The 72,089-nt window shown below is 42.4% G+C and overlaps 2 protein-coding genes across 2 annotated transcripts; one reads left to right on the top strand and one right to left on the bottom strand.

Moving 5' to 3' along the window:
- Positions 1 to 12,489: 12,489 nt before the first annotated feature.
- Positions 12,490 to 43,231, bottom strand: fhl3a (four and a half LIM domains 3a). The gene is made up of 6 exons (XM_069656268.1): positions 43,046 to 43,231; positions 19,242 to 19,414; positions 17,176 to 17,350; positions 14,715 to 14,884; positions 14,388 to 14,574; positions 12,490 to 13,689 (listed from the first exon to the last, which is right to left on the bottom strand). The coding sequence occupies exons 2-6, from the start codon at positions 19,395 to 19,397 to the stop codon at positions 13,538 to 13,540; spliced, it is 840 nt and encodes a 279-aa protein (XP_069512369.1). The 5' UTR covers positions 19,398 to 19,414; positions 43,046 to 43,231; the 3' UTR covers positions 12,490 to 13,537.
- A 7,648-nt stretch (positions 43,232 to 50,879) lies between these two features.
- Positions 50,880 to 53,710, top strand: utp11 (UTP11 small subunit processome component). The gene is made up of 8 exons (XM_069656849.1): positions 50,880 to 51,045; positions 51,258 to 51,319; positions 51,447 to 51,549; positions 51,681 to 51,800; positions 52,087 to 52,180; positions 52,302 to 52,432; positions 52,570 to 52,680; positions 53,441 to 53,710. Exons 1-8 carry the CDS (start codon positions 50,986 to 50,988, stop codon positions 53,522 to 53,524), a joined length of 765 nt encoding a protein of 254 aa, XP_069512950.1. The 5' UTR covers positions 50,880 to 50,985; the 3' UTR covers positions 53,525 to 53,710.
- Positions 53,711 to 72,089: the final 18,379 nt, after the last annotated feature.

Genomic DNA, 72,089 nt, shown 5'->3' on the forward strand with positions numbered 1-72,089 from the left:
ACTGATCGCCAGTCAATCACAGGGCTGACACATAGAGACAATCTTTCATGCTCACGTTCACACCTACAGGCAATTTAGAGTCACCAAATAACTAGCATGTCTTTGGACTGTAGGAGGAAGCCCGGGGAGAACCCTCGTTCACAGGGAAACTCCACACAGAAAGGCCCACTTCGTCCGATACTTAGTCCATTCATACAATAAATGGAGCGACGCCTGTGAGCTAGTTCAGGCAGGCAACTTGAGCTGACTTCACGTGCGTCATTCTCCACAATCACCTGCCGGACACTTTGACAGCCTATATATGCTGCAAGATTTCCGGTTTTCTCCCTCTTCTCTGTCGTTGCCACTGCTGCCCTGCTCCGTGAGTACTGCACTTTCAGCCCCGCCACCACCACCACCCCAGCACCCACCTGCAGGCTCGGACTACGGGGTATTATCTCATCACTCCTCAAATGCATGTAAAATACATGTGCAAGGAGTGATGATGTCGAAGCCTAGACGCCAAACACAAGCTAGGTTCTGCTGTTGCAATATATGTTTCAAAGTATCACAAACGTGAGTTGTCTGACTGAAGTGATAAGTATATAAAATAAGAGTACACCCACGTATCTAGAGTCATTATTTGCTCAAGAATGAGGTTAATTTCTGTGGAAGTCCAACCTCGCTGCAGATCTTGGAGAAACCAGAAACATTCAACTATTCCTTTAATTTATTAAAAAAATAATGAAAAAAAATATCTGCCTAGGGACAAACACAAATAATGGGCATGGACATGGAACATTAAAGGGTTAAATTAACAATGTTATGCCAGTGTGAGTTCACGGTAAAAATCAATGGCTTGGTATAATTTCAGAGTAAGGTGTTAAAGGTATAAGCAGCAGGATAGGTAACACTTTGTGTCATAAATTTAATTTAATTTTCACAATAACATCTTTTAACGTGTCCTCTTATAGTTCACTAATGTGGGCATAAAATTGCAATGGAAGGCTTGACCACTAGAGGGAGCCACGAAGACATAAAACACTGAACATTCTGCATATTAGACCCAAGGAACTATATAGAGAAGCAGGCATTGTTATCTGAAATAGATGCTGTAGGTTTGCTGGATTATTTATGAGATTATTGTAAGGGCATGTGCATTTTTGCAATGCAAGTAAGTAACAAAAAAAGCTTGTTAAAGTAGCGTTAACAGAGAGTTTTTGGACAGGGAGCAGCGAAGCCAAAAGAAAAAGAGAGAAAAACAATAAAAGACGATAATGAATTCAACCATAAACATCTTTGTTGGTTTAGTCCATAATTTTATTGAAGAAGTGACCTATATTTTATGGTTACAAAAGAATGACTTTGCTTCCCTTTCCTAGTGAACCGAACAAAAGAAGTCCCAAACCAAAGCTCAGGCACAAAAAGCTGTATTTAAGACTACATGTTTTTCCATCTGTGACAAACGGCTTCTGCCGGTGTCCTTGTTGAACTCCGGATGATCGACGTGTGACGGTAATTTTCTGCACTACTGTCATTGCAAACATGCCCTCAGAGGTTCTCTCAGTGTGTTTTTATGTCAGTATGAGTTAGAGAAATACTTTCTGTTAGGCAGGTCATAAGGTGGGTGAAAATGATGATGTTGCAGAAATGTAGAAAATCTCTTCATGTAGATATTTCAACATATTTACGGCCATAATAAACTGGCCTCTTGACATCTCATACATCATCTTGATTACTAAGTAAGTCCTTTCATAAGACTGATATCAAATGCATTATCACGCAATAATATTTTAACCAAGTCAGGAACCAGATTCAGATGTGCTTACAAAGAGATGGACACTTCACCTGCTTTTCTTCACTGCTAAATCTTCTTGACGTTTTGAATTACAGTCAATCTTGGTCAATCCACTCCTCAAACTTTTTACATTCCAAACATCTCATCTCCACACAACTGTTGTGTCGAGCGGCCCAGCTGCCAGCAGGACTGGAGCTACACAGAGTTGCCCCAAGAAGGAAAGCAATGCAAGAGTAAGAATACTGCAAACACTTTAACTGTTTAACCCGCAATTCATCTCAGTTTCATAATCCCAGGCAGATTGAAACATCCTCTAGTGGAAATGTTTGCTTTAACATGTCTCATTTATTAAAGCAGAAATGTAATCAATTTATTTCCAGTCAGCAGCTTTGGCTCAGTTGATCTGTCTGTCCTCGACTTACTGTTGGCCTGATTGTTACTGCTGCAATCTGTAACAATCATTTAAGCATCAACGGACTGTAACACTCAGCTGTTGTCCTGCATCACTCAACCTAAAAGTCACTGCTGGCAAACTTGATGACAGTGGAGCAGCACAAAGCACTCACGCACTTAACGGGAACGTGCGGACTTACCTGTGCAACTTACCCAGAGTTCATAGCGAACTTGGTGACGTAAAACGTAAACAAATGTTTGTACATAGAAGTAGTATTCAATAAAGTTTGAACAAATGTAAACAATGCGAACATGGACGGTGACGGGAACCGCAAATACGTTTATATGTAAGTGACAATTAAATATTCGCAAATGATTAACATTAAGGCCTTTCTGACTATTAAAAGTTTGTTAAATAAAGTTTATCTTATCTTGTAAACACTGTAAGACACACATACTTGCTGGAGGCTTTTTTTATTATTTGATTTAATGGCCCATCTTGTTTCCAGGCAACATGTGATGCCATGATAGTGTGTCCCATTCCTCATTTTTATGCAGTTCTCAAACCCTCACGTACTCCATTAAAGTCCTTGAGTGTTCAGTGCTTCGGCTTTAGGGTGGAGATTGGGATTGGGCCCCAGTCTGTAATACTGCAAAGGCTTTCATCAGCGGGCCATAGGCTTCATTACCATTCTGTTACCTCATTCAGCAATAGATAGTGACATAACAGACGTTTATTTAAATTAAAATCTTAAAATGTATTAGTTTAAAATAATAAGAATTTCAGGCAAAGAAAATAATCTGTTGACACAAACTGCGTTTCTGTTCAGGAACAAAAAAAGAATGTTTTACCGCATATTCAACATCAGGTATGATGTCTTTTATGAATTTTGCAAGAGCTTTTACCAAGAAGGGCAAAGCTCAAAGCCACAGTCTGACAAAAATGTGACAAATATTCTCAATGTTCAAGTCTGAATTGTTTTCTGAGAATTGATCACATTCCTGCACTCCCACGTTAACAGACTGACCAAAACCACATCAAACATAAAAGTGTGAAGGGGGGGGAATGGCAAAAGAACAAACAAACTGTGTCCAGACACATTCTCAACTGTAGAAAGTGTGAAATGTTGTGTGGGTGTGAAATCCAAATAAAATGCACATTATAATAGCCTCCAGATCATAGCCTGCACTTTTATGAGCGTGTGATTTTTTATTTACATGGGGACAGGTAAAGTTATCCCCAGTTTTCCACAGTATATCAAATAGTACATTGAGTAAGATGCCATTCAAAGTTGCAGATGTCATCAGTCATCCTAAAGAAAGGAAGGATTTAAATAGAGGTCGGATCCGAGCTGTGGACACATCCGACCCTGACCTCTGGAAAAACAAGGCCTTGTTTTCCTGCTGAGAGTGCTCATTACAAGACAGTAGAAGAGCTTCCCACAAACAAGCACAAATCCTTGACCTCAGCTGGGAGTGAATGGAGAGGATGGGAGCTCGAGCCAAGCCGCAAAGGCAGAGTCAAAACCTCGCCAACAAGCACCAGCTCCGTGAGTGTCAGCTAGGGACACAGATGTATGTTGTTTTTCTCCATCCTCAGCACATAGGCAGTCAGTACACATAGTGAGCTGATACAGCTGCTCTGCTGGGGAGTCTTACTTTGTGTAGTGGTACTTCAAGCAAAGGAACACGACAAAAATATAACTAGCAGAGGAAGAGTCAATTACCAATAATGGTCTTGGAAATGCCTCTGATACTGCCTGAAATGCGGTATCAGGTAACGGCGTGTACGTCAGACGACGCACTTAACCAATACCAGAATGTTCGTAGCCCCCCCAAAAATAGTCTTGATTTTTCTTCTACAAAACACCTGCCAACACATCAGTAGTGTAGGCTATGTTATGGCTGCCACTTACAAATTTAGAGTGCCAAAGAAGAATTCAGTTAAATTACCATATGACGATAGCAAACAACAACTGTGATGTGCTAGAGTGTAGTGTTAGTCAAAGCTAGCAAGACGTCAGCAGTCAGTGTTTTCCCATCACACATTTTAAGGCTGTATAAGTATTTTTCAATGTAAAGTTAAGATAATTAAAGACTTGTAAAATACAAAAGAAAGCAGGTTAATCTTAAAGATCTGTGTCTTTCCAATGCTCTTCTGTGTGAGGTTGTCGTCACGTCAGGACGGGCTGCTAGCCAAGCTGGCGCTACCGTTAGCTTCACTCGTCTCTCTACATCACTTCTCAAATCTACCAAGAAAGGCCACAAAAAATATAGCAATCATATCAAATTGATTCACGGAAAGATATAGAGCTGTACTACTATGTATATTTTTTTAATGTACAGGTATCAAAGGTGTAGGCTACTATCCACAAATATTCAATTTAAGGTATTATAGTGGGAAGGAAAACGGTATCGCTGGTGTTCTCATCACTGATCCTTAAATCACCCAACCAGAAATTACATGATAACTTAGGTACTGTTCTACTGCCAGATCTCTCTAAATGTGCTGTTCAGAATCAAGTTTATTGCCAAGAAGGTTTACACATACAAGGAAATTGTCTTGGTGTTTAGGTGCAGAATAATAAACAGAAGTAGAATAAAAATAAGTAAAAAGCTATTTAACAGTAGTACTCCGACTGTCAGTGAACTTAAGTAGAACAAGAAAAAAAAAGTAGACTACTAAAAAAAGCAATATACCGGTAATAGAAAATATGTACACCAGGAGTAATAAACGTATTTAGCAGTTACTAGAAGTGTTACACGAAACTAAAAGAAATAGCTATAAGCCATCACGAAGATCCATTTTTAATTGATGTTACCACTGAAAATATCCTGTCATTAACTTACACAATATTGTCAACATTGTGCAGGAGAGTAAACAGTGTGCAGCAGATCCATATATTTTTATAAACTGGTCCTTGTATCTCAATTTTTGCCATATCTAAGCGTTTCCAATGGAAACATTTCAGTATTTGATTTTAACTGTAAACTGACATGCTTTATAACTTAATATCACTCTGTCTCCGTATCTGCCCATTCTCCAGTAGTAAACATGCAGTTAAGCAGTCACTGAGGTATGCTGTATTACCATTCAGAGTATAATCTCTCAGACATTTGGGGTTAACCCACGTCTGCTGAGGTTACAGAATACAGACATTACTGTAGTGGATGAGTGCATTTTGTCAAGTAAACACCTCAACGCTTAACTGAGTAATGACACAGACCAGGAGAGAGCAGGATGAAAATATGGAAATATGTTCCAATATGGAAAGTGTGTTATTTTGTCCTGCAGTAAACAATATAATATGTTTCAAATGAATTAACATGAACGTGTTTCTGAACAGATTTCTTTAATGAGTCAAAAGATCCCAGTGAGGATAATAGATTGTTATTTGTAAGACTGAATGAGTTTCTGGTTCCCACATAAATTAAACTTGTCTCTACCAGGTTGTTGCACTCACTGGTGGAGTGACTCACACACCAAACAGAAAAGTGATGTGTCGACTTATTCACAGGTTATTTTTCAGCGCTTGCTGCGTCACTGCTGATAACTTGCCTGCAGACTCACACATTTCCAGTTACAACCTTTGTGGTTGGATTGATACAGAGGTTATATGAAACTCTAGCTGTTGGAGCGCCCGGTGGACACTTATTTTATGGGATTAAGAATGACAAGTGAGATTCTTCTTGGGGTTCATACTCAAAATTTTTAAGAGTCTCTGGAATGCTTACTCATCCCTTCAAAGCTGTTTCTCACCAACTGTAGTGACAGAGCATCTCACTTACATTAACTTTACTCAAGGTTGGAAAGTCACTGTGATGGCCACAGCCTTACAAGGGTAATATCACCGTCATCTACTCTCTCACCTCATTAGTTTTTCCAACATTTGTATTTGCAGTCAACCACACAAACAATGTATGCACTTTAAGTTTGATTTGGTATTTTCTACACACATTCTTAGAATGTAAGATTGAACGCACATTTCTGTTTAACTAATCATTATTTCTTTGTCTTTGAGTTACCTGACTGTTGGGTGATGGCACTTCCTGGTTGGAGGAAAAGGCGTGGCCTAGGGTTGTGAACACTCTTATGCTGGAGGCAGCTCATTGGAAGATACCAAATGCTCCAATGTCATAGGGGGATTTGGGTTTAGTTAAGTTTAGCTTTATATTAAATGCTCGGATGGCCGTCGTGGCCGCACCGATTTTAAATCGTAAATATTAAACATGTTCAATATTTACGATCCGTTATCCTGTTACGTGGGGGGAACCCTGATGACAGCCGAGCACGCCGTCAGTGGATTGTCATGTGGAAAGACACAATGGCCAATGGGGAAGCAAGCTGACTGAAGAAGGAAGCACAATAGCCATTGGTATAACAACCGCAGCATAAAGTAACATGTACAGCCCATGTTCACGCCGTCTCCACCACTTTATCCACAGTTTGTCCTGAATTTTCAGTAAAAAGTCCCAAAACTATTGTCACCAATTCTTCCTGCCATCGTCCGCCATGTTTGTTTACTCTAAAGTCTCATTTGACCGCGAGAGTTTTGTGAGATATCCAGTTTTGAGAGTCGGATTGTTGGTTGTTGGTGAGTGGAGTTGGTGTGTGGTGTGCTGTTTTGGCGTAATCGTTGCTCTCCTCACACTGTAGAAGCAAAACGGTTAAATCTATGATCATATTGTCATGTGTGGGCTCTCTCACATTTTCAAAATCTGTTAAGATTTGAAAAATCTTTTAGTGTGGGCCAGGCATAAGTGTGCCCTTTATAAACCCCTATATATGTTCCCCTTTTGTCTCATTGTGTCAGGTCTGTTTGTTACAGTATGTTCACACTTTCATCAGCTTAAGTAGAGTTATATTAATCTGACTTCTTTTATAGGCCTAGTTGTTACAACATTTGATATTCTTTTTGGGTAAAATAAAAACTCGGACGCCGGTTTAGCTCAGCAGTTAAATCAGCAGCCAATGAACAGGGGCTATAGTCCTTGGTGCGGCGGCCCGAGGCCCGACCCCCAACCTCGGTCTAAACATTTTTTACTGTCCTCTCTACAAATAAGGACATAAAAGGCCCAAACTGTGATTGGAGACAGAAAGAAAGAAGCTGTTATATTAAAAATCCTCCATGAATCTTCTGAATTAAATAATGATGATCAGATATTTGGGTGTTACTGTGCTTATAGTAATGTCATCCATCCATCCATCCATCCATCCCAGCTGTCATTGGGTCTGAGGCGGGGTACACCCTGGACTGGTCGCCAGTCAATCACAGGCTGACACACAGAGACAGATAACCTTTCACGCTGTCACTCACGGGCAATTTAGAGTCACCAATGAACCTAAGGAGCATGTCTTTGGACTGTGGAAGGAAGCCGGAGTACCCAGAGACAACCCACGCATGCATGGGACTCAAACCAGGAACCTTCTAGCTGTGAGGCGACAGCTCAAACTCCTCGGACAAAACCGCGTCAAAGGTCGAATCTTCTTTAAATGCTGTTTCTTCAGACAATCATGTAATCACAGCAAGATGCAACAGAACTTGAGAGCAAGTGACACACCTCACTATATATACACTATCACTCACTGCAATCGTGTGTTTCCCATTCAGGCATCAACAGGTGAGACACTTAAAAAATTACTGCTTCCAACAGGTGTGTCAGGTGCTATCAAATGAGTCAGAAGACTAAAAACATGTTGTAAATGAATCACTCTACAAGAAACAACCAATATTTTAAGAGCTTAATGTTGTCACAGTAACTCATGCATCTGATCATAAGTAATTCTGTCTATCCCCTGAGTACATGTGGGATACAGCAGGCTGCAATGTGAACAGTAACATCGTCTAACTGACTCATGCTCTGTTGTGCTCGTCTAGACATCATGCAGGATGTGACCTGCAACACTCACCACCGCTCTTCAAGCTTCATCAAGTTCCTCTGATTATGTCTTCATGTCTGGCAAATGAAAAACAGGAGGACGGTCCTTTAATCATCATCTCCGTCATCAACTCATTCAGATCTGAATGGGCTGCCAGACTACAACTTATTGGCTCGCACACTGTGTCTATTTATGATTATGTAACTAATTATATTGCTGTTTAATTTGAAATGCCTGAGTGTTTATGTTGAGACAGCTTTACCATATTATGTATTTATATTTGATAAGACCTAATACTCTTATTTGTCACAGAGTTAAAACTGTTGCATAAAAACATCAACTAATGACTTTTTGGAGCTTCATTGCACTGATGCCTAATGTGACATACATTTCTTTAAAGAACTAGCGTGTAGGATCTAACATCAGAAATGGAATATCATATTGAAGTATGTTTTCATCAGTGTATAATGACCTGGAATAAGCTGAGGATCTTTTACATTTCTGCATGTTTCATGGACATTGTAGGTTCCACTTCACGCTTTTGCCAATTATGCCACTAAATTCCACACACAGGTCCTCATATATTACAAATAAATTCTTTTTTTTACAGAAGATAAACCTTATTTTTAGTATATGTAGCTCCTTTTGAAGTTTAAAGGGGGTTATTATGCTAATTTCAAGCTTCATATTTCACTCTGTGATACCTGTGGAGTAGCTTAGCATAATTTACAGTTAAAGAAAGTCATTATTTTTCTCTCTGTACAGGCCCTCATACAGCATCAGCTCTGTCCCTTTAAGAAACCCCGCTCCCTACAAGCCCACTTTCTTCTGATTGGCCAGCTCTCCGAAGCATCTGAGGCTGCACTTTGTGATGTCACAAAGTGCAGCGTGTAGAAAAAACTATGTGAAACCTGGTGTTCACAGCAGCCTGAAGCCTGAGCTGAGAAGCCTAAATACTCCAACATACTTTTACCTACAGATTTGAAACTTCACCCACGATTAGTCTGGACATCCAGCATTGTAACATTATACATATGTCTTAAAATGTGGAACAGCATAATACCCCTTCTTTAAGTTATACAGTGACGAACCAGATGAGGTTTGTCTCTTAAAAACTGAACATTTCAAGCAGCCAGTAACATCCCAATATGGAATTATCTGTGAGGAAGTCTACAAATTCTGCCAGAAAAGTAAAACTGTAATTTTTTTTCCATCTTTGTAACTATTTCTCCCGCCATCTTTTTTTCTAATTCTTATTAGTTGGTGAAGTTTTGTGACCTCTGGTAATTCCCAGCTTCGCTCGATAATTAACTGAGATACATTAAGTGAAAACTCTGTGAATGGCCTTTAACGCATCTGTGCGTAAATAAGCCTTTTGTTACACAAGCTTTCGTCCATTGATTGTGCCTCATTCCAGGTATACTGTTACCTTCGAGCCTCCAAATGTCAGAGAATTTACACCAAGTCCCAAAGTGTCAAACGGATCTGTCATTTCCCAGCCAGAATGTAGATTTACCGTGTGCTCTAATCAGCAATGACCCGGGTTACTGTTCTGCTTGTGAATTTAGACTTAACATGAGTAATGCTGTGTCTGTATCCTCTGACAAGATATGCCATTAGTTTTATTTAAAGTTTATATCCTTTAGTATACATACGTTTCTACTGAAGTGTATGTGACAAGTGAGAAGGTAAGCGAGCTCTGCCAACATGGGACTCGAATAAAACATCTCCTTTTTAGTGAGCACCGATTCATATTTAGAGTCCCTTTAACCTGTTTTGATTTTCCACTGGTAAAAATGTGATTTTACGTGTTTATCTCTGGAAGACACATCCTGTATCCTGAGTGCACTGTACAGACAGGATTGAGGATCTGAGGATTAACTTCCACCTTCCTTGAAACTGAGATAAGTGATTCTGATTTTAGACTAAAAAGTGATCCAGCGAGGTGAAAACAGGACAGAGCAGACATCTTAATGCACGAGTCTTTGCTAATCATCCCTTACTGCTGTTTTTATGGAGCCAACTCTCGTTAAACCTCTGGGATCTGGGCCTGTATTAACATCAGTTTATCAGCCGCACTGCTTTTCTGATACTTTGTTTAACAAGTAACTCTTCAGGGGCGATGCTTCATACTGTACCCTGACACTTTTAAGGACACGATGATGCATTGTGTTCCAATGCTTATAGTTAAAAGTTGGATTCTAATATCCAAAGTAAAACATGTGTTTTCGCTGTGAGCAGGCCTTGCATTGAAGTAAAAAATGTCAGTGTCTTTTTTTGAGCTCTAAAATATATCAATTAAAGATGTAATCTCGAAGATTTTCATGTAAATAAATGTCTGTTAAGTCACTATCTATCACCGAATAAGGTAACACAATGACTGAGCCTATGGCCCACTGATGAAAGCCTTTGCATTTGATGTATATAGTATTATTACAGACTGGGTGTCTGGTGCAACTTTCGCAGAAAAAATCACAAGCGGCGCCCAGTAAGTGACGCGTTTTCCATCACCCAGCAGTGGTTGGTCTGCCAGAGAGAGTAGGCGGAGCTAAGCGGCTGCTTTTCTCTGCAAGTGTTGCGAGTAAACAGTAATCTACTATGGCTGAACAAACAAAGAAAAGATCGATGACTACAGATACAAGATTCAAAAATAAGTGAAAATCCAAAGAAAAAGAAACAAATTAGATGCTCAGATGAAGGCAAAGCGACTGTCAGCGAGTAAAATTAAGAGTTACAACCGGAGCCGACCGTGGACATGTACTGTTTGGATATCAGGAATCGCCATCGGTGCCGCCAAAGAGAACAAAACCTAAATCTTCAAGATTATCACTTTAAATATGTTTGAGTTATTCTGTTTATGAGGCCGCGTTTGGGCCACATATTACCACAAGATGTAACTGCATGTATAGCTTGACCTTTGACCCCTGAATCCTGTAACATACTGTCTGAATGACCAACATTTTCTTTATTCTTCATACAGTCTTTAATATGAACTGCCATGTAACGTGCATATAACCATACGATAGCACTTACTTGATATCTTTGATCTTTGATTTATTGAACACTAACAAATATGTCCAGAGTTTCTATATGTTAAGCAAACGAACTCAAAGCTTGTGACCCCTCACTAAGGAAGATAAATGCCCCCTACTTCACTTTACATACAGTATAAACATTCACATGTACAGCTTTGCATAAAATAAACTGGGCTGTAATTAGCATGTGAACGACAACCAACTCTTTTCTTTTTTTTGTGAAGCTGTATATGACGTCTGACAGACAGCCTGACATCTTATATATACATTATATACTTGTCGTAGCTGTCATGTTCAGAGCCTAAATATAAGTCACAGTTTGTTTTTGCATTAAGATTCGACATTTAAGTGACATGTTAGGTCTAACAGCAAAAGTGTAAGTTACCAACTTCCTGTAAGAGTGTGAGAGGCTACATATGCAGCTGTTGCAAACTAAAATATACTTTCTCAGACATGTCCCTGTTAGTCTGGTAACAAAAAAAGGGGCAAAATCAAGCAGAGAGAGTGTGAGAGAAGATTTTGTAGCACACTAGAAATAGTTCAAATGTAACCTCTTTGTCGAGTGCATGTACCATATGATACAGTTAACATCCCCACAGCTCTTCCTCTGACCCTTCCTGCTAGCCGTCACCTCCCTGCCCGCCTCCTGCTTCCAATAAATCCAAAGGGGGCCGTGTGTGGAGCTGACCCCCCAGCGAAAGTGCCATGGAGCAACTCCAGATGTGAACATCCTCCCTCTCTTTCTCTCTCTCTCTCTCTCTCCCACAGTCTTTTCTCTCCCACTTCCACCAACAGTCACCCCCCCCTTCCCTCCTCTCCCTCCTTCCCTCCCCCATGCAGCTACGAGTTTTCCATTTCCTTTTTTGGTGAAAAAATCTCAAACGGAGGCAGGGAGGAGGACATTTCACCAATGCCGACAGGAGAGTGTGTTTGGCAGTCTGTGTACTTCATCAAGGCAATGAAACAGTCGACTCAGCATAAACAAGTGTGTGTGCATGACACACGTATACACCCAGGCACACACACTGATATGCTCACACTGTCTCAAACAGAGTAAAAACATCTTAAACCTATGGACACACAAACACGTTTTAATCTCTTTTATTACACACGCATTGGTTTCTCTCTCTAACACTTTCTCACACACTTTTATGCCCTTCCCCCTCTTTCTCTTTTTCTCTCCCACACACACACACACACACACACACACACACACACACACACACACACACACACACACACTGATCTTTCCTAGAAAGACTGTTTTAAACACACCAGACGGATTTTCTCTGGCATAGTCAGTAAACACAAGTCTACAGAAAGCAATGACCTCACAAACCAGTAATGGATATTTCACAATAAGAGCATAAACACGCACAATTGAAAAGAAATGCTCGTCAACGATCAGTCAGTGTACATTTATTAAGACTTCACAAATAAAACCGAACATGTAGCATTTAGCCATATCAATTATCACCTGTTTAACAGTCAAATTTAAACTGTTACCGCCTCAATTTCCATCTTTAAATGAACGTTTGCCAACTCTGACTCACCAGCATCAAAGCTGTAACAATGAAATATAGTTTTTTTTAATAATTTTTCACATAAATGTTACAAACTAACAATGAAAAACGTATAAACAGCGACAAAATAATAATCGTGGGCAGACAAAGACATGCATACTCCTGCAATACACAACTACAGTATTTCATCTCAGCTTCTTTGGGGTTATAGATGCTGGCTCTTTGAGCAACGGTGATAAAAAAAAAAAAAGATTAATTACAACAAATGAAAAAGACAGAAAGAAGAAGAAACCTTACGTAAAATAAGTGTCATCGCAAAGTTCAACAAAAGCAGATACATGACGTAAAAAGTGGTCTCTGTGCCATGTTTTTAATTGTGTTATTATGTGCTCATTACATGTGGCAAGAGAATATCTTATCCAAAGTGCAAAGGACTTGATCTAATACTACCATACACTGACGGTGTCACTATCTAGATGATCTTCTTGTTTTTACTTTACTGACATCTTTTAATTAATATGCTTAAAATTGCAGTTATAAGAGCGTCACAACAGTACCTCAACACACTTAGAAATACACTGTAAGGTTTACATACTGTACTGTATCAGTGTTCTGTGAGGAAACTTTTTTTATACAAAATATCAACAGGTGTTCTGCAAAGTGACTCGCATTTTGCATTTCTTTGGTTCAATAGCACATAACATTTAAACAATGTTATTCTTAAGGCACTACATCAACTTTTTGGTTGAACAAAACATCTTTTTGGTGGCATGTAGCTCCTGTATGAAACTCTGACCCAGTAACTGACTCTTTGTATAAAAACAACCTGAGAGGCAGTCTATGCTAACCTGTGTTACCTTCCTTGGTAATTACTCTGGGGTTTCATGAAATGCTGTGACTAAGGGTGAGAGAATGGTAAAAGACTGCTCTATAGGTTGCTGTTGCACTCGCGGCACAAGATCCTGTCACCGTCAGGGAAAAAGCCGGCGCCCACCAGAGAAACAGAGCACTGGGAGCAGGTGAAGCACGGCTGATGCCACTGGCGGTCCTCAAACGAGATGTACTTTCCTCCTCCGAAACCTAAAACAGGAAGAGCAAAGAGACAGAGATTAAACAAATAAACCAATAAACAAAAAGCATCTTTATGTATCAATTTAAAGCTCCCCTCCAGTGATAATGGAAAGTGTTTAACCTTGTAAACATCTCCATGTGGTGTTCTTCATGTGCCACAAGATATATCAGGGACAACATAAGCAGTCATCTCCATGGCTGGGCCTGTCTGCTTTTAAACTGCAGTGTACCAAGGACAGGCTGAACAACACGTTTTCAGATTGGCAGGTTTGAGACGTCACAAACCTCAGGCAGAGCATTTTTTGTTTCCTAAAACATGACTGGAGCTGGTCTTCAAGGGGGTTTATTACTCAAACTTCTGCACAATCATAGCTGTGTGGATGGGATAGACCAGATTTGATTGACAGGTAGCATACAACGTCCAACTGTCAGATTCCACGCCTGCTAGAGTCTGATTTGTGTGCAGTCACTCACTGTTCCCCACCCACTTCAAACCATTAAGAATAGCACAGAGGAAACAGGAACAAAGGAATGTCTTATGTGATGTTACTAAAACTGTTCTCAGGGCCTTAAAGACACTTCACATAAAACTTTGTGGGATGAACCTGTTTTCTATCATCTTTCATAGCTTTCAATTTTAAAATAATCTTGGTTGCAGCATTAACAGTATTTTAATGTTTAACCCCGACCATATAAATAAATCTTGCCTGTGATTGGTTTGCTGCAGGCCTCGCACTTCTTGGCGTACAGGCTGCCGAAGCACTTGAGGCAGTACGGGCTGTCGTCTCTGGAGGTGAAGTGTTGACCTGCCAGCTGCGTCTTACAGCTGGTGCACACAAAACACTCCTTATGCCACGGCTCGTCCCGATAGGTCACACCACCTTTAGCCAGGGTCTGAAAATGAGTAAAGGTCAAAGGTCATATGGAGATTGTTTCAATGCACCTGTAAAATCTACTCCTACCAGCCAGCCCAGGATTAAAGCCACTCATGTCTCCGGTGCATTTACATGTTTATGGGTATATACTTTTCTGACCTTTTTACAGCGTGTGCAGCGTGGAGCGAACTTGTCCTCGTAGCACTGCACACAGTAGTGTTCATCCTTGTCGGGAATGAAGGACTTCGAGCCGATCGGCTGCTCGCAGCTGTGACAGATGAAGCAGCTCTCGTGCCAAGTAGAGCCCGAGTACTCCAACTTCCTCGAACCTGGCAGAGAAAAGGAGAAGACAGGAGGGAGAGATAGAGAAGGAGAACGAAGGATGGAAAGAATGACAGAGAACAGACAGAGATTTAGCCATTTTGTTTTCTTCTGGTGGCAACTTTATTGAAATACATAAAGGCATATAAAACATATTTCATTTCATTGAGATTTATTTAGTTTTAAATCATAACACCACAGGCTCTAAACTTCTTTCCTGCTGCTGAAAAGTGGCGTCAGGCTTTACAGAAAAGGATAATGCCATTTTCCACTCTGTGTCCCCGACCAATCCATCTTCCCTCCCTTGACTGTTGAGGTTTTTATTATACTGGTCGGTTTACTCTATGGTGACGCGGTGGTTTGTGTGTGGCGACGTTTTGCACTTCTGCTGTCTGCGGAACTCTTTCGTCGCCTCGGGCTGTGCGCTGCGGTGTCTCAAATCAAAAACTGCAAAGATCCTCTGCAAAAACATTCCAGTTTTCATGAGCCCAGAGGAATCACAGCGGCTCAGGAAGGACAAAAGAATATTTAATAAATAGAATAAAAGTGAACATGCTGAACTGCTAAATACAGGAAGTATCATTTTTTGCAAATTCCAAAAAGACGAAATAGCTTTGAAACAGTTTGAAATTTAAAAAGATCTTTAAAAAAGTAATAACTACTCTGATGTCAACATGAGGCAAGTTTTATTAAACACAGTATATTATCTGTGACCTGTTGTGTCCCTCCTCTTTGCTGGCTGTGTTTTCCTTTCTTTCAGGTAATTGTGGGAGGAGCTCAGACTTTGTCAGGGAAGCAGCGCACCTGAGCAGGCTGGGCTCAGGAGGCTATAAAGCAGACCTGCAAGATCTTTTCACTCTCTTCTCTGGCCTGCAGACTTCAGCATTGTTTTGTATCTTGTGTTCCTCGCTCATTCACACACACACACACACACGCTCACCACCACTCACACAGACACTGCACTCACACTGACCTGCTGACAACCTCACTTTTATACTATTTATCTTTTGTCTTTATTCAAATGTTTTGCATTATTTTGCATTATGTGTGGTCTCCCTGTTTTGAGCCAGGTTGTGACATATCAAATTCATCTACTGAATTTAAATACTTCAGTCCTTATCTTGCAAATAGCTCAGGCACAACTAAGCGAATCCTACTGTTAGCTCTCTGCATATACCACATAGTTTATTGCCAATAGGCTTTGATCTATGAATTTGTGCTATCAGCTAGCTTTACAGTATTTATGTGCAATGTATGTCTCACAATGTTTTTGTTCTGGGCAAGTAAATCGTTTCAAGCTTCAAAATAAAGCTCACAAAGATGGTTGTCGCAGTGGATGGTGACAACAACAGAAATGTTGTCTGTGTGAGAGTTATTTCGAGCAGAATCGACTGAGTGATAAAAGAATAGTTCCATTGTCTGGGGGAACATCCTGCGAGGGCCAGTTTTGGCAACGGGAGAATTGCAGCAGTTTTATCAGAGCAATCTTTGATACCAAATATAAAAAAAAACATGGCCTTGATATGAGATTTCTACTCTTCTTTTGCAACACACATCACCATTTCAGCCTAGCATCAAGGTGAGTAAGGAGTGCATTTGCTTTTTTAATGGCTTTTTGGATCTGATCTTTTCACTCACCTACACTAAACTTTGCCATGCAAATGTGTGACCATGAGATTAGTTACAGTAGATATAAAGGGCCAGTTGCACTCTTCCTGGAATCCTTTATCCCTTTTGAGGGCTGTGTAAGCCGTTACAGGCCTGCTGGAATAACTGTGTAGCTTATCTCTTCATATCATCAGTCTGCTGGCAGCACATCAGCGCTGGCTTACAGACAACAAGTCAGGCAGACTGACAATTACCGTGTCACATTCAGCTCTGGCCGCTGCTCAATCGTGGACAGTCGTTTGGGTCTCTTTCTCGTCTCCATCTTTTCTTTCCTTTCTGAATCTGGTTGATCTGCTTCTTTATACTTTCTGTCTGTTCCTGCTTCCTGGAGTTTGCAATCTCATCATTTTCCAGAGACGTTTGCTTATCTATCATGACATTCAAATTTGTACACAACATGGAAAGTAAAATGTGGGACAATGAGACCGATGCTTAGTGGTTGAATAAGTTCTGTCAAATGCATTATGCGCAAGATCTTTCAAAAGTCACTCCATCTTTTATTCTAATTAAGCTCCCTTGATTATCTGCTAAAAGGTGGTTGGAAAAAAAAGTCATTCAGAGAGCACAAATGGAATAAGCCTTAAATCTCAACAGTGAAATCTCTCTGCGCACAAATGCCTTGCACCTTTACCTGGCATGACGACCTTGTCGCAGGCTACACACTTGGAGGAGAACTCATTACAGTAGCAGTCATTGCAGAGCAACGCTTCATCCTGGCTGGTGAAGGGCTCGTCCGCCAGCGAGCGGTCGCAGCGGAAACAGCGGAAGCAGTGCTCGTGATAGTGTCGGTCCTCGTAGAAGAGCTCCTGGCAGCAGAACAAGAGGAGACAAGAAGGAAATGGAGATCGTGTTATAAATACATTACATAACTAATGAGTCAATCATCTGAAAAATATTCACCGTAGCTGCAAAGACTGAGAATGAGCTTTAACTCTTTAAAGAGGTTCATGAGCTAGAAAGACTTGGACACATTTTGTGAAATAAATCGTGATTGCTGGCTTGCCTTGTTCATCCTACCTGTCAAAGCGCTGTTTGCCTTTCTTGTGCTATATACTTTGTCAGTTTTGGAGACGTGCATACAAGTATAGAGAATCACAGTCTATGATCTATAACATATTATTTGGCATCTGGATATGTGCATGTCAAGATGTCTGACAACATTATTGTTTTTTTATTGTTAGTAAAAAAAGACCTAATAAAATATTCGGTATAAAAAAATGAACTTATTTGCTAACAGAAAAATTATTTCAAATCTGTGTCCCAATTCAGGGGCTACATCCTTCGAGGACGTATTTGAAGGCCGATTGCGACACAGCAGCACGTCGAAGGCTGTCGCAATTGCGGCCGACAAATGCGTCGTCCTTTTCCCCGAGCCCCGAAGCATCCATCGGGTACATCCTTCGCAGCTCAACGTATACCAAGATTCATTGCGCGCCAATTCAGATGAGATGGCAGACTCTTACGTGGCCGAGTTTTCGGTTTTAACTTGATCAAATAGCTAGAGATGCACATGTTAGAAAATACGAAAGGGGACTTGAAACAAATTATCTTTAAAATGGTAGGTTAGGTTACGTGAGGTTAGTTATGCTAGCTAGTTAGCCCGCTAGCTACCTGTTGCTAGGCAACAAGAGCGGCGTTGGGACAGCGGGAAAAGTTCTCCATTCCTCCGTAGGCCAGACCGTCTCATTTCAGTTCGGCTTTAGCGGTAACACAGGCTGTGAATGACTCATCATCTGTCGACCACCTTCTTCAAAGGCTGCAGCCCCCTGGATTGGGACACAGCTCACGTTTACAAGGTTTCAGAATTGCAGTAATATAAAGACTAAAGACCAACCACAGTTTCTTGCTACAACACGAGCAGTGTAGAAGTTGGACAGGTCTAAGCCAACAGGCTCATATAATGTCTGCGTGGGCAGTTTGGAGTGTTTGGTTACTCCGTGTTCATGTACCTGCACAGCACAAAAAAACAGGGATGTTGTATTGAATCTCTAAATGGCACAAAGCCAAGAAAACGCTGGCTTTATTTATCATCCACTGCCCAAGAGGGTGTTGATAACTCATTGGCCTCCTCAACTTAGCAAACTACTCAGCACTCTAGCCTGCCCCGTTGTGTAAACTCCACTTAGCAGCGTCTGTCAGTCTTAAACGATCCACTTCATGTTAGTGTTTTCCATTAAGGCCAATTTAAATGTTACCTTGGTTGTGGGGAAGAGGGAGACGTTCCCTCATGCTGCATTTTTACAATCTTAGACTAAATTAGCCTCTTGGCTTGTGTGGACTTAGTGGAAATTGCCTGTATAATTGCACGTTAAATTGGCCTTTACTATGACTTGCCACACAAAATATATAGAATACGCCTCATTTAGCATGAATAATGCGTCATTAGCATGACATAACTTCTAGTTTAGCCATCCAAGGCTGGGTCAAATCATAGTTTATGGATCCAAGCTGATTAGGGCAGATGTTTGATTTGCTTTACCTTTGTTTAAACCTTTAAAATGTGGCGCACAGTTTGGAACGACTAATGTCATATTTGGATATCATTTCATTGGATGTAAAAAAGACCAGACATAATTAGGCCCAAGTTTTTTTAAAAATCAAAACTGTTGAATTGAATTTCTGTATGATCTCCTTTCATAACTGTTGTGCAGCAGAAAGCTGAGTGCGTGCCTGATCATGTCATAAAAGATGCCTCACCCTTGCGTCGTGGCCGATCAGTTCTTTGCACTCGTCACACGTGTTGGAGAAAAGGCTGTCGTAACAGGGGATGCAGTAGGGACTGTCATCTGACTGGATGTACTTGCGGCCGTACAGGGACTCCTTGCAGTTGTCACAGTCGAATCGGTCAGCCATTGTAGTTTTCTCTAAACCTGGAACACAGAGAGGAGACACGCGGGTTACCAACCGATGCCAACAAATGCAAAAGAGATGAGAACAAGAGCAGAGGGTTCAAAGTAAAGGAGAGAAGGAGAAAGAGAGAGTGTGGAGGTATTTTTCTGTCACCTTTCCTGGCACAGCAGTATAGACTTTCACTGCCAATATTTGTGCTGTAAATACTTCGGCTTGTACCGGCGATGGAGCCGAGCTCAAACAAAACACGCAGTGCAAGTGGGAGCAAGTGGAAAAAGAAAAAAAAGAGTGAGAGAGAGGCTGTACTAAATGCCTGTTAAGTTTTATTGCTGTATGATGAAAGTGTGGTGGATGCAGAGGGAGGGGACAAGACGCGGAGCTGTCACTTTGCTCTCTCCGAGCAAACTTTGTCACTGTAAACTGCTCCAAATCTGCAACCGAGGATTAAAGGAGCAATACCTGAAGTGGGAATAAAACACATCAAACACACCTGTAAATATTTATGAGGCAAAGTAGAGCGAGGACCACCAACAGATACAGAAACCCCATGAAGCGTTTGTGTTGTCACAGACACTTGAAGCTGTTAGAACACGACTCCCTAACAGGTCTCTTCCTTTTAGCATAAAGCGCACAACATGCAGATACAGAGATGTACCGTCTTTGAACATGGTTTTCACTGCGCGATAGGCCCCTTGATCATGACTGAGCACACAACAAAGTGACAGAATAATATTGTGAGAGCATTATGGCAACAATATCGGGTTGCCAAAACATTACAGCATAGCTGGAGGGGAGCCCAGCGATAAGTGATACAGTCCTCTGGCAGAGTGCGCTGCTGGCAGTTCATTCCCACCAGCTAGTAATAATAATCACCTCTGATATAATAATCAATCACAAACGGGCCCTGAGCTTCCTGTCTTACACCATCACACACACACATGGAAGAGCGTCCACCTATGCATGTGCGCAAACGGCACACACGCACGAAAAAGGAACAGAGTGTAAAAGCCAAATCACACAGAATCCATCATCAAAGAAAACATCAGTCCCAGACTCTCATGTTTCATCTGTCTCAGCCACTTGCCAGACAAAAGCTCTTAATGAGTCGGGGTGAGAAAGTCAAGATCCAACAGACCTCACCTGCTCGCAGTCCTTATGTTTTACCCACTGACGGGTCTTCTGCTAACTCAGCCTAACTTCACCAAACTGGAGAGACACTTTCGGCACCATCGGACGACCTTAGACGTAAAGTAGGAAGTGTAAATGTTCGACAGCCCTGCAGCCACGTGTGTACGCTAGCTCACATCAGCAGACAGCAATATCTCTCTATCCAATGACTACACAATGAATGGATGCATAATTATTATCTGATGTCTCATATTGTAGCATCCAATGATGGCCTGTTAAATGAAAAACATGTTGTTACATTTGTAGTGAAATTTCCTGCAACGTCGCCAACAATCTCAAGATGAGACAAACGGAGTAAAGAGCTGAAAATGAACGCCATGACCTTAATTCTATCTGCAGTGCCAGGTAGGTATGTGCTGCCTTCGCTTGCCAGGTAACAGAACGAGACAGGGCATGATCCACAAAGCCGGGTAGCAAGTTTTGTGACGTCTGATGTCTGCTTTAATTTCCAAAGAAAATCAGGCAGCCGCTTATTGCCCTCCTTAAAATTCATTTGTATCATCCCCATGTCCACGGCGTACAGAAAGGCTGCAGAAAGTAGGCCAGGAAACCTTTTTCAAAAAAGGTAGACGTGCAAGTCCTCTGATGGAATGACTAATATTCACACACAGATGATTAATCAGCCGACGTCATGTATCCGAGATGGATCACTCAGGGTTATTATTGGCACGTCTTTCTCTCTCTAGTGTTGTTAAGGTCTCCAGAGAGATGTTCTCTGAGGAAGTGTACCCTGTTTGCCAGCAATCAGCTTGGGATTAAGTAACATAGAACTCACTAAAGCAAAAATAGTCAATCGCACTGATTCTTTAATATGTATTTCTTTACAAATTAGACTTATGGCTTGTTTTAACCTTAAGGTCTCAAAGAGGTTTAAGTATCAGTGTTTAAGTGACCAATGCAAAGCCTGAAATGAACTCCTGATGGCAAAGGCTCTCACAGAGAGGGGGCATGACGTCAGCTCACCGACCCCCAGGGAAGATGGACTTAGACGTGACTGCATGCAGATATTGCCGACCCAAAACCCCACCGGAGAAAAGAGAGAAGAAAAGAGGAGTGAAGAGTTGGATCTGGGTCACAATGAAATCCAGTCCAGAGGGCCGGTTCTCACAGGGCTTTGTATCTACTACTGTATATGCTCACTTCCAGGCAGAGGTCCATCTCCTTCATGTCCAAGATGACTAAGAGGCAGACTCTGGGTTAATAATGTTCCCAAATACCAGAGCTGTGACTGAATTCAGGCCCCTGGGAAAAGTGTGGGCTTCAAGGAAATCACCACTGCCCTCACACCGGACAATGGTCCAGAAATAATGTAGAGTTTAATTATAGAATTGCAGCACAAAGTAGGGATCTGTTCAATCAGGCAACAGTGCTTTCCAGTCTCTGTAATGATCCAGAGGGAGCCCATCTGAGACTAATTTGTATATATTAAGTTCAGCTATATATGGGTCAGTATGACTCTGCAGAAATGGTTTTGGTTGTCCTAACCACTGTGAGGCTACAGCCTGTTTTACAACATTTACAACAAAACAGATAAAGTAAATATGATGTTGATTCACGGTCCCTAGGACATCTCTCCTAATATGGATAAAACAATCTAAACAGGTCCACTAACTGGCTCGTTGTTCACTTACTAACACCACTTCTTGTCAAGCTGAAAATAAGTTACATGACAACTTTTTTGGAGACGTCCTGAACCTCTATCAGGACACCATTTCCATCTTCTAAGAATAATAAGATAACCAAATAAGAAATTGTAAGAACGAATATTCTAAATCTAAATATATAACCGAATTTAAATTTAAAAAACGGATATTTGCATCTTAAAATTAATATTCAATTTGAAAAAAATCAGCACTACCGCGACTGTCTCGCAAGCTCTCATGTTCTCGTATGTCCTCGCGCGAACTCTCTTGGTTACGGAGCGTCTTTGAATGCATCACAACGTCACTTTAAATATGTTAATAACCAACTTTAGTCGAGCTGAAACAATCGAATACGTGTGGTTATGATGGTAGAGAATTCAAATCCCAGCCCGGCCGGAGAAAGAGAGATTCTCACCCCCAGCATAACAGAAGGTATACAGTAGGTATGTTGATTTATCCGTTCTACCGTAACCTCATTAATTTTTTTGTTTATTTTCAAAGTGTACGAAGCCTATGTTGATCTTTTAAAAAGGCTTGCTTATGTTTAAATATATATTTAAACACCTGAAGGTGAACCCTCTGTTTTTCTTGACATTCCTCTTACAACCAACTCATGCCCAAACCTGGAACAGGTGACAGACGAGGTGGGATGGACAAATGTTACAGTTTTAGCCCTGAACACAAAGACTTTTGTATGTGTAAATTAACAAACTTCATGAGTGCAAGTGGAATCAGTTTGCTAAGCAGCCACAGTAAAAGAAGGATAATGACCTCTAGCCAGAGGGCTCTTACCCCCTACATTATCTGTTACAAGCAGGTATTATCCTTATTCAATATTGTTGGGTCTTTTACTCTTTTTACTTGTTTTCACACATCCGGCTCTGAGATAGCAGAGGAATGCCAAGGCTACATTCTTCTAGTCAGCACAACCCTCCATGATTGGCATAATGAGGTGAAGTTCAAGGCCGATTGTGAGACACAGCAGAGGGACAGCCCGATGCCAGCTGTATGCTGTTTCCGGGCAACATAGTCACGGTTGGTTACTGAAGGGCTGTCAGATACCCAGTCCAGTCCAGTCCCACAGGCAGGCCTGTTAATCCCCAGCCCAAACTTTGCTTACGCTCCGGTTGATTCAAAGTGAACAGTCCACAAAGCCTGTTGGGAACAAGCCTGCCAGTTCTTCAATTCATCCCTGCTGAACATCAGAGGAATCAGCTTGTTAGGTATATGTCTTTTGACAACATAAAAACACCATCATGACTGCCATTAAGTCCTACTTTACACTAGGAGATAAAAATACTTTGTGTAAGCTACTTTTTGAATTGCACAAATAAGGTTTGAATATTAATGTAAAAGTCATTAACATGAAGCTAACCTGTGAAGCTATTATGTCTAAACATCTATTTAAAGGTCTGAAGACATCTGTTGTGTGTGAGTCAGTGCTGCTAAAGACCGGCTAACAATGAAAACACGTTCTTAGGACAAGAGCTCATCTCACTGAAACCACACCAATTACAAACATTAGTCAATGGGTGTTCAGTACTTTGCAGTAAACATACACAGACAAGACAAACAGTTAAGTACAATACCAATGCAGAGCAAAAGCATAATGCATGGTGCGTTTAATAACACATGTACACATTTTCATTTTTCAGACTTAAAAGGTATAATCTAGAAGATTTTCATTTAAATAAATGTCTGTTAAGTCACTGTCTATCGCAGAATGAGGTAACATAATGGTGACTGAGCCTATGGCCCACTGATGAAAGCCTTTGCAGTATATAGTATTATTACAGACTGGATGTCAGTTGCGACATTCAGAGAAAAAAATCACAAGCGGCGCCCAGTTAGTGACGCGTTCTCTATCACCCAGCAGAGGTTGGTCTGCCAGAGAGGACAGGCGGAGCTAAGCGGCTGCTTTTCCGCTCACTGCAAGTGTTGTGAGTAAACAGTAATCTACTATGGCTGAACAAACAAAGAAAAGATGGATGACTACAGATACAACTTCAAAAATAAGTGAAAATACAAAGAAAAAGAAACAAGTTGGACGCTCAGATGAACGTAATGATATCATAAAGCATTTTGAGCACATTTTAATTTCATCATATTAAGTCCTAAATTAATGAATGAATGCCTAATCTAACTGTATGTTAAGGATTTTCCATGAGGCCATAAAATTAATGTCAGTGGGGACGTCGTTGCTTTTGTCCTTTTTTGGCAAAAAAAAGAGACAAAAACATCAGGAAACAATGATAAGTATGTTTTTTCTTCTTAAGAAAAAAGAACACATTCTGTGGTTTGATATTGCAGAGAAAATGTGGAAAGGGCTTATCTCAGACATAGAGAAAGTGACAGTGTGGAAGTGGTGCAACTTTGTCCTCCCTGATAAGCCAACATGATGTTGGTAGAAATAACACCATAGTCTGCCAATGATGCCTTAACAGACAGTTGATTTGGTGAGTGAGAAACGCAATAACCTGTGGCTTTGTCAGTTGAGGATCTGAAAGCAATGCAATACCAGGGCAGCTGCTCTATTTGTTAGGTCTGTGTTTATAGGCCCACAGTGACAAGAGTGCTTATGTTTCAAAGAGGACACTTCAACAAGTGTGGGTTATACTATCGCACAATAAAGTCTGATTCACTTTAAAAGAGCCACTCAGTCACCTCAAACTGCCCGATCTCTTGGCAGCAAAAAGACTCACAAACCAGAGGAAGCTGTGTGTTACTGAGCAGGTTCTCTTAAAGTACAAATCACTTTGTTCCCTTTTATACAAGTCCCAGAGAGAGCGATGAAGGAACGGAGGAGGAATCAAACAAAAGAGTGGGACGAGAAGAAGAGAAAGACGGTGACATTTAGAGTCGGATCAATGCTGCGACAGGAACTCCAAGCTATGACAAGTCTTAAATCACTCTAGAGGAAAAGTGAAAGGGCTGCGTTGGGATAAACACATACCATCACACTGCCCTCTGTCTGGTGTCTGGACATCTTCCAAACACAGTTAAGCTGCTTGGCTGCCTTGGAGATGGAGAAAAAAAATCATAGCAGTGGACACTTAAATATGTCATTTGAGGGCCGGGTTGAGCATATCAAAAATAAAACAGAATGTCGAAAGCACACTTCAGAAAAGATCATTTGTGTCTCAGTCCAGAAGCCACTTGAAAGGAGCCTGATGAAGACATCATCTGATCTTATTTATTCCAGCGCCTCGTGACCACGGAGCACTTTCCACTTGGTGACTAATGCTTAAAGACAAAGGCATGGCTACCAATTTTTTTTTAATGGTCCAGAACTTATGTTTATGACACAATGTCAGAGGGATTACATTCATCTTTGTCTTCAAAGACATGGAAACCAAGGTCAGGGCCTTTGGGAGAAGCTTCCAGATCCACATACTCCAGAGGCTCGTCACTCCCTGAGCTGAATCCCATCGTCATGACTAATTGTGTGCATGAACATCAGCTAAAGTGTTCAGAGCTTTTCAAGGCACAGAAACACAACACAAAAAGGTGGACACTGAAACATGTTTGTTTCATACTAGTAGAGCTCAGCTTACCAATATCACTGGCCGATATTGGCCTATCACAGATATATTGCTAACTGTGTAAATGTTAACCAATTCTGATACCACTACTGAATCATACCAAGCATTATAATGTATAATAATGTTTAAACTTATTTTGTGCAGCTTCTTACAATGTTACAATTTCATTTAGCAGACGCTTTAGTTCAACGCGAGCTACATCTGAGAGTTGATACAACACAAGCAACGATCAAGACAGGAGGGAACGAAGTCAGTAAGAGCCAACAAACAGCTTCAAGTGCGATCGGACACTGGTGCTGACAGGCAGTGACAGGGCATAAAGAAGCATGTAGTTTCAGTATCATTAAGGTCAGAGGTGTTCATGAAAGAGCTGGATCTTTAGCTTCTTCTTAAAGGTGAAACGGACTCTGCGGACCGAGTGGAGTTGGGTAACTCATTCCACCACCTGGGGACGACAGAGGAGAAGAGTCTAGTTGGAGACTTAGGGCCCTGATGTGATGGGAGTACCAGGCGCCTTTCATTGCCAGAGCGTAGTGGGCGAGACGGAGTGTAGACCTGGATGAGGGCGTTCAGGTAGGCAGGAGCCATTTTTGTTGCTGTTTTGTAAGCGAGCAGCAGGGTTTTGAATTTGATGCGAGCAGCGACTGGGAGCCAGTGGAGGGATATGAACAGTGGAGTGACGTGTGCCGTTTTGGGTTGACTGAAGACCAGTCGGGCTGCTGCGTTCTGGATCATCTGCAGAGGTTTGAATGTGCATGCAGGAATGCCTTCCAGAAGTGAGTTGCAGTAGTCAATGCGTGATATTACGAGAACCTGTACCAGCAGTTGTGTTGCATGCTCTGAAAGGTAGGGTCTGTTCTTCCTGATGTTGTACAGGGCAAATCAAGATGACGGAGCAAACTAGGCCACGTGAAACTGAAAGGTTAGCTGGTCGTCAATGATGACGCCCAGGTTCCGGGCATTCTTGGTTAAAGGAAATGCAGCGTTCTGAGTACCTTAGATCATATTGCAGAATCAAACTATGACTACTATCAAATTAAGCATCTGTGTTGGTCTCAAAATCCTCTATCGGTCGGGCTCTATGTACGAATCACGTGTTTGGTGTTCTGCTTGTACTGCTATCTTTCTCAGAATCAGATAAATAAGGTCCAGAAAGCGAAAGTACACACTGAGGCAATGAGTCTTATCGCAGGAAGAAGAGGAAATTGCTCATGAAGGAGAGATGTTGCAGCAGCCCCATTCATAAACAAGGGTGCTTATTTGAACAAGCTTACACTATGGACATACAGCGAACAGTTTAAATCTTCAGTTCAGGATTTATTTTGCTTGCTTAAAGGTATTATAAAACTTCTACAATGGCAGTTTGCTGTTAATCGGAGCTGTGACACTGATTCAAAGCCACCACAACAGCAACTATCATGATGTTTAAGAGCAATCTGTGGTCATCAGGTTTTATATGATGAGGTCAGCACTCAGCCACTGTGAGGTAAGCAGTGGCTTTACTATGAGTCTTGCCGTTCTGTAATCTCTCTATCTTCCATTAGAGGGGAACCTGGGCCACCCACAGTCTCAGGACACTGAATGAGGCCATGAGCAGGAAGCTACTGAGAGGAGTTTCAATTTACCGAGTTTCTTTGAACGACATCAATGAACAAGCTGCAGCAGGGCGGAGGGGATCAGGAGTGGGGGCTGGTGAGGGGGCACCTGAGCCTGCTCCTCTGTGGGAGCCCGGGTCAGACTTGACGATAGAGTACAGGCTGCAGGACCAGACACTGGAAGGCAAACCTGTTATTGTCCCTGAGCGTTTAAACACCGCCTGGTGTGGAGTGGGAGGCGACTGAGGGCTCAAATGAAAGCCGACATCATAAACATAAAGGATGGAAATGACTACCTGCAGGAGAAAATGTCACCGCGGCCTTTGTAATTTGTCCTTTCTTGGCAACTTTTAATGACCATGCAAGTGCGGGGATATGACTTGATGTCCTTTAATATTAGCCTTGCTTCTGTTGTGTGGTACACGGTGGAGCATTAGAGTAAAAGCTACGGGGGAATAGCAGCTGGCCTGAAAGAAACGCTCTGTCAAACCCTCTGGACTCATTTATTAAAAGGATTTGATACGGTGTTCAATTCAAAAGGTAAACAAAAGCGCAGCACAAGCCGGCGCTGACGTATGTTTAGTTATACTTAAACACAAATTTGTCATAATCCGACAGCCGCTTGGCATGCCGAGACTTGAGGACGTGCTCGCAAGAAGAACTCCGAATGGAAGAGTTTCTGAAGAAAAGTGCAGCTGAAAATGTCGCATCTCATCCGTCCCCTTTCACAAGCCACTCTCAATACCAACGCTCCACAATACTGCACCAACACCAAACAATAACATCGCAATTATTCTAAATCATACAGTACAGTCCCAACCACCGTGAGGGAAAGCCTGGAACTCAGGAATGAATTTATTTTTGTATCTCTGTGTGCGCATGGCCAAAAAGACTACATTTTTGGCCTACATTTGTCTTCCTTTGAAGGAAAAAAAATGCTGCCATACATTAGTGCTTCACATCTGGTTTGCATCGGGGAAACTATGCAGTTAACTCCTGTGTGCCAGTGGAGGTTTTTAGGAGAGTCACTGCCTGGAGAATGCGGGAAAGGTTGTCTTTCTCTCTCCCTCTCTGTGTGTGCTGGTATTTGCCGGTAAATGTTTAGATGGCAGAGGGAAAGCTGGAGCAGGAGTGAGAAAAGAGAAGGCAAATCGTGAAAGCAAGCTAGAAAAAATCTGGACAGTTTGTGAGCTGAACTGTGGATACACTTTGAGGTGGTAAAAAGTTTGTTAAGAGACAAGGACGCAAAGGAATGCAGGAATAATAAAGACAAAGTGTGACACAAGATTAAAAACCGAGTAATATCACACTAAGCGTACTGTGAGGTGCTGAAAGATGTCCTGCTCTTAGAATAAATACGTTGGGTAGTGTCGTCCTAAGGCCTCTGTAGAGTCATACGAGGGAGAGTATATTATTTCTCTGTGCATAAACATAGCCATTAATCCCAGGAACCCCTTAACTTCAAAGTTTCCCAGGGCAGATTTGTGCCCAAAAATGGTTATCTCAGTCACTGCCCTGATATCTTCACATCCTCCCTGTCATGCTCCACTCTGTGATCCAAGCGATAGGGCATCCCTTTGAAATCTGAAGCCTTCACTGTGCGGTGAAGATCCACCTCAGTGTTGACACCTGTTTTGTTTTGCTGAAGGACCTGAACCCAAATCCACAATTACCTAGTCACTGTTTTTTAGGTTGTTAACAAAACAGCAAGAATCTACAACAAACTACTTTTTATCCAAATTCAAAAGTCTCTCATTTAAGTTTCTGTAATCTTTTCTAATATTTTAATATATTTATAACACAATTATCACATGGCATTGTGCCGTGTGTGATTACTGAAGGCCACTGGTGTTGCGTGTCGACCACAGTTGTCTGTTCTGGGTGTCGGCGGAGGGAGTTTACTTCCACACCAATATGGAACTAGCTAACGCCACAGAGCTAACATTTAGCATTGCATTCAACAAAAAGGGGGCATTAATTTATTGTGTTTATGTGATAGGGACAGAGCGTGTTGATGATACAAGATGTAAATATGGCGGAGTTAGCATCTCAGCTAACGTTGTCTGTGCCTGCTAACTGCTAACATTGATAAGGAAAGCGAAGTGTTTTGCAACTCAGCATTAAGTGACCCGTTGAGATGAATAATTTTCCAAAAGCAGGCCCTCTGCTTCCTCTTCTGTTTCTGACTAAGATGATTAAAAATATCCTGTAAAGAGCAAGGCTATGCTAGCATGTGGCTATGCTGTCTGTGTGCAGAGCTAGAGAGAGGTCAGTCAAAAGGTGATCCTCCACACCGCTACAGTCCTGAGGGATGATCTCCACAGAATAATGAGCTATTTATGAACATGTTATGAACTTTTATTTTACTCAGAGAGACTCCGAACTTTGCAGACCCTCAATTAATCTAAGTCGCCCTTCACTACACAAATAATGTACTTCATAATCAGCTCAGTTTCCATTCAACCCTGACCAGAATGACAAGTATGCGTAGGGAAGTACTTTCACTTGCAAGCTGGCTGATACAGTTACTTGATTGCGAGCCCCTGGAGAGGATGTTGTTTTCACAGGACTAACCTCCAGAGGGGGAACAGAAAGAGCCCTTCTGATGCAATATCTCCAGAAACATCAACTTTTGCCTGTTTCTGTGTGCCTTTGCTACAGGCCAGGCAGACAAAGCAAATGACTTACAAGTCACCACAATGGAAAATTACCTCTGGACTGCAACTATAAATAAAACAAACTTCTTTAAACTGCTGGAGCCAAAGAGATCTGGGGGGCGTCCTTTGATTTACACAGGTCCTAATATGGATTTGAAGCACACGAAGTTGCTTTGGAGTTTTGGATCATGAAATATAACGGATGTCTTCGTTGTCTCTGTCACTGCTTTGGCTATATGTCTTCATTGTGTAACTTTGGTAAGTGTGTGTTAATGACCTTGATACAAGCCAACCACTGCGGTTTATAGCTTCATTGCTATTAGTAACCAACTGGGGCTGAACACCAAGGCTAACTGTGAACCAAAAGGCACAAAATGGCTCCCACGGACTGGTCATTCCCAGGTGGTCTCCTAATGCTGCTGAGTCAGCCCAACTAGCCAGGACATCAGGGAGCTGGGTTAAGGTTTCACCGGCCGCACACTCAGCAATCTAAACATGCCACACACACAAGTGTGCAGCACACACCCACAACTGCTAGCAATTATTTATAACTCATTCAGACTCGCGGCTCGTGGCTGCAGTGATGGCACCTGACCCTGAGGTTAATGCCTAGACAAGAAGGGTATTTTTTTTTAAGCATACATCCCAACATCCCCAGACATGAATATTCAGCATGTTGTTACAAGCAGGTGGATGTTTCCAATCACTGGCTGCAGAGGGCTTTCTTGGCTATTATACATTATACGCACTAAGAGCAATCTACATTCATGGCAACAGCTGCAGGAGTTATCTCCCACAACTGCAACAGACCAAAATACTCACCTCTCTCTCCTCTCCCTGTCCGGCTCTGTGACCCTGAGACGATGGGTTCGTAGGAAGAAAAAAAAAACAAGCATTACGTGTGCTTAGAAAATTGAAGGGGGGCTGCCAAATGTGAAACGACTGGGATGAAAATCGAAGAAGTCATTTCCAGTATATGCAGCCATTTTTTCCCCTTCTCGAGCACGTCTCCCTGGTAACGTGTAAACAGTGCCCTCATTCCCCTGGACCATAAACCTCTTGGCAGTGATGTTTAGCTCTCGTTTCATCCTGTGCAGCGCTGACTGACGGCACAACCCACCGTTTTATTAGGGATGCTGTGTGCAATATGAAAATGGATGTGTCGTGCCATAAAAAAGGCCGTATTACTACATCCCAGATGTAGATAATTTAAGGATTTTTTGTACTTGAGTTGGGCCTCTAATGCACTTGTAGAAAATCTGGTCAAGCACGCCTAAAATACATTTGACAATTCACCAGCGCATACAGTTAAATGCATACAATTATATGTGTATCATCACACAGTAAAGCAGTGAAGCCTAAAACCAACAACCTAAAAATAGATGTGATAATGGAGTTGACCTCTGAAACATCCCTGTGCACCACTTCCCTGTCATAAAAACATAATGTCTTCTTCCTTTACTGTGGTGTGCGCTGTGAGAACCAAATACGGGTTCACTTTCTGTCGGACAACAACCCCTTTCACCACTGTGAGGTTGATAACAATGGAAGTCAGTGCTCACACACACATACTGTGCTTCTTCCTGTTCCCCCAAACAGAGACATCTCTGGGACTTCTCAGAAAGATGGCTGCACACTTTTGTAAACATGAAGTCGCAATGAAAAACAGGCACATCATGTCTAAACACAGTGACAGCCTTGGAGAAGGACTGAGCTGCAAAGACACAGTCACACCTGCAGCCACGTGCATGCATTGTTACACAGATAAATAGTGCACACGTGTGACAAGACAATGGAGGGCTTGTGCAGGAAAAGCACAGTTGGTTTAAGCCACTTTGTGGGGACTCTGCTGCAACTGTGATTAACATTCACAATCCCCGGCTTTTCTGCTAACATATAAGAAGCTGATAAGATCAAACTATTTGATGTCTTCAGGAAACGAGAGTGAGTGAGAATCTGTTGATCAAACACATCAAAGAGATTAAGAATTGAAGCCAAAACCGACACTCTGGGACTGACTACCGCCAAGCCGCCTTCCTTATAGTCCTCCATCCTCAGCAGCAGAACAGAAGATGGAAGCTTTACTTATTCAAACAATGATGTCATCATTGCTGAGACTACTGGAAAAATGTATAAACTGCAAAGGATGACTTTCCATTCAGACTGTACTGGAGATACTATAAATTCCCCTTGATAATTCTGCACACTGCAGCAAAATGAGAAAACTAGCTGCTCTCTGAAGGAGTACGTCTCTCTTGACCCAATTTTTACGATGCCAGACAAGGACCACCTCCTTCTCCTCTTTGTCACTCTCCCTGTTTACTTTGACCTCTAAGTAGGTTCCTGAGGACTGACTCACATGTCCATTGGATGCCCTAGCAGCTGACTTTTGCTTGTTGGAAACCAAAACACACACTGATGAATTGCCACATAATCAGGAAGTGCATATGTTAGAGGAGGTTAGTGACCTTAGGGTCATTTATCCTTCTCGCCGCACCGCCGGGAGAACGTCCCTGCTCTGAAATGCAGCAGGCAGGCCGTGTGGCTGGAATGAGCTCACTTCAAAGGTGTCCATAAATCATGCTGCCATGCATCGCAGGACTGCCTCCACCCTCCACGTCCCCCAGTCGCTCAACCCTCCTACCCTTTTCTTTTTCTTTTTTTTTCATTCCTGTCCTCCTAACCTTGCATCTTTGAAGGTTTCTGCTGCTTACTTTTCTTTTGTGTTTAGAGCTTTTGCATCCACCCAACCTGCCAGGAGAACTGAATATCTTTGTTTGGTAACCTGGCAGGTAATGTAGTAGTGCAGGAGAGCAGCGGCACTGGTAGATGTAAGCATGTACTCACATCAGTATCAGAAAGCAATACTCCTTGGTAGACACTGGATGTCAATGGATTTATCTGAGGTTCATTGAAGCCTCCACAAGCGCTGCAAGTTCAGACAACCTATAGCTAGTTTCCTCGACTTTGCCAGAACAGACCTGCAATCCGTCAGGTCCTTATCTCCCTGTGTCACACACTGGGATCTCTTTATCATGCAGCCATGCAAAACACCATTCATCTTCCCCGCCTCCTTCATTATCAGTGATAAAATGCAAAGTCCCAGCTGCAGTTGTTAAATGGAGGGACGACGTGAAAACAGGTGCTTTAGTAAACACTGATAGCGTGCTTGAATTATGTTGCTTCCCAAGCAGACCTGTCTATCTCTTTCAATCTATTAACCGCAACTCTGGCCAGGCTCTTGTCCGACCTCTTTCTGCTTGTATCCAGCTTCTCTTTCCTATAAAGGAGGATTCTTGGCTTCAAGGGATGCTGGAACATAAAACAGACACAAACAAAGTGAGAAGCTAGCTGAAGGCACAAGGTTTTCGTCAGGGCTACACAGCCTCTTCATCGATCAAGCGACCTGTAAATGTGTGTCAGGCGTCGTGTAAATGAACAGGATGTATTGCTCCGTCTTGATTATTGGACTAGCAGAGTCCAGTGGCGCTGGTAGATGAATGTTAAAAGCTTCATGGCACTCACTTAGACACAGCGCTGTTGCTGAGGCATTGTAATACTTACTGACGGATCACCACATGCATCACATGCTGTGACCAATGACCACCACCGTGCACAGCCTCTGATCCGAAAGGACACTTTTCTTCTATTTTTTCCTTCAGCAATCATTAAACTTAAACAGTTTCCACTCAGCAGTGTTGAGAAAGCGTGCAATGGGATGAGGGATGGGGGATTTTGAAGGGGGGTTGAATACTTTCACAGTGAAGTCATGGTGCTTGTGTCATCGGCCCTCTGGTGTGCTTCGCTCACCGTCTGGCCCCCATTTTACCCATTGATCTAATTTCCATTGCCAACATTGGATGTGGTTGTGTTTGAAGCTGAATGTTTAGGCCCATTAAAACACTGGCAGAATTGCAAACGTATGCTGGACCTTAGGAAAAGTAAAGAAGAAAACAACTTGGTGATGATTGCCAGACTCTTAGAGAGAATTTGAGCAAAAAGAACGTACAGTTTTGAGTTAAGTGGGGTGGGAAAATCTAAGACCCTTCCTACACCTGGTGTTAATGAGCTTCTTGCATCCGAGTTTCTAGCTCGTTTTAATGAATGTTTTATTGGGCTGCTCCCTAAAAGTCGATAATTCGAATCAGTCTGTCGAGGAGAAGCATTTTGCCAGTTGCACATCTGTACCTTTGTTTTCTAGCTGCATCTTTGCACACAGTAAAACAGAAGAACGTCAAAGATTGCAAAATGGGGGCCAACTTATCCACAGAGGTCTCCTTCTCGTCTAAGAACAGACTGTGACATCAGCCGGTAAAACACTAGTTCTCCTTTTCTGAATAAAGCAGTTGCTCATTGAAAACCAGTCTTACCCAGTCGCTCTTTTGTGGAAGGCGTTGGGAGCCTTGCTGCTACTAACTTTAGCTCTCTAGCTGACTAATAACCTCCATCAGGTTAAAAATACATACTTCAGAAACAGCCGTGATGTGGCTTGAAATACAAAGAATGTAGACTGCTCGAAAAGTTGTTGTGTCCGGCCAATAGCCGATGCTCTGATATGCTCCTTACGGGTACAAAAAGGTTGCATGGCACTAAAATGAAAATACAAGAAGCTTGGTGTCCAACAGCCAAATCTGATTCGACTGACAGAATTCTGCGTCAGGTACAACCCTACTTTTTTGTTTGTATATTAATGCCTGAGCCGTCCGCCGCCTGTTTAACCTGCTTGCACTTCTTGTTGGGTCAGCATGTAACAGTTTACGTCCATTTATATATATCGCCTGTATGCAGATTGGTAGCGCAGATGTGTTAAATTTGCACTATGCTGCTGCTAATGTGGTCAAGCCCCCATCTCTGTAGGTGGTTTGGCTGGATGCCCGGGACATATACACTACATCAGCTGCCACTTGTAATGGGGTTCTGTATCTGTCACATAATTTCTCCGACATCACAGAGACGGCTTCATTTCTAGGAAATGCTGCGAAGGAATATTGTGGAACTCTTGATGCTCGGATAAGACAAGATAAACAACACTATCTTTAACTTGAAGAAGTGAAATCTACACCTGACTAATGCCATTATTAAGTGCCGGGGGTCTGTTGTTTCTGTAGTGATGTTCCACACGATAAAAGGTTTTGAATGGCACAATGAGATTTTTCCATAGACATGAAAGAGTACATTTTAGGCTGAAGCGATCATTTACGACTCCTTTAGCGTCATATATCTCAGATGCATATACAAAGTAGAAATATGAGGACAACGCTGGAGAGGAAGCATTTTCCTGAAGATGACCTCAAAGCTTTGCCTGCAGCCCCAATGGCTTTGAATCATGGAGGGTCTACCAACACTCAAAGCAAAGAAACAAGCAAGAAACTCTGTTGCTGGCAGTCTGTGAATCATTTGGTAATTGTGTTGAAAGCAAATGCTCTGATCTCCCTCTGGACTGAGTTACGTCCGAATACTACAAACATCCTGAGCTCAAAATGATCTGCTGGTTGTGGACGCACATGTCAAACAAAGCAGTGTTTCACTGTAATGATCTCACTGCAACACTTTCAAGAACTTTCGTTGCATAAGGTGAACGAGAGCTGACGCCGGATGCTTCGGGGGAGTCACGACATGTTCTTTCTCTTGTGTACGTTTGTTGTGATAAGGGTAAATAGCTGCTGCACACTTTTTTTTCCAAGATTGGTCGGTGGTGCACGCAGAGTAAACTTGCATTTGTCTTCTGATTACACTATTCTGTGACAGCCCGTTGATAGATGCACCCACAGGCAATAATACTGTGCTGGGGCCACTCCTCTCTCCATCTCGTCCTTTCATTCTCTCCTATAACTTCAACTGAAGAAGGCCAGAATATCCCTCTTTAGCTCTCTGTTACTTGTCTCTGTCGTAAATCACCGTCTTCTCGGCTAAGAGCTGACGTCCTTTTATAGCCACACCAAGGACACTTTCTGCCATTTATGGCTCCTCTAAGGCACCGTACGAGGGGCCGGTCAGTATCCCACCAAGGTGAGAGTACGCAGGGAAGCAAAGGAGGCCAAGAAACATCCTGCCCGCGCCTTACTCCTTTTCAATGTAACTGTGAAAAGTTTACAAATTAGTGCCAAAGCGTGCCCGAGCTGTGCCAACAAGTGCATTCTCTTATCGGTTTAACTGACATAAATCCACACCTCAGAGTATGAAGCAACTCTGGCTTGTTTCAGCATGTATCCTCTGCAGATGCTTTTGTCTCCCCAACAGAACCGTAGAGACAAAGTTAAAGGTTGAGATAAAGTGTGTGTGCCTGTGCCTGTAAATGCCAGTGAGGAAAAAACATAGTGAGAAAGAACAATGATGAGTTAGAGGGAGATGGTGTAAGACGTCTTGGGTAACGCGGCACATTCTTGATGGCTTGCTAGTTTCATCATGCAGAGCAGGCGTTTCTACAGTGTTTACTTTCAGTGAGGGGAACGCTCTCGCTTGCAGCTGCTCTCTAAATAAACAGTCTTGTATTTATCGGTGACAAGATAACACGCATCTAATTTGAACAAGTAACAGCTTTTCGTGAAGTCGAACGAGTCAAGACCTTATGATTCAAGTGGATTGTGCAACACAGGGAACATTCGCGCACACTTGAATAAAAGATATGCACATAAACACAGACACCTTGCCATGTACACCCACACACTCTCATGACTGCCTTTCCTCTGCCATGATGTCACAGTCTGGGTTCACTCTCTGCAGATGTGGGAGCCAACCCCATTAACTGTTTGGGAAGCAATCAACACTAATGCACTTGGCTGTGCGGCAAACTGAAGTTACTAGCCATATAAAGACACAACTACCACAGCGGCAGGGGGTGAATGCGGGGATACAGGATTGGCATGGTGGAACAAACAACACATGTATGCAGTGCCAAGGTTAAATTACCCCTCCAAGACATCTGTTATGGGAACAAGAGTCCTGCGAGCATGTTGTTGTGGAGAAATACATCGTTACCGGCCCCCTCTCTCTGGGTTTACAGTGTTTTGAAAGGTGACATTTTCAGCCTCAGGCATTGTTGCCTTGTTTAAGGTCTGCTGACGATCACTGTGTGGTGAAGGACTGAATGCCACATGGTCTCTAATTATTGCCCAATTAAGCCAGTGTACAAGGAGATCCAATGGGAAGGTATTGCTACACCCATAGAAATAATAACACTCTTTGTAGAGGGAGGATTTCTCATCTGTTGCTTTCTTGCATAATATTATAGCTAAAGTTTCTGGGACTCTTAGACACAGGAGCTTCTTTTCAAGGGACTAAAAGGTTCCTGCAGCCCATCAAGGTCTAAAGACCCTTGAAGATTGGGCTTAGTAAAACATCTGCAATTTGTCATTCAGACCATTTCATATTTTATCCAATGCAATCTCCCCTTTTAAATACTGTAATACAGAGCTTACAGGTGTATAATGGTGAAATTGGCAGCGACTACTTCCTCAGAGCTATGTAAATATTTAAGCATAGACCAATTACAAATGTTCAACTTGGAGAGGTCGACCCTCAAAGTACCCACTGTACGTTCTACCCCTGTACCAATGACCTCCCCAGGACTTTATTGAGACCTTGGTCCCTGTGGATAATTCGAAGATACCATGATGAGAAGGGATTTCGTTCAACGTCGCTGGCGGCTGTGGCTCAGTGGTAGAGTCAGTCATCTCTCAATCGGAAGGTATTCGATCAATTACAAATGTTCGGCTCTCAGAGGCTAACCCTCAAAGTTACTGTACTTTCAGAAAGTAATACCCCTGTAGCAATGCCCTCTCCAGGACTATTGAAACCTTTGTCCCTGTAGTGGAAACACACCAAGAACCTCAAAAAGTCCCTGGTCCCTTGGGAAAGTTCCTGCAGTGTAATGCAGCTTAGTTTTGTATAACAACACCCAATTTAAAGACACCATGATGGGAAGGGATGTCGTTAAGCTGGCGGCTGTGGCACAGTGGTAGAATTGGTCATCTCTCAATTGGAAGGTTTGATCCCTGACTGCTGCAGTCATATGTTGAAGTGTCCTTGGGCAAGACACCGAACCCCAAATTGCTCCCGGTGGCACAGCCACCATCACCACACCAGTGTGTGTGTGTGAATGGGTGAATGTTTCATGTAGTGTAAAAGCAGCTTTGAGTGGTCGAAAGACTAGAAAACTGCTCAAGTACAGCACATTTACCATTTCATTCTTTACAGAGTCTACAATAAGTAAAGCAGAACGCCATTTAATAGTGATCTAACTCTGACAGAAGCCATGATAATTGTAGGTTACTGGACCAGTGATTCCCTCAATAACAAAATGACAGTCTCTTATCCCAGATTTAAAGATGTGGTGTTACAGTATGAAGTGTAAGCCTAGCAGAGATCAATCAGGGTGAAATAACATCTTGTGTATTGGAGAATCTCCTCAACCAACATTCTTCTCCTCAAGTGCCTCCATTAACCATAGGTTATCCTGTGATTTAGCCATTAGCCACAGCCCAACATAACCATTATTCATACAAATTCATACTACACGTCACATAACCAGTTGTGTGAAAACCACTGCAATTTGTCCGCAGACTTTAAATTTGTGCTCCCCTCTCAATCCTCCCTACCCGATGCTGCTTGATGTGACTCGAAGGCCAGTTTACCGTCAAAATATATCCAGCTGTCGTGCTTATTCATGGACTTTTACTACATTTAATCCCTGTGTAGAAATGTACTGTTTCCCTTCTGGGTAAATAGGTTTATAGGTGCCAATGTGTTGGGCAATTCTTGATCTATTTGCTCACCTTTTGGCAAAGAGTCTTTCCAGCCACAGCAAAGGTGTAGGAGTTCCAAGGAAACACAGACAGGTTTATCCGGGATCTCGTTCCCATGGGCAAACTGAGGCAAGTCAGACACATGATGGAGGTAACCGCCACACATTTTGCATCACAGCATTCCCTCCCGTGATCCTGTGAATTTGTACATGCCATACACTTCTGTGGGAGCATGACCCTACCCTCCTCCCTTTAGGCGAGGGTGCAGGGAAACAGTCACGGCTGACTCACACGCTTCCCCAGCACAAGATCATTACATGACAGAATGTGGTGATGCAGCAGTGAACAGGATTCTGACACCCAAACATCTGTTTCATGTGAGACGACGCAAAGGAAACACTAATAAGGAACATTCATTCAATGTGTAGGAAATATAACAGACAGATGAGGTAAAATTGAGTGGTGAAAGGTGAGACAAAGCATAGCCCCATTCTTTCATAACATATAATTAGTTTGTATTAAACTAGTAAGTGTAGTTTTGAGGCTTCTGCAATTCTGTGCTTACAATTAGGTATTTCCTTTGAAAACAGGCCTTCCTTTGAGAGTCGCAGGTAAGTGCTAGGTATAGGCCTGTAATTGTATCCCTTGAAGAATGTAATTGCCCCATTAGCACAGAGTCAGTTAGCTTTTACACTCCTGAGCTGCCTATATAAGTTTATGTTCTCCTGAAATTTCACTGTGGTATACAGTGCTCAGAGATCGAGAAAAAAGACAGAGAAAGAGAGAGGCAGGGTGACTGGATTGTGAGAGGGGGGCATATTACCTCCCACAGGGGCCCGGGCTCAATGGATCAAGTTTCAGACGTTTACCAACAAAGCATCCATGGAGGAAGTCTTGCGGCCCTCACAATAACACCACAGCACCTGGCCATCCCCACACAGGAAACCTGAGGTCACTTCCCCCCTTTCAGGGAATCCAGACACACTCCTGCTGCCAGCCACGCGCCCCCACAGCCTATTGAACAGGAGGCTGGCAACCAGAGGGGAAGACGTGGAGGCAGACTTAAAAGGATATCGGATAAACGGCACATTATTTCACAAGTTTGCACTGATACAGTTCGCAAAAATGCATGAGAGATGTGTTCCAGACAGGTTCTGTTAACACCAACGCAGAATTTCCCTTATTTGGTCTCACATGTACCACAGATGTGATGTTTTTTTAATCAGTCTGAACAGTTAAATCTGGATTGGGTTGCATTGTTTAATTATGGTTGGACTCACATGAATAAGAGGTTGAAAATGGGGTACGCATGCTAATAGAAGCATTGGAATGTTCTTTGTTAAAAAAAAAAATAGGACACCAAGAGAACAACAATGAAAAAAGTAAGTAGACTACAAGAGAGACGCTGCATATATTTTACAATGGGACAAACATGCAACATGTGTTTGATCAACCACAAGAAGTGTCTAAAGTAAAAACATGGGAACTTGAAAAGCAGCTGATTGAATGCAGCTTACACAGAAATGTGACTTAAAGTAATGTAAACAATGCAAACTGTGTCCAGTGTCCAGGGTCAGACAGCTGCAGAACGTCAAATCTAAATTCTGCCCTCTAACCACCTGCAAACACTTGACCGCCGATTCTCCATCATTATCGTTGGCCTGAATTCAAACAATGCCAACCCATAAAACCAGCCTCGACCAGTCCAAGTCATTTACTTGCAGTCCCACTGCAGTTCAGAGCTGGCCGCGGTCCAACCACCACGCGGGGCTAACCTTTGGAAAACACTGAGACCTCCGAAGAATGCGACCATGGTCAATGAAACAGAGAGGGAGAGAGGAAGAGGAAGAAAGCAAACAAATACATTACACTGCCCCGTGGGCTCTGTCAAGGCAAACTTCCCAGATGCTAAATGGGACAGAATGACTTTTGGCTGCTTGGGGATTGTTTCTGCTCATTACCGTGACAAATATTTTGTGTAAAAATAACCTGTCAGGGGTGAAAGCACAGCGTGACACCTGAGAGATTGATTACCTCCAAGGTGTCATTTCTGTATTAACAGACAGTAAAGAGAGACTTGAATATGTGACCTTCTACTTAAATTGGCATTATAAAAGCCACAATAAAAGAAATTATTACACAGTATATTGATCACAAATGTTCTATTAAGTCCGTCTCTAAATCAAACCTGTATGAATCACTGCTAAAGTAAGCTTCATCATAACAATGGATGAAGTGACACCTCTCTCACAGCAACAAATCTATAGATAATTGTCCCCCTACTCTGCAGGTCCCCTCATCTAAACCAGGCATTTTAGTGTCTTTCCCCTCATTGTTTTGGTTTTAATGAGGTGGCTTGACTTTTTTGTCCCGTCTCCTCGCTCTCATCAGCTTCATTTCCAGCAAAAAGCTGAAATGCTAACAGCTAGCTGGTGAACATAAAAGAGCAAATAGCGTCTAAACAGCCAGATATTTCCCTATGGGAGGTGGGGGAGACAAAAAATTTGCTAAAATGCAATTGTTTGCTAACGTTCACCATATTCACTTAAAAGTAAATGATATGGCAAAAACATCTGCTTTCCATTGCCCACAATCTGGGCCAGTCCAAATGCCTTATCTTTTTAAACCTCAATGAGTCTCTGAATGTTGGTATGACATTAGTCTTAGCTCAAATTTGAGGTCTTTTCTTTTGTTTCTCAGAGTTTTATCAGCACAAGTCGCAAATAATATCCTTAAAAAATAACTAAAGCTGAAAAGCATCCTAAAAATCTAAACATATACTTTCTATTTCTTAAATAACAGGTTTGTGTGTCATCAGTTGCCTTGACATCAAAAGTTCTTCAAACTGGAGCAAAGACATAAACACAACATCAGCATCTTCTAGGCTGAAGAGCAACATCTCCATATCTACTGTTTCTACTGTTTATGCAAAAAAATACTGAAAAATAACCTTAAAAAGTGACACACTCCCAAGAACACATAATGGATCTTGATCAAATTTTTCCATTTGCCAAGCCCACTTTTCTCACTACACCTATGATGCAACAGGTGGAACAGCAAACGAACGTCATGAGGATGACACTACTACTACTACACGCTGTGATGATGTACGCCCAAAACAAACCTAGCTGCTGGAGTACAGACACACCCTTCCCAGACACACACACACACACTGCACATATCCCACTTCCTGCTGCCGGAGAAGAGTCAAGTTTAGCCCGAGGGAGTCTGCTCTCTGAGGCCTTCACACACCGCTCAGCTGGGAGCTTCTGTGACACAACAGTTGTTCCTTAATCCTTCCTGCGCACAGTTCAGTGGGTCACCCACTCCAATACAGTCCTCTCCTCCACTGACAAGATGCTGTTTATTTGCTTTTTTGCCCTTATTGTGTGTGTGTGTGTGTGTGTGTGTGTGTGTGTGTGTGTGTGTGTGTGTGTGTGTGTGTGTGTGTGTGTGTGTGTTTGTGTGTGTGTATTATATAAAAGAGGGAAATGAATGCAGGTGTGAGTCTCTGATTATAGAGTGGTAGAGAAAAAGAAAAACACATAGCCTAAACAAGGAAAACAGAAAAGCACACTAGCAGACAGAAAACATCCAGACCCCCCAACCCCCCCTTACTTGTCACAGGAAGTGGTTCCTCTTTTGTCAGGGTTTTATTTTGTAGGATTCACCCTGGGCTGCATGTCTGACTAAGGTGTGAAGCATTGAGGCTTGTCATGATGTCAAGCCCACGCATGCTTTAATCTTTAATCACTGATTTTATTGAAGTGAAAAAACTCTAAGAATGAAAAGTATGAAGTAATTAAGGTGCTAAATTATTTGGCTGAAAATTATTTGGCAAAAAAACGTAGCCTACTACTACTACTGCTACTACTAATACTAATATTACTGTAAGTACCACTGCTACAAATATACATTTTAAAGAATAAAAATGATTTAATTGTTTTTAAAGGTTTAATTTTGGCAAACTTTTACCCCTAAATACTGTTATTTCCATCCATTATTAATTCATAAAGTTGTTCTATTGTTTGTTATATCAAAGTTTAAAGTTAGCAGACTTCATTGATTCTTTATGTCATTCATTTTCATTCGAAGACCTTAGCCACAATCCCTACAGTGGTTTATATGAGATGTGGGAAACACTTGTTTATCTTCCCATCAAATAAAACCTTTCCTCACTTCAAGCTAGTGAAAAGCGTTTTGTGAAGCCCTTCTACGGTCGGAGAGGTGAACAATAAAAGAGTAAAGAAGTAGATGGGTTAAAAAAAAAGTGTAGTCCTACCAGGAGTAATGTCTGAAGTCTGGAGGCACCTTCTGCAACAACAGTGGCACACCGCCTCCTCTCTGTCTCGCTCAGATCAGGACTGGGATCAGTTTGCAGCTCGCTACTCCGGCGGCTCGCGAGCGTCGCCCTCCAGCTGTAAAACTTTCTGTGTTTCTTCTGACAGTAGTCAAATCTCTGCGGCGGAGAATGATGCAGCTTGCCGGCTACATTTGTCCTACTACTGAGGAAGTTGTTGGTGAGTCACAAGATCCCGCCCCCCCCTAAAAAACCTTTTCTCCCTCCCTCTTTTCCAGCGACTTCAAACGAGAGCAGAGAGGAGTCCATGCAGTGGAGGGAGTGATGGAAGCTCCCAGCTGGGCCCTCCGTTTCTGTGTGCTTTGGTAACGTTTATTTTCGGTCTTTTCTAATAAAATTATGTCTTAGTGTTGAGCTTAGTGGATGGACAGAGCCTGCTTTCCACTAGGTTTCTGAATAAGGGAGTGTTGGCCATGAGGAAGCCTACATGTAAGCTTTTTGTCAATCAATCAGTCAGTGAATACATCAACAACCTTCTAACTAGAAAGTTTAACATGTTTAGTGATATAACACCTGGGTTTTTAGATACTTTGACTATCTGCAAAAAATATATATATTTTCAAAATAAAAGCACTCAGCCTGATGGTAAAATGGTCTTTCGCTCAGAATTGGTGTCGACAAATATTTTAATATTGGTGGTGCAAACTCCTTCCTGACCTACAGCCATATTAAAACACACAGTGTTAATGTCCAAAGTGTAGGGTACAAATGGGGTGATGGTTGGGTAAGGATTGGAAAAGGATACAGTTGGATCATCATAAGTTAAGGTCAGGTTTAGATATTTTGTAGAGAAAAGGCAGCCCAATGTTTTTTTCTTGTAGTTGGTATAAATGACCTTTTTTAACCCTTTATGAGGTCTGACTGTACCAAACAGGGTAAAGCTGGTCGTGTCACTTCCTTATTTTTCAGTGTGGGTCCTTTCTCCATTATGTTTCATTTTTGTCATGACTCAACATGTGGGAGTGATGGGCATCCTGGATGCAGCTGGCTTCTGTTTTTTATACATTGACAGATTATTACATGATTTGAGTCATTGCTGATAATCAGTGTTTGCCCACCCAATAAAAACACTGTATGACAGATAGCTTTGTTATACAGCTTCCTGTGACATTAAGGATTCAGAATGGTTGCCAGTATCAAGTGTACAGTCACCTTATACTTCCCGGGGTTTCTATGTAACAGACCACCACTAAAGTGTGACTTATATCAGATTGTTGGGGGTTATATGTTTCACAAATGACTGTGTTCATTGAGGAGTAAATAAATATCTAAAAGTCCAATTTGACTATTGTTCTAAAGACACCTAAAGTGGGGATATGTTCTAAATAAACTAAAATGTCCTGTTTAAGTTTTTATAAGTCCTTTGTTTAATCCATTCAAAAATCATCCCACAGAGACTCCAGTTACTCCACGTTCATCTTCCTGTTATGTGTTAACAGGCGCACTTACAAAGGCAGTGAAGTGTTTTCACTTTTGATTTTACTTATCAAATATTAAAGTGAATCAAAGTGGAAAGAAATCATGTTTCAACTGTTTTTATGTCAAATGTGCGTTATCAAACTGCTGAAGCATACTCATTAGCAGCTGTCTGCAAGGCAAGCGACCTGTATCTATATACTGTAGATAAAAACAAGCAATCTACATCTCTATACTGTTGATATAAACAAGCAATTTGTATCCCTATACTGTAGATAAAAACAAGCAATCTATATCTCTATACTGTTGATATAAACAAGCAATCTGTATCTCTATACTGTTGATATAAACAAGCAATCTGTATCTCTATACTGTTGATGAAAACAAAGACATCACATGTGTATTATGTGAAACTGGCTGGTCCCAGAGGTCAGATTTCCCCAAGAAAGTCAGTTACAGAGAGTATTACAAAGGACAAAAAAAAAAATTAATTACTCAATGGAAAAGACCAGCCTCTTACTAAACCATCACCATGTTGCAACCTTACGACCTTCAACACAATGAGTTTTTTTGCATTAAATAGATTGAGATCTAAGAAAAAGGGTAACGGACCTTCTTACTCAACTGCTCACGTTTGACTCTTATCTTTTATGGTCCTGTGACAACTGAAAGAGTGTGATCCCTCCTGCTCTGACCCCTGTGTTCCCCCCACAACCCCCTAATTATAAATTCTAATTTTACACTCTGAGGCGTGGTCCAACAGTGTGTGTGCAACAAATTAGAGGATGGATGTCTGTTTATTCATCATGGCAGAAATGGCCTGATGACTCCCTCACTGTTTCTGTCTTTGTAAAAAGAAGGTGAAGTTAAGGCCTCTTTAACTTCTACATAAATCATCTCTTTGTTTTAGGTTTGAAGACAAGTTCAGAGGTTAACTAGGTAATCTATTCAAACAAAGCATGAAAATTTACTCTGAAAAGAACATGACATATGAAAGCGTCAAAATGGAAACCGTGAAAGATTTCTTTTGTACCCTACTTTGGGAATACAATACAAATTAAAACACACTTTACCCTTTGAAGTAGCATGTGAACAGTGATGATGACGTCTCATATGACTGTTGTGCTCTACTAAATGAAATACATTTAATGCTACAGCGTAAACCTTTAACTCTTCTTCGCTGTGTTGTTTTGGAACAACTGAGTGAATTAACTCTAAGAATCACGTCTCGGACTACAGAAATATGTTGGTTTATAAAACCAAGAAATCTGATTGGACAAGAGGCAATCCGAGAGCGCTGACACTGGGACTTTTATTTTTCACTGTCCTTCAGCTGTTCTGAATACCATAAATTAACATTATAATCAAGGTAGTAGGAAAATGTGCACCACAAAGATGGACATATGTCCCCGACTAACATGATAATTACCCCATGAATTGTAATGTAGCTATTTACATAGTAGCAAGTGGGACGGAAAATGTTTGTGTTGTTTGGCAACAGTTCAGTTCATGTCAAGTTGGGAACTTGTGTAGGCAGAGCCAAATGAATATAATATGTGTCCCTTGTACAACTGTTATATGAAGGCAATATTACATTCACAGGAGTACTGTTGTACTGAATATCAGCACGGCTGTGATTATCTTAAGCACTCTGCCTCCTCGTGCCTATGACTGTGCTGATATTCAATATAACAGCACTCCCTCTGGGATGATATTGCTTAAATGACTGTTACTGTTTGAACACGGTGAGCTGATATTGTGGCATGTTGCTGTAACATACACATGACTTTATAGGGTGTCATGATACACAAAACATCAAAGGCACTATGAATATAGAAACGCATTTACACTGTAACTTCAGCATATAAGGATGATTCAGTGGGACATGTGGAATCATGTCCTGTCTTTTGAAGATGAGCTCAAACCCAACTCAAAACAGCATCAAGAGAAAGATCCTTTTGATGATATCGCTGATAATAGCTTTTTACAGAGCACTTGAAGTGTACTTGGCCTCGTCTGAAACCTGTCCACTTCTCTCCACTTCAGTGCTGTGATTGTCTTGAATATAAAACAGGTCATGCTACAATATATTCTCCAAGACTCAAGCAGGGAAAATGAGCACAGCATTGGAACTTAATTGTAGACCATTTTTGTTTTACAAGGGTTTGTGGTTAAGGGACTGTAGTGAGAATCCCACCCAGGAGAGCACCTACTGAATAGCTGGGGCATTGTAAAGTAAAGAGGAACATTTGGAGGTCAGGCTGGGAATGTCCACAAACCAGTGGTGAGAGAAGTTTTCAAGTCCTTTACTTGGGTCCAAGTAGCAATACCACAACTTAAAATTACTCATTCAGTAAACATGTTTCACTCAAGGCTTAAGTATCAATTAATTATCAAAAGTCACATAATAAGGAAGAGGATTCACTGGGTAGGAAAGAGTGAATAAGTTCTGCCACACAAATGTGTTCACATGTCTTTGCTCTTTCCTTTTAGGATATAACTTTTCCTGCTTGGGACTTAAACTTGAATTAAAACAGTGCTGACAACATGAACGTATTTATGATTTGACAATGGACTCCAACTGTACACTTTGCTTTGGTGGTCACTAGCCCAAAAAAAGCAAGATGTCTGGTGTCATCTTTGGAGATACACTGTATTTTAAAAATGTATCATATGGGGTATTATGCTGTTTCACATTTTAAGACATAATGTTATGATGCTGGATGTCCAGACTAAACGGGGGTGAAGTTTCAAACTTGTAGGTAAAAGTATGTTGGAGTAATCCCCAGGCTTCTCAGCTCAGTCTGAAGGCTGCTGTAAATGCCAGGTTTCACACAGTTTTTTCTACACGCTGCACTTTGTGACGTCACAAAGTGCAGCCTCAGCAGGCTTCAGAGAGCTGGCCTATCAGAAGAAAGAGGGCTTGTAGGGGCAGTGTTTCTTAAAGGGACAGAGCTGACATAGTCGTTTCAGACAGAGGCTGTATGAGGACCTGCACAGAGCACCAGTGTGAGAAAATAATTTTTAACTCTAAATGATGCTAAGCTACTCCACAGGTATCACCGAGTGAAATATGAAGCTTGATATTAGCATAATACCCCCCCTTTAAAGCTGCTGTGAGGAACTTTCTGTTTGTGTTGATTTTGGCGCCCCCTGTGGACAAAGCCGTGCCTCACATTTCTTTGCTGATTAGTCCTGTTCATGCTTAAGCGATGGTTTTTAACAAAAAATCTCATCCTGCTTTCTTTAACAGTCATATGTATCACTCACTTTAAATGTTTGCCCTGGAAAATGTAAACAAAGGAAGCGTGCAGTTAATCGCTTCGTCTGACACCTACCCCCCATCAGCGGTTTCAGGCTTTAAGAATAACTATATAGAAATAATCAATCTTGTCGCAGATGGTCTGGTTTGCTTTTGTAGGTCATATAGAGTCATCAGAATTCATTTCAGTCTGTTTCATAACCAGTGAAAAACTCCTCACGGGAGCTTTAAGTCGATACTTACTATGAAAAGTAATGAGAAACTATAACTGCCACTTGCATGTAATGATGTAAAAAGTAGAATATGTCCCTCTGAAATGAAGCAGCAGTAAATATAAATAAGTAAAATGTTAATTCCTCAAATTCTACTGAAGTACATAAGTTTGGTAATTGTGCTAATTAAGGTTCTAAAGTCGCAGACTTTCTCATCTGTCTGATGTCCTTTTCTCCTCTGTGTGACTTTTAGGAGATGCATCTAAATAATCACAAAGGAGAAACTTCTTCCTCCTGCATTTTTCAACTGGGCTAGCCTAGCGGCTTGCTGCAGATGAGGACCAACCATGGTCAGGGGAGACATACCAAAGCTCTGACTTCAGCCCCAGTGCAGCCGTCTTGCAATATGTCAGCAGTGTTATTTTTACAGGGTCATATTAGAAAACCAAACGGTTCTGCATCTGCCTCCACAAGGGCATTCCTCCATCGCTGACCCTGAACAAACCCACATCTCTTGTCCTCCTACTCTTGCATCAGCATGTTACAACGTCCCGATTTCGAAAGTAGTATTTACCCCTGCCGTGGCTCACCAGGCACTTCACTTGTAATGATAAATACTCCCATGAATTAAACAGCGAGGAGCCGAGTAAGTCAGAATGCAGACGTTTAACCCGTAAATCCTGGCTGCCTTCTGTGTCTGCCTAGTTAGACACGTTAGCGGGTGAGTGGATCCGTCGGGGCCTTGGGCTGAAGCCTTCACAGGAATCGGGGTCATTAGCCATCAGACTGATAAACAAGCCTGTGACATAATGTGGAAACACTGATCCCATTCATCGGTCTAATCGCCCGCAAAACATTCTACATGCCGGGCAAATCTCACACATATAAAACAAATTCCTCGCGGTTGGTGGGGAGGATAGTGAGCTGCCATGGGGGGAAAATGCCTGTTTAGTGGAATATCTCTCGCTGTCCTACTGGCTTCTTCTCACATCCACAGAGAGTTGAGAGTCTGGGTGAGATTAAGGGACTGGTGCCGTTGTGGCTTTGTCTTTGTCTACGCTCAACACAGAATATCATGTCAGGAAGTGGATAGTCTTTTTCCCCAGAGTGGAGTGCTGACCCGCTCATCTCCTGAGTTCCTGTAGAACTCCTTTCAGAATCGAGAGAAAACAAGCACTGATGCTTTCATATGTTTGTTGCTATTGTTTTATTGTCTGTTAGTTTAACCTGTAAGAGCCAAACAATTAAATGTTTGAGTTCAAATGAGATGGTTTCAGTTTATTTCCTGTTTCAGTGTGTGAGAACCTTTACAGAATTACCTACGGTCTGTTGCTGTGGATATAAATCAAAACTGGGGTCTGGAACTCAAACGGAAACATGCTATAAAAGTCCATGTTGGAAAAACATAAACTTGTTACCAATTAGTGTTAACTGTGTGCTTTGGAAAAAGCAAGCCCTCATTATAATGACCAATAGAATTTGGTTTATCTAAACTGCAGCCAAAACATATTAAGTCAGCAGTACTGTGATGACCCTTACTTGTTCGGAAGGGATCTCTGCCAAGGCTGGCTCGCGTACAACTTGAAAATGTCAGATACCAATTACATTTGGATAAATATAATAAACTTATTTCCTTTTGCCAGTGAGCCTTATAAAGCAACATGTGTGTTCTTGATTATTTAAAGCCTAATGAATAATTACAGGGCTTCAAACTTTAAAGGCCTGAGGTTATCAGATAAGAAACCTTATTAAGGAAATTAGGCAATTAAGTTATTGAAATGTTATCATATTTCCATCCATTCATTCATTTTATTCACATTCACATTATACCAGCAGTGAAGATGTTTTAAGAAGAAGAAAAGGATATACTTTTTTAATCCCAAAGGGGAAATTCAATGTTTTCACTCTGTTATTATGACAAACACACATACGCCCGAAATACGCACATGCATAAATGGGACTCTATGGACATGCATTAATGGAGAGATGTCAGAGAGAGGGGGCTGCACATGGTTATGCACCCCGAGCTCAAGGACACCTCAACAGTGCTCAGAAAATAACACAGCATCTCTCCAGCTAGTTGGTTCGTACCGGGACTTGAATCGACCACCCTCCGGTTCCCAAACCAAGTCCCTATGGACTGAGATGCCTAAGAAAGTAACAACAACATGAAAACACTTCAAGTGATGAGCCCTGCATAAAACCCGTAGCTGTATTACAGCCTAATAGAATTATATACATCACAGTAATAGATAAATATGACTGATGCAACATTTGAGATGACTCTTGTAGCTGGTGGCTCACATATTGTGTAAAAAAAATTGGCTTAATATATTGAGGGGGACTTAAGTCTTTACAATTGGCCGTATTTTATCACTGAACATGTATTTTTTTGTTACAGAGATGATAGTGTTCACTTCACACAGTCAGTGTAGAGTTACATGTAACGTGTAGTGTGAGTGTGACAATACTTTATCGTAAGCAAGTACAATACTCATGTAAATGTACTCAGTTACAGTACCACAAATGTATAGCAAGAATTTGCAACAGCTTGCTGCTATCATCACGTAACACTTAAAATATGTACAGCAGTACCCCCTACTGTTAGTCACGCGCTATTACAACACGTAGCTTAAAATTAACAGTATTTATCACATTGAGGATATAAGTCAGTTAGTCTCGGTTTGTTTTCGAAAAACAATAGGTAATTTAAGTATTTTAATGTTGGTAAATTTCCCACCACGCTCACGATACCTGAGAAGTTTTCAGTGTGAGTTAAGCTGCGAATCTGCGGAAGTGAAATGAAGCATAACACCGTCTGAGAGGCAGGAACCCACGTGTCCAGCGACCAGGGAAGCAGCATACACATGAAGCACTAGGAAGGATTGTGTGTGTACATCCGATAAAAGCGCTACATTTACTCGCTTAACTTATATTATTTTGCTTTATTGAGCTCGAGGACATTTTTCACAATGTCTTCCTTCAGGAAAGCGCTGAAATCCCGGCAGAAAAACCACCATGAACGATCTCAGGTGAGCATTTCAGTGTTTTGCTTGCTAGCATGTTAGCTTGCTAGCTTGCTGTCCTGTTATGAGTTGCCCCTGTACATTGACACTGTTAAGAGATCTACTTATGTATAATCACCAAGCTTATAACTGTGTGTTATGATCATGGGACACATGCAGAATAACACTGACACGGTATGTGTTTCTGTTGTCTTAATCATGTCATTTTGTTCAACCAGCCTGGTTTCAGGAAAAACTTGGGCTTGCTTGAGAAGAAGAAGGACTACAAACTCCGTGCAGAGTGAGTTGAAGAAACATGTTTTATGTTTCAATGTTTTTTTTATCAAAAATCAGAATACATTTATGTCAACCTCGGGTCAGTGTACGTTTTGTAATGAACTTACTGTGCCATTTTCTTATGCTTACAGTGATTACCACAAGAAACAAAACACTCTTAGTGCCCTTCGGAAGAAGGCTCTGGACAAGAACCCAGATGAGTTTTATTTTAAGATGATCAACTCTCAACTGCAGGTAAGCTTCATCATTGGAGCAACAATACATGCACTTTGATCCAGAAACGCTGTTTGTTGTTTTTTTTATCTAGCTCGATTGCGGGTCCATAACATTTGATATGTATGGATTATTTTGTGGCGCGTTGACAGGATGGAGTTCACATGGCAAAAAAAGGAAAGGAGGAGGTTGAGGTGACAGAGGAGCAGAAGAAAGTGATGAGGACGCAGGATATCAAATATGTGGAGATGAAAAGGGTTGCAGAGGCTAAGGTAAGTCTTTTTATTCATGCACTTAGAACTGCTTTCATATTATATTTGTCATTGCACTATTTTTACATAACTTTTAGAGGCACTTGTGTGTTCCATGAGGTTATAATTTACAGCATTTCCATGGCACCAGAAGCTGTAACTTTTGCACACACTCTGTGTTGGAGGGATGTAAAATTACGGCTGTGTTCCAGCCATTACCTAAACAGCCAATATAAAATCAATCATTCTTAACTAATTGTTTTACGGTTGCCCTCTTGAATCTTTTGTGTTTATCGTTTGCTTTCAGAAAATTGAGAGGATGAAGGGAGAGCTCCATCTTCTGGATGCAGACAGCAAACAGAAAAACAAGCACACATTCTTTGTTGATACTAAAAATGAAGGTAAATATATAGTACGTCATCTTGTTCATTGATGTGAGCAGTCATTTTGTGCGCTGTAACAGTTATCAGGTTTGATGAAAATCTATAAAGTTTTAATGGAGTTTTTCCCTTTGCACCTCAGTGGAGTCGTTTGACCTGGCAGCACATCTGAACACGGCTCCAGAGCTGGTGGACAGAGTGTACAACAGACCGACTCTGCACACTCTGGAGACTAAGATCATCAAGGCAGCTGCAGAGCCCCGCAGTGTGAAGGTCTGTTTGTATCATCATCTCAGTCGATACATCAAAATGAAAATGTGCTTCATTCATGTTGTAGCGACTTAAAGGTTCAGTTCGAGTTCCATTTAGAGCACCTCATGGTTCATGTTTCCTCCTCACACTAACCACAGAAATTGGCCAAGATGAGGAAGCATCAGTATAAAATCCTTTCCCAGAGGATCGACAGAGAAAAGAAAATGTTTGTGATCAGCCAGAAGATTCAGACCCGCAAGGACTTACAGGTGAGGAAACTTTAAACCAGCTCCAGTCATGTTTTGAGACATATAAAATGCTCTGCTTGAAATAATCAATTGTGTTTGCTATGTTTTTTCTGTAAAATGTGTTTAATTACCTTGTGAAAATCCTCCTAAGGCGTCTCCTCCTTCTCATTCATTAAAAATTCTGCATAGGCCCCGCCCAGTATGCAAACTTCCAACCGGCCCCTCCGTCGTGAAAACAAAACACGTCTCTGCCATCTTTTAGTGGCAACTTGTTGAAGCTTAGCTAGCTTGAAATGTAGTAATTAGTGGTAGTAATGTTAACGTTAGTAGTCAGCAGTGACTTTGCAAAAATTATGATGGCGGTTACAGCTGGCTCGCGCATTGCCAAGTGGTTGCCATAGGTTACACATAATGATATGCATAGCGTCACCCAGTCCATTAATGAGATTGGCTCCTTAGGTTTGTGACGTCTCAAACCTGCCAATCTGAAAACGTGTTGTTCAGCCTGTCCTTGGTACACTGCAGTTTAAAAGCAGACAGGCCCAGCCATGGAGATGACTGCTGATGTTGTCCCTGATATGTCTTGTAGCACATGAAGAACACCACATGGAGATGTTTACAAGGTTAAACACTGGATTTTCACCGGAGGGGGTCTTTAAGGAGAGGCTCTTAATCACAATAAGCAATTTGGTTTCAATAACAAATGCCTGTCTTTTAACCATTGCTCTTCAGTTTTATGAATAGTCAATCAACATTGAAATCTTTTTACTCTCTGTGCCAGGATAAGACCAAGAAAGTGAAGGTAAAAAGGGAGACACCCAACGCTGCAGCGATCTACAAGTTTGAGGCCAAGAGGAAACGCTGAGAGGAAGAAGCTCATCCTGAGAGGAAATCACCAACTGTGCCAATAAGATCCTGGTGTGAAATAACAGACTTCTAGATCGCACCACAGACCACAGACATTGGATCATTTTCTTTCCCACATATATTGTTGCAGCTTTGCAGTTTTGTACATATTTATCTAAGTCTTAGTTTCTTTCAAATAAACATCAAAGAGTATACAGATTTATGTGTTTTGTTCTGTCTCACATAACTTCTGGCTGGCCCTTTTTTGGACAGCCATTTATTTATATTTACTTTTTCTGGATTTATTGAAAAATATACAGACTGAGTAAAATGGATGATAAGTGAAGGAGAGGCTGAATTTGAGGATGTGATTGTATCTTGTTCTGCCAGTAGGTGGCATTAGTGTTCTTTATCACCCTACTTGGAAAAAGTGTTAGTGTGGCTGAAGACTGGAACATGCATATATAGTAGAGACAGCTGGAAGCCACTAATATGACCCATCATGTAGATAAGAGATTATTATTGCAGTGGTGATGTTTTCTGTAAGATGTCACTGAGTTCTGTCACGGTTTGTGTCACAAACATGTTCCTGGTTTAGAAGGTGGTGATCTGAGGAGCTGAACCCCTCATTCCCATTTCAAACCTTTCATCCCAGACTGTGATGTTCCATTTCAAAGGCTTCTCCGGAAAAAAACAGCCGAGAAATGCATTTTTCTTCCTCCAGAATTTGAAGGACACAACTTTGGCATCGCTCGGTTTCCCTCAACTTATTGCAAGTGAGTTAGTTGCATTCAGGTGCTCCTCATAAAGTCAGGAAAAGTCGCATCTCCATGCTAAGTATAGCAGGTATTTGCATTCAGCTGCTCATGAGTCACTGGTTAAAGACATCAACAGATGAAAAGGCCGTTCTAAGGTTTACATTATTGTTGGGCATAAATTAATCACACTGTAAAAAGCCATTATTATACAGATAGGTGTAATAGTAACCTGCTCCTCTTTACTCTGCTAAATAGTACAACTTTGGTTTACCTGTTATAACCACTTCTATTAGTTATATCTGGTGAAATTCTTGGAAATTATCTTAGAAATTTGACTAACTATGGATCTCTGTTAGGCTGATATGTCTTTTGTTGTGGAGCCACAGGTCCAGTCTTCATAGCCTCTGATTGACACACCTATGTTAAAGCCATGGACTTAGGACACAGCCTGCATCAACAATGGACCCTTTCCACATGTCACAGGAGAATGGATGAAGCTGAAGTGAATAAAATAAAGTATGATTTAGGTGTCGGTTAGCAAGCATTGCCACCTTAATCAGTATTACCTGTTATTAAATGTATTAGTTGCAGCTGTGCTTATGAAAAAAAAATCTTCTTATAGGCCCCTTGTAGAGGTAACATAATATGTCCAAGAACATGAAGCACAAAAATGGAATAATTCATTGTATTTGTTCCACCTGTGCGTTTCCTACTGTACGATGTCAAAATGTCCTCCATTGTAAAGGCCTAAGAGGGCTGCCAGCTTCCTCGCATCTTCCTACTTTCACAAGACTCTACAGCTCCCACAGGCGTATGATCAGGGACTTAGGGCACCTCACTGAAAGAGGACTTGCAGTTGGACTGCCACTAAAGCCAGCTCTTCTGTTGATCCATCTGTCCTCATTTGAAGTTCATCGAGTGAAGACTTCTATAACTTCTTAAATGTACTGACGCACCATTTTCAAGGCAAGCAAGCTCCAAATTTCTTCACAAGATACATCCTTTTATTGTGCTGTCTTTCTCTATTTACATCTATGGCTTTGTATTTGAGTACTAACAAACTGTATGTGTGCTTCCTCCAGCCTATAGTGCAAAATAGACTAAAGACTTGGCACCCGGCAGCAGATCACAGTGACCCACGTTTGATTGATCACTGTGGTGGCAGCAGCTTCATAAACAGGGCCCATCCATCAGCCTCTCCTGGGAGCCACTGGAGGGGAAGAGGGGAGAGAGGGAGCCAGGCGGAAATGTCACCAGGCGGAGTGAGAGGTGGAGGGGCTGGAGGAGAGGGACCTGAGGCCTTGGCCTGAACACTGCTGACCAGAGCAAAGGTGAGCCAATACCTCAGGATGGGCCAAAGCAGGGTAAGAGTGATGGTGGTTGCCACTTGACTAGTTGATCTCATTTAAAACTCAGTGGAGACTTTACAGCAGTTTTCTAATTGCAGTTTGAATGTTTAAGGGATGTTTTGAAATATTCATACACATATCTTAATATATAGATTTCAATGTACATCGCACAAGACCAAGCAAGGTCCTAAAGTGGCTTTCAGTGTTGCCAAAATGCCAGGATTTTGTTGTATCCGGTAGACAACTGAGTAAAGTTCTTGGCAAATTCTCTTGCCCTCCTTCCTTACGCCTTCCTCCCACCCTCCCTGCCCTCTGCCACTGCGTCACACTGCAGATAGAGCGTGCGTAGAACAGGGACCCCTCGGGCCCAGCGTCCATAAGCGGAGGGGGTGGAGGTCATTGAGGAGAGCCCAGGGGTCAAAACACTATGTGCGCAGTTCCGGGACCCCTATTCGACTGTGCGACCCAGGCACAGACAAGCCACTGTTCCTCCTCAAGCCCTCCTTTCTTACGCCGGGATGCAGGGACAGGGCTCAGGGGTGGCCAGTGGGCGACCTTCTGATTTTAAAGATATAGACAGGCATTTCTCTATTGTCTAAAGCCTCATAACTCACTTGAGGACTGGCACAGGCCACCCTGTCCAACGGCATGTCTAAAGTTAATGACCCCGGAGGTCTGCTAACAAATAGTCGTTTTAGGAATGGGGGGGAGATAGACATGGAGGGCTATGTGGTAGTCACACAGCTGCAGGCTGTGACATTGACCCCAATATATAGTAACTGTTTGAGAGTAAAAGTGTAGCCTGGTTAAGAGGGGAGCAATACAATGAATCTTTGTTCTACAAGTACAGATGTAAAATATATAATGGAAAAAACTACTTTAATAGTTTTTGGTCAATTTCTTTGTCTATTTGATGCTGTATTATACTGTACATATAAGCTAAACTTGTACTGTTCTGGATTTTTAAAACAAGCAGTATGACTTGTCAGATATAGCAAAAACCTTAAGAGGCCAGTGTTGAAGTTTTCTTTTTGGCACCAGTATTTTCTTACCCGGGGGAGATTTTATTTTAGGGAGTAATTAAAAACAGACTACTGATTGTTTTAATGATTTTTTGCTGAACTAGTCCTTTAATTTATCTGTTAAGCAATAGCAGGTTCTTTGTTACATCCATTTTCTTTATTATTAGATAATACAGAATACTAATTAATCCATAGGCTATATATAAGAAGTGGAAGTAGCTTCTGGTTTCAAAAGTGAAGCTAATGCGGACGTGCCTTTAACCTGTATTCTTTCTAATGTCCAGCAGGGGAAAATCTACTAGTTGCAAAAAGAAGTCAGATTGTATAAAACCAGATGGGAAAATGACCCTACTTATTACTTGATTTTTTTAAATAAATGTCTGTTAAGTCACTATCTATCGCCTATGAGGTAACACCATGGTTATTGAGCCTATGGCCCACTGATGAAAGCCTTTGCATTTGCAGAATTATGGACTGGATGTCTGGTGCGACTTTCACGAAAAAAAATCACAAGTGGCGCCCAGTCTGCCAGAGAAGATAGGCGAATCTAACGCTACGTAAAGCGACTGTTTTTCCGGTCTCTGCAAGCGTTGCGAGTAAACAGTAATCTACTGTGGCTGAACAAACAAAGAAAAGATTGATGATAAAAAAAAACGTGAAAATCCAAAGAAAAATATACAAATTCGACTCTCAGATGGAGGCAATCAGTCTAAAAAGGAACGTGACCGTCAGTGAGGAAATCAAGAGTTACAACCGCTACAACCGGAGCATGTCTGGATTTCTGGGAAGTGTGCTCCTGCAATCACCATTTATCGCCACAGGTGCCACCAAAGAGAACGAAACTGAGACCCTCGAGGAACTTTAAGTAAACATTTTCTTAATAAGTTAATGGTCACACATACTATTTCAAGTTTTCTTCGGAACAGCATGATGTTTATTTTTGTAAAAAATGCTCACATTTATAGTAAAATTAAGAATGAAACAGAGTATGCTTTAGGGCATGGCAACCTGACACCATGATACTGACATTACAGTGTGTATCCACTCTGTCTTCCAAATTTGTTATTACTTGTTCCAAAAAAACAAGATGGCGATGGTCGAATTGCCAAACTGGAGGCTTCAAAATTGTCAACAAACCACTGTGAAGTCACTGTGTCTTTGTGCGCTTCTTTTATACATTGTGTGGACTCGTCCCGAACACCTATCACCCCTCCACGTGGTTTTAACCTCACACTTGATCCTCGCAAAGTACAAGTGCTGCACCTCCACCCACTTTATTCACCAACACACTTCTGCCTTGCTCCAAAGCCAGCGCGCAGAGCCGAGGTTAAGGATGGTTAAGGACAATACTAATCGATCCCCCAATTACGGAGAGCTGCAGAGCGAGAGAGAGAGGTGGGGAGAAGAGAGAGAGAGAGAGAGGTAGCCTGGGGATTGAGTGTTGGGAGGGTGTCTGAGAATGCGAGGGGTGGGGGGATGAGAGGTAGTCTTTATCTTCGGATCCCTCTCTCCTTTAACTTGAAGCTGGGTGTCATGGGGCTTTTGAAGTAGTGGATAGAGAGGAGGGACAGAAAGGGGGGAGGAGAGGGGGCTGGCGTGCAGGCAGGGTCTCTCTCCATGCCAGGGGGAAGACGTCTGAAGGAAAATCTTTACAGCCTTGACAGTGCCCCTGACTTGCCTGCATTTTTGTGTACTTTGTGTGTGAGTATTTGGATATGTGTGTGTGTCTTAGTGTTTGTGTGCATGTTAGCCTGAGTTGAATGTCTGGCTCTTGCAATGAGGTGGGGATCACAGAGCCCCCTTTTTAAATTGCCGCTAATGAGCCCTGGCTGGCGAGAGGTACTCGAATTGATTAAATTTGCATGGGAGCCTAAATCATGACGGGGGCCTCATACTTGTGCCCCCCACCTCTAGGTGCACTCACACATACACATACACAGCACCCCTGGTAACACCCCCCCCCAAACCCTACTCCACATCAGACCTACAGGGGGTCTCTCTCTGCAGGAGAGAGGGACAGGATAGAACAGGGGGAGGGTGTGTGTACGTATGTGTGTGTGTGTGCGTGGTGTTGAACGGGGCGTGGAGGGCACCCATCTGCCCCGGTATTACTGTCAGTCCATCATTCAGGGGAATGCCAGGCGCGCACCTCGGGGACGTGTTCATTACGCTTTAACTACCGGATCTGTCCTTGTCTCGCAGCCTCCCCGTGTCATTGTCTGCATGAGATTGCGTGCGTGTGTATATTTATGCATGTGTCTGCTTGCATCACAAGCGAACGCACACAGTTCTTGTGTATGGGGGGGTTGTTTAAATGTTTAGAAATTAGAGGAGCTCTCATACATTTTTTTCCTTCCTGATACCGATTCTGATATCCGATACCTTGACTTGAGTATCCTCCAGTACCGGGTCCCCCTCCGATACCAGGGCAAAAAAACACTGGTTGCTGATATTTTGCTAGCTTTGACTGACATTACACTCTCGGCTCGCACCCCACTGTTGGTGTTTGTTATTGTCACATGATTATTTACATGAAACCAGTTTAGGGAGCTAGTGAATTTGTTTCGGTGCATTGACTTTCGCCGATACTCGATACTGCATTTAAAGGGCAATTCCGCTGATTTTCAACCTCAGTCCTATCACGCTGTTATGGGGAGCTAATGCCATTATGGTAGAAAACAAATGCAATTTGGCTCTGTGCCTTTGGAGGACGCTATCCACTTCTCCAATGGGCCCTGGTAAACCTCCGCCAGACTGCGTAAAACGCATCGTCTGGCCGAGGCCAGGGAGCTTGCTAAACTATACTTCCTCAATCGAGGACGCCCGCCTCCGATGTCATGTCTCGTTCAAAATCGTCAGGTTTGAAATGTAGACTGCAGACCTGAAGATTTTTTAGACGATCCACCGGTATATTCTCGTCATAGTTCGGATTCTGTACCGTTCTTAGCCATTGCATGCAGTGAAAACAGTAGTATTTCACTCCAGCGTCTCGCTGGGCCATTCCTTTCAGAGGGAGGGGCGCAATGCACGCTGGGTGTTGTAGGAATGTAAAATGGTCGAAAACACAAGCAGTTTGTACAACTTTCTCCACAGCTATGGCGCCAATTTCAAATATTATTGCTTCTATTGATTACAGAGAACACCAACTATGGCTTTTTCCAGGGGAGAATTGCAGTAGGCAGTATTGGAGGCCGATATCAATATCAATATCAGAACCAATACCAGTATCGGTATAAGAACCAATACCAGAACAACTCTATTTGAAATTGAACGACATTCTAGCGACATAATCCCTCGATATTGTACTTTTTATATTAGTTTTCCTTCTGTAAAGCTCATTTTCAATTCTACACTTCTCTCTGTCACACGAGCACGCTCTGCTCCTGCACTGGTGTGTTCCTCCTCTAATGGTTACCTTCTAATGGCAACTTCGTGACGATGCGTGATGAGAGCTATTTTTTGTGTCCTCGTGCGCCTTGCATCTGATCAACAGTGAGGTGTTGGAGTGTGCACGTTTGTGTGTGTGTGTGTGCGTGCTGGTTGGGGACAGTGCTGGTGCGTGCGTGGTAAGCCCGGGTGATTGCAGTAATCAGATGGGGGTGTTAATCAGAGTTTGTTCGTCAGTGGCCTGATGAGGGGCGATGAGGGCCGCTGATTGTAATGCGATGCTTCAATCGGTCCCTCTGACGACTACAGAGACAAACCACCAAGAGAATCATTATCAGAGCGTACACTTTTTGTTTTCTTCCACTTTTGGAACACCACGGCAGACTGCTGAAGTGTAAACAAACAAGCACAACACCACACTCATGCGCCCAAGTATGCCAGACTCTATTATTATTATACAGGATGTTTTCATTCCAGTGAAGCACTGTGACATGATGGGTTATATATCACTATTTAGGTGTCAGTGCCCCCCTCTATTGAATAACACGAGCAGGGGGAAGGGATGCGTCGGGGTTAGAGGGGAGAAAAGACGTAGTTGAGAGAAAGGCTGGGGGTGGGGAGGTAAACGTGACCCCGTGGTTTATAGTCCTGTCTTGTCACAGACAGGCTCGCATCAGATCTTTTTTCCCTTTCTTTTCCATTTTTTTTTGCAGGGGGGGGGGTGATCGCTGATGCTATTATGGCTGCCTCATCAGCCAAGTCCCTACAAGGGCTGATACAAATTAATTAACCTAATTAGGGGCTGCGATTGCGGGTGTGATTATAGGGGCTGGAAGGGGAGGCAGGGAGGGAGGGTTGGAGGGACGAGGCAGAAAGGGATGGTTCATGGAGGTGGGGGGGTGGGGGGGAGCGCTGGCAGCCAGGGCCCAGGCGATGATGAGCCGGGAGGTGTGGGAGAGGAGCCAAGATGCTCTGCATGGCTAATGAGGAAAACTAGCTAGCTCCAGCCTTCCCTCCCCTTTTCCTTTCAGTGCTCCAGCTTTTATTTACTTCCATGTTGTCTTTTTTTTTTTTTGCTTCTGGTTTTTAGATATTTCACTTTTCACATATTGTACAATTTCTTCTTCTTCTGCTTAGCGAAATGTTATAGTGCTTTTTTCTTTACTCTTTCTCAACTTCTAATGTTTCTGGGAATTACATGTGTTGATTGTTTATGTTGTCATGATTGTTTCTCCTGTGCTTTGTGCCCTGACGTAGCTTATAACAACTTTTTAATTCACCTGTTGCAGCCAAGGACTGTATAGATGGACAATGCGTCTCCAGCTGCTCCTATTGTACAAAATTGATGCCAAAATACCCCCTTTGATAGTCGCTGCCAACTTGCGATGGTGACGTCATTTGGAGCCGGAGCTGCGCAGTAGAGATCAGCAGGTGTAGCCACTTCCGCTAACCAAAACACACACATTTAAATTACCGAAAATAAGCTTCTTGTGTCGGTCTGAAGCAGACGTTCACAGGTATGGAAACTTCAATGACTGTAGTGATTGTTTAAGTTACGTCTCCTCTCGCCGTTCCTCCTCTACTCTGCTCACCCGGAACTGATCGACTGCAGGAGCCGTATTTGTCAACAGAGCTGTCAATCATCCTTTTTACAGCATCAAATAAATAATTAAAAATAAACTTGTTGGAAAAATGAACACTTGGACATAAATCAGCATGATAAGAACTAACTATAATGACAGAAACCATGTTTAAGAAACATTTATTTGAGGTGTATTTAGATTTTATAGTTTGACTCATGTCCCATCTGTTAACATGGAGGAGGCGGGCTTTATGCCTATACTGTAGCCAGTCAGCAGGGGGCGATAGAGAGGGTTTGCCTTCACTTTTAGGGAGCTGTCATATCGTCCATGTTTTTATACAGTCTATGGTTGCAGCGCACAGAAAGCCTCATGTATATATCGGCCAATCAAATCCATCTACTGGACCTTCATCTAGGGTAACTATTTTGTGGCTCAAAGCTCGCAACACTTTTCACCGTAATCAAAAGGTGCAGTAAGATTCCAGAAATCTCTAAACAGCTGTGTATCTGTAGTATCACGCTGCATAGTGCAGCACTGCCTATTGTTCACTATAACTGTACTCCACACAAGGAACAGAAACACCCTCTGGGAACACACTTAGTGTCACACACACACTAATTCCCATCCTTTCGTATGCACAACCAATCGCAGCTCAACACACAGATGCACACAGCACCTCTCTCTCTGCCTCCCTCTCTTACACAGCCACACAGGCGCACACCAGAGGAGCAATATTTAAATCTCCTTCTATTTGTATTGGAAACAGAACAAAGATATTCTTCAGACCGAAGCAAAATGTGTTTTCTTGCCGGCATCAGCAATTCTAATGTTTCTAATGAGTTGGAGGAAAAGCTGGAGTTGAAGTTGGATGAGTGGCTGGGAGCAGTTAGGTATCAGTAAATAAAAAAGAACCGAAAGAGGAAAAAAAGAAGGCAGCAAAGTTCCTCAGAAGTGCCGTTTTGGGGTTTTTACTGTCTATAAAGTGCATGAACTTGGCCAGTAATGTCCAGTGATTGCAATGTCACCTTTAAATATTATCGCTGTATCTTTGCCGTACCAAGCATGGACTGGATTGTGCTATTTGATTTGTCAGATTGTACCTCTCCCTCTCTCTCTCTCTCCTTTCTCGTCTTCTTGCTCACCCTCCCTCTCACGTTCTGTTTCTGCCTCACTATCAGTTGCAGGGATGTGATTAGGGAAGGCACTAGCCGACAGTGATAGGGAGGTGTTCATATCACTGTTCTAATCCAGAGCTCCAGGAAAAAAAAAAGGGACACTTCAGTTTTTCCTCTACCAAGGATTCTGCATCGCAAATGACTGCGAGCTCCTTGTCATCCATGGAAAAATGCAAACACAGAATACAGAAGAGGGAAAATAGAACATGTGAGATTTAAAGCTGCACTTCTAAATATCTTTACATTATCAATAGATGAATTGATTGCGAAAGGTGATGCTCATGATGAACTCACAACAAACTGTGTTCCAGCTCTGCTTCTCCCCTTAGCGCTTTCTTACTTCTTTACTACTGCAAAAGAGAAGGTGAGGTCAAAGGTGTTTTCCAGCTGTTTCCAGGTCTTTTCAGAAAAACTAGCTGTAGTGGAACAATCAGCTGGTAAAGAGCCGGATGTTTCTCTCAGCAGTTGGTGGAGAAGCAGTTCCATATAGACCTTATATTTGTCAAGTTGTTCTTTGTATGTCCCAAAATAAATACCAGAGTTGCTCTGTATCTGTTGGATGTGATGATGATCAACATAACAACATGCATAGCAATTAATAAGAGAATGATTAGAAATATTGCAACCTAAAATACTGATAAAAATCTCAAGTGTAGAGAAAGGTGTCTTTAAAAATGTTAAAGTTGGATTATGAACAAAAGCAGAACTTGTGCATCTAAATTCTGTTTTATTTCTATAGTGAAATAAAGACCTGCAATTATGTTTACAGCAAATGGACACAATGTCAGGTATGATCATAGACTGTATAAAAAGATGGACGACATGACAGCTCCCTGAAAGTGAAGGCAAACCCTCTCTATTGCCCTCTGCTGATTGGCTAAAGTGTAGGTCATAACGCCCGCCTCCTCCATGTTAACAGATGTGACATGAGTCAAACTATAAAATCAAAATACACATCAAATACATTTTATTCAAAAATGGTTTCTGTCATTATAGTTAGTTCTTATCCTGCTGATTTACGTCCATGTGTTAATTTTTCTGACAAGTTTAGTTTTAATTAGTTATTGATGCTGTAAAATATTTTCTATCTTTGATGTCTTTTTTCAACTTTGCCCTCTGCTCTTCTTCATAGCCTGTGATCCCATCCTGTTCCTTGTATCGGATTAGCTGCTTCTCCATCACCACACTGAAATTTACAACATAATATTCTGCCACATCTTTATTATCATATTTTCCATTCCCTTTTCTCTGACTGTTCCATGTAGAACATCAGTGATACGACTGATACCAGTTTTTAAACTCCACGTTCTAAACACCTGGGTGTCAATTACATCTTTCCAGGGGGAAATCCTCCTCCCACAGGAAGTGAAATGTTCCAGTAAAAACAGTAACACGTCTTTGCTTGTTTGGAATTAATAGAAGAATATTTGCATGAATACAGCCACATAGAACAGAAGAAATTCCCCTTTCACACACTGTTATGTTTTCTTTTGTCTTAATGAGGGATGTGGATTTGATTTAGTTAAACTCTTACTGTAGGTTTCATTATGTTAAACTGATGAGAACCAGTGTGTAGCATTTGTATTCCATATGCATCAAACAGGGCGAGAGGCGTCACATGATTGGCAATGCTCAGGTGGAGGAAGTGTGTGTGCGTGTATAGATGTGGGTAGAGGAGGCCTGGGCGATTACTCAGGCCTCTGAGAAGTCCCTGTCTCTTAGCTCCGGTACTCTCTCCTCTCTGATAAGCATGAGCCCTGTCAGAGGGAAGGTAAATACAGCACTTAAGGATTCCTCTCTCATTTTGTAGTCACACTTACGCTTTAATTAAAGCCAGAGAGAGAGAGAGAGAACAAGAGAGAGCGATAGCCCTGCAATGAGCTGATGATATCAGGAGGCCAGGCAGGTAGAACCACTGGGAGATGTGGGGCCGATATCTGGGCTCCATCCAGTGTGTGTTGGTGTGAAAGAAAGAACATGTTTAAGCGTGTATGCAAGTGTGCGCTCTTGCATGTATGTATATGCACAACCGGGTATAAATGTTTGTTTGTGTGTGTGTGCATGCGCGAGACGCTTTACGTCGCTCTCGCAGCTAAACAGCTGTAGCGAGGCTGCTATCAGATATTTATAAGCGGCTCATGAATATGGATTGGCGGCGAGATGGGACTGATGTTTGTCCTCTAAGAGGGGATGAAAGGAGAATGTGCTCTCTTCCCTGAGAGACCCATTCAGGGCCGCTCACAGCGCAGGGGATGGGAGCTCTGGTTTGGGAGCGAGACGGGGATCGGGGTGGGTGCTGATGGTGGTTCAGGACAGATGGTAAAATTTAATGAAAAATGATTTGGATACTCAAGGCAAAGCATTTCCCTTATGGATTTCTAAATTGAAAACTTGTAGTGAAGTATTAGCAGCCTTGTTAGTATGACTGTGGGCTTTCTATCCCCCCATATTCTCCATTCAAGATTTTTACTGCTATTGAATTCTTGATATTTGTATTAGAGATATTCTGAGACCATTTTTTCCATCCTGATACTGATTCTGATACCTAGACTTGAGTATTGGCTGATACCGAGTATGATACCCCTATGATTGGAGGAAACACACTGATTGTTGATATTTTTCTAGCTATGACTAACATCACACTCTGCTAGCACCACAGTACACAATTGTTGTTTGTTGTCATAAGATAATTTTCCTGGAACAGTTGATTTTTTTTGGATGGGGGAGGCAAACAGGTTATGGTATTGGATCGGTGCATTGACTGATAAACTCACTGATACATGACACTGCAGCAGCATTGGAGGCCGATACCAACTCTAATTTATGTTCTTCAAGTGATTATCTTGAAGATTTTCATTTAAATTAATGTCTGTTAAGATAAGGATTGAGCCTGTGGCCAACTGATGAAAGCCTTTGCATTTGCAGTATCACAGACTGGGTGTCTGTGGTGACTTTTGCAGAAAGAAATCACAAGTGGCGCCCAGTTAGTGACCAATTTTCCATCAGCCAGCAGTGGTTGGTCTGCCAGAGAGGGTAGGCGGAGCTAAGCAGCTGCTTTTTCGGTCTCTGCAAGTGTTGCGACTAAACAGTAATCTACTATGACTGAACAAACAAAGAAAAGATCGATGACTACAGATACAACTTCAAGTGAAAATCCAAAGAAAAAGAAACAAATTCGACGCTCAGATGAAGGCAAACAGTCTAAGAAGGAAAGCGACCGTCAGCGAGGAAAATCAAGAGTTACAACCGGAGCCAACCGTGGACGTCACACATGTGACACTGTCACTGGCAATTACCGTTTATCACCATAGGTGCCGCCAAAGAGAATGAAACTGAAATCTTCAAGACTAGCACTTTAATAATGAAATGGGATTGTCCCAAAAAGGCCATTCATTTTGTACTTATCTCTCGAGTTTATGACTGTGTTGAACTAAATAATGAGAGTCCAGGATGTAGAGTTTCTACATTTACATACGCAGTTTAAGTCCATTTATAAAGGTTAGGTTACCAGAATAAAACGTGCCTCCCCTAATTTCTAATAACAATCATGTCCTGCCAACATTTTTCAGACCTTGAAGGAAAAAAAAGTTCAATTTCCTTGTCTTTGTCACAGTGAATAACGGATGTCCTTGTTCATAGCGGTCACTCTGATTCCCAGCAGCAAACATTTGGTCAGGGACGTGCATAACTGACCTGAGTGTCCACACTAGAGGTCAGCACATTGAGAGACGGGATCAGAGGATGGCGAGCACAGGGCCAAGTGGCAGCGCTGTACTACAATGTACCTTTCAATGCTAATCACTGAGTCATCTATCAGAGCTAATACATGGGCGCTAAGCAACCTGTACATGCATTAGACCTCCCCAATTACCATAATGGGTCGGTTTTTAATATGGCTAATAGGCTGGCACGACCTTGCCCATTCACTCAGCAGGTACAAGCACCCAGCCAATGTGAAATGGACATATTTAGAGACTTAATGACCATTAGGGACTTTTAGCTGTTATGGCTCCATAGTTATGCGTCTGAATGGGAAGAATAGATGGATGGACTGATGGATAGATGACAAACAAGAACATTTGTGGGCAAAAAACAATCAAATAAAAGGAAAAAGGCTGAAATGATGATGCATTCAGAAAAGAATGGATATTATTGTTAGTTTTGCTCTTTGGGAGAACAAAACACAAAATGTCTGTTTTATGGCGCAGCATTTCGACCAAGCAGCGTTTTTCATATCTGAATGTACTCGTGTAGGAGTGCCCTGTGGGCACCGCTTGGAAGTGCGTCAGTGTGGGCGCAATGTGGTCGAGAGAGGGCGGATGGTAGAGAGGAGGAGAAGGGGCAGAATCTGAAAAATGTGCCTCCACGAAACCCCGGGGGGTTAACATTTTGGTTTTCTCTGAGCCTTTGTGGTAGTGCACAAATGATCCCAGGAGCTGGACAATAATGTTTTTATGGGACTCTAAATGTTGAGCTCAACAAGGTCATTGTGGGAGTGTAATGGCCAACACGTGGCCAGGCTTGAACTCCAGCGGCCTTGCAGTTGGTCCGGGGGCCAGAGGGGAGGAGAGGAGGTGGAAGGAGATCAGGGACTCGCCCCCCTTTGGTTCCTCCAACAAGCCTTCACTTTGTTCTTATTGGAGACAAGAGCCACTCAGAACATCAAGTACCTAGATGGCCAAACTATGGCTGGCAAGCCCGGACTGAGTCTTGTAAACTGGCCCGGAGAGATAATGTTTCCCTGTAGCTAATCTGTGCCTGGATGCCCACGCTCTGGCATCTGGTGAACAATAACCCCTTCCTGCTTCAAACAACAATCCTTTTCTTGGTCTCTCTTGGGACATGTCGGACTTTAACTGTCTGTCGCTCCCCTGTGTGTGAGTGTGTGGGTCAGAGCTGAGGGATTTATCTGTTTGTTGGTCAGGATAAAGGACTTCACTGTAGTCTGGCTGTCCACCTCACTGTCACTGATAAAAGAAGGCGATGGGAGCTGTTTGAACCTCGACTGGAACTAAGGTGTATGTGCGGAGTTCCAGCAGTGTCTATTTTCTTGGTGTGTGTGCTCTTGTTTTCTATCTAAGTTTGAGGATTTCACTACTATACATGTGTGCTTTCTCTAATGTGTATGATTAAGTCAGTCTTATCTTTTTAATTTGTGTTTGTTGTGTAGTTAAGCTACGAGTATAGACAGCGTGCAGGAGGATTACAACACTTACAGACGGATAAATACCATAAGAGAAAAAGTGATGGCATCTGTGCATCTGTATCAAGGGCAAACTGCACACGTCTGTCTTTTGTCAAATGAATATCAGTCATTTCATTTATACATCCTAACAGGTAAACAGCCTTTGAGTCAAACAATCAGTTTCACCAAGCATCGACGTCTCAGATTGGCTGAACAGATGTTTAATGGGACAGGAGCTTGAAGAGACAGCCTCCTCCTGTCTCTCCTTTGTCTCACATCCCCGATAGTCGCATGGTAAATAGACGGACCTGCCTGTGTGTCCCTCTGAGGCCCCACGGCGTCACGGTCCCCTGAGCGAAGCCGTATGTCCGCTGTTAAAACGGGCTGAGGCGCAAGACAGCTAATCAATAGATCAATCATAACATTTCCACTTCAAATCAATTACCCCGTGACTTCCTATCCATCTTTGTTCCTTTGTTTCAGTAGATTGTGCTTCATCCTTAAAGAAGAATGTGCTTTATTTGATGCATATTAAAGTGTTAATCAATTTGCTTTAATGTTTTAAGTCTCATATGTACCATATGTTTTTTACCAGGATGTGCGTCACAATGATACCATCAACACAATGATAATTGCAGCTACATTTACAGAGGGGGAATGATTCAAAGCCAAGGAAGAAAGAGTGAGAGTGTTAGAGAGAGAGAGAATAAGAAGTAAAGAGGCCGCATTGTTTCCAGTCTGCACGCATGAGCTTGTCTTTTCGGCCGCGTTGAATTCCAGCCATTCAGATGGCTGGAGTGCGTAGGCCAGGCCTCCAACGCGTTTCCCCGTCACCATCACAACAGTCGCCATTCATGAGGCTCCGCTGACTATGGGGACATCTGCACCGCAACTCTTGTCACCTCAGCCCCCTCCCCTTCCCATCCTGCTGCACATATCCCCCCCCCCCACTGAAACAAACTCAAACATACACGTACACACACACTAAACTTCTCCAGCTAAATGCCAGCGGCGAGAATCAGAAGGGCATCAGAGATGGCTCTTGTCTGCGTACGCCCATGTGTGGGTTTGCGTGAATGGGACCCAAGGGTGGGGAGGTCTCTGATACCACAGGGGTGCCGGCGGGGGTAGCGCATTGCTTGGCCCGCTCGGGTGTGTCACGATGGTTGGAGGGGTTGAGCGGGTGACAAACGCACGGTTTTTCGACCAGAACGACCCCCTGGCATTCCACACGGGCTCGTTACACCACAGTGACGTGGGTGGGCCAGGTGACCTTTGAGCCCGTGGAGCGCTCTCTCATGTGTGTCCATTGTAGCATGGATTCTGTATCAATTTCACACATCTACACAATATTCCTATTCAAAGTTTAGCGTTCAGATTAAGCACAAAGGATCATTGGTAGAGCCAAAATAAAAGTTATTCGGATGACTCGTGAATCTGTATCAATTCACGATAAGTGCTACGATATACAGCGTCAATCGTACCCATTTGTTTCCACGTGTCGAGTTAAAATGACTGAAATATGCCTCAATAACGGAACGTTTTCCATAAAGTTTCCATTCATGATATCCCCAAGCTGGCTCTTCTGCTGGTATTTCACACCAGCGGGCCTCAACGGGCGTCAACGCAGGAGTTTGTTGGACAAACATCCAACGCTGAGTAGGAGCGCCAAGCATCACAGTTATTGTTACTGCTTAATGCCATGCACCAGCATTGTTGTTTTGCAGCAATCAACACATACATATGTAATAAAGCTGAGAGGCAGCGGGACAATACGAGCTATTGTTACGCCAAAACTCAGATCAGCACAAAGGCCCCCCACCAGTCTAGATCAGAGCGGACACTAAGCGCTGCAGAACGGGGAATGACTGTTTTGTAGTTAGGAGTGCGGTCTGACGTGATTGGTCCCTGTTGGGAGTTACCTGGCATTTGTCATGGCCTTATTGGTTTGGAGCCATCTGTTGAGCGTGCTGGCATTTTTGTGAATGATGAGGGTTGATGGATGGTGATGAGAGTTCAATGGGGGGAAGGACAAGAGGTGACGAGACATTTTGGAGTGACTGCAAAGACGTCGTAGAGTTTGTGTGTGTGTGTGTGTGTGTGTGTGTGTGTGTGTGTGTGTGTGTGTGTGTTGGCGTCTAAGGGCAAACATCGATGGCCGTGTCAGGGGTGAGTGATAACCGTGGTCTTTTCAGCACTGCGGGGCGGGTCAGACGGATGTGATGGATGGTTAGCAGTCTGGCCCCCTTCTTCACGCCTCCATCCCAGCCCAGTGTCTGGAGATGCGGACTGGGGTGAAGGGCTGCAGGAGGCCGGGGCTGCTGGGTGGTGTTTGGGGGTGAACTCGTCTGGCCCTTGTTAGACAAAGGTTGTCGACGAACGGTTCAGTGGTTCTTTCGAGGCTAAATTGTATATAATGGAAGAGTCGCTATTAGTTAACCACTTGAATCCTGGCTGTCTGTTATTCAAGGTAGCACCTGGTATTGCTCTCAGTTTTGATATCGACAGCTACCAGATAAAAAAGCTTTCATGCTGTACGGAGAGCTTTTTTTCTGCCTCTATTTTTATTTAGCCGGTAGTAAGATCCTATTAATGAGGTAGTTTAGAGTAAAGACAATTGTTTCGTCCCATGAATATGTAAAATGTTCTATTATTTAAAATACTTTCCTTAATGCTTTTTATCTTCTTTACCGTTCTCTTATTGCTACTCATCCTTTCTCTCCTGCTTTTCCTCTCCTCTCCTTCATTTTCTTCCTCTTTTTCCAACGCCCTTTAACTCTGTCATCTTCCTGTCATTTTCCCTTCATCTCTACTATTCTCCTTTCTCTTCCATCCCTCCGTATCCGCCTTCATCCTTATCTGCCTCGCCTTTCTCAAAGTCCTATCACTTCAACTTTTCCTTCTCCTCCTTCACCCACACCTTCTAAAAACACAACACACACTGCGTACACATCTCTGGGGTCATTTGTGTTTCTGCGCTGGCAGAGGTGATGGTGTTTCTGACACAGCCCTCCTTTTTCTGACGGAGGTTGGCTTTCCATGGCCGGTCTTGTGTTGTCTCTCCTGTGTTTGAAGGCTCTGTGGACACTGTGGTCCGCTGCTTCGGGCCCAGGCAGGCTTACAGAGGGGCAGACAGCAACCAACACCCCAGAGAGGAGCTACAGTAACCTGCCTTGTGTCTTTTCTCAATCTTCAAACACGGGGGAGACACACAGAGAGACGGGGAGAGAGAGAGAGAAGCAACAAAGGCTCATGTGAAAGAGCACAAGGCCTTCGCACACCCGGGCTCACTAATTGACGGCTGCAGGGAGTGGGTGAGACAGTGCGGGAGAAAAGAAAGCCACCAGACCCTGCTTACATTCTGCACATAGTGTATTCAAATGTCCATGCAGAAAGACACACACAGATAAACACAAATAGCACTAATTTTAGAGAATGTGTTTAAAATCTTCCATCTCCATCATTCACCTTCTGTGTGTCTTTGATGCTGCCATACCTGTAGTCCTTTCATAAAACGCATTTCTGCAGACACATGCAGAAAGTGTTTCATCTCTCCGACCATATGCGCTCATATGCGGGCATGTATAAGGAGAGAAAGGCCCAATTTGCTGCTTTGTCACTGGTTTAGTAATGGCAAACTGGGGGCCTAGGGCCACTATTTAATTGCTTTGGCCGTGTGCACCAAAGAGGTGCCACACCAATTAATCCCCTTGATGGCGGAGTGTCCTGTCCCACGCCTGCACCCCCTGGTAGAGCAGTCCCGCAGGGGAGAGGTGGGTGGGGCGGAGTGGGTGGAGAGGCACATGGGAACCCCCTACCAACAATGGGTACCAAATCCATACCCTCTGCTCCGCTTCCACACCATCCCCCCCGTCAACATCAATGGGTCACCTTTTATCTGTATATGCAAGATGTTGATTGACGTGAGGGTGACACCAAATTCACTCCGTGAAAGTCAACATTAGGCAGTTTCTTCTATCAGATTTGAATTGAAGTAAATATGTAAAATGTATTACAAAGGTTTAACTTTATTTATTAGTTGCTAAAATTATGAAATAAGTACTCGGATTCTTTAATTAAGGCGCAAACCCACCAGGGACGTTATCTGTGCGTAAAGTTATCACA

The sequence above is a fragment of the Semicossyphus pulcher genome, unplaced genomic scaffold (genome assembly GCF_022749685.1).
Source record: "Semicossyphus pulcher isolate SPU_LCO1_2020_fin unplaced genomic scaffold, fSemPul1.0.p SCAF_9, whole genome shotgun sequence".
Classification (NCBI taxonomy): domain Eukaryota; kingdom Metazoa; phylum Chordata; class Actinopteri; order Labriformes; family Labridae; genus Semicossyphus; species Semicossyphus pulcher.

Coding starts and splice junctions, on each gene's coding strand:
- utp11 (XM_069656849.1), top strand. CDS start 50,986: ATGTCTTCCTTCAGGAAAGCGCTGAAATCCCGGCAGAAAAACCACCAT. Junction 51,550..51,680: donor TGATCAACTCTCAACTGCAG/GTAAGCTTCATC, acceptor GCGCGTTGACAG/GATGGAGTTCACATGGCAAA. Junction 51,801..52,086: donor AAAGGGTTGCAGAGGCTAAG/GTAAGTCTTTTT, acceptor GTTTGCTTTCAG/AAAATTGAGAGGATGAAGGG.
- fhl3a (XM_069656268.1), bottom strand. CDS start 19,397: ATGGCTGACCGATTCGACTGTGACAACTGCAAGGAGTCCCTGTACGGC. Junction 14,575..14,714: donor GCTGCACACGCTGTAAAAAG/GTCAGAAAAGTA, acceptor ACTCATTTTCAG/ACCCTGGCTAAAGGTGGTGT. Junction 13,690..14,387: donor CTGCAGCAAACCAATCACAG/GCAAGATTTATT, acceptor TTCCTGTTTTAG/GTTTCGGAGGAGGAAAGTAC.